This window comes from Aegilops tauschii, chromosome 2 (genome assembly GCF_002575655.3).
Source record: "Aegilops tauschii subsp. strangulata cultivar AL8/78 chromosome 2, Aet v6.0, whole genome shotgun sequence".
Lineage (NCBI taxonomy): Eukaryota > Viridiplantae > Streptophyta > Magnoliopsida > Poales > Poaceae > Aegilops > Aegilops tauschii.
The window spans coordinates 497,879,722-497,951,810 of NC_053036.3; the positions used below are offsets into that span (position 1 = coordinate 497,879,722).

General features: G+C 46.2%; 2 protein-coding genes across 2 annotated transcripts; one reads left to right on the top strand and one right to left on the bottom strand.

The window, feature by feature from the left end:
- Window positions 1-32,658: 32,658 nt before the first annotated feature.
- LOC109782754 (uncharacterized) lies at window positions 32,659-33,533 on the top strand. The gene has a single exon (XM_020341371.4). It carries the CDS (start codon window positions 32,791-32,793, stop codon window positions 33,280-33,282), a length of 492 nt encoding a protein of 163 aa, XP_020196960.1. The 5' UTR covers window positions 32,659-32,790; the 3' UTR covers window positions 33,283-33,533.
- A 2,351-nt stretch (window positions 33,534-35,884) lies between these two features.
- LOC109782755 (histone-lysine N-methyltransferase, H3 lysine-9 specific SUVH6) lies at window positions 35,885-39,334 on the bottom strand. Its single transcript, XM_020341372.4, has 2 exons — window positions 38,993-39,334; window positions 35,885-38,885 (listed from the first exon to the last, which is right to left on the bottom strand). The coding sequence occupies exon 2, from the start codon at window positions 38,830-38,832 to the stop codon at window positions 35,950-35,952; it is 2,883 nt and encodes a 960-aa protein (XP_020196961.1). The 5' UTR covers window positions 38,833-38,885; window positions 38,993-39,334; the 3' UTR covers window positions 35,885-35,949.
- Between the last annotated feature and the right edge of the window lie 32,755 nt (window positions 39,335-72,089).

Consider the following 72,089-nt stretch of genomic DNA (forward strand, 5'->3'; position numbering starts at 1 on the left):
GAAGTTACATCCACGCGCCGGCATGGCGTGCGAACGGGCAGAAGCTATACCGTCAGGCCTACGATATGGGTCTAGTAGACATGACATCTAGTGGGTCCCGCATAGTTCTCAAGAACTCTTTGGGGGCTTGCAGCCATTTATCCACCGGGCAAGCCAGCAACCCCACGCCGTTCGCACGCCCTACTCATCCCCGTCTTCTACCTTACAACAGTTCGCTCCCAGTCGTCCCGTCCTTTCACATTAGTTCGCTCCCAGTTTTTTTTTGCGGGGTACAACAGTTCAACTTCTCCTAACCCTCCTCCAAAATCCATGGCCTCCCAAATCTCCATGGTCGCCGCTGAGTACCAGGTTAGATCCATCACCGGCGATCATTTCATCGTCATCTACACACGTGGATCCGAGACGGTGAAAGCATGGCTTGCTCGCTTCCTACGCATGTTCAATAGTTCAACGGATGAGTGGGTCGCTGGGCTAGATGTTGAGTACACCACAGTCCTGGGATGAGAGAAGGATCTAAAGGACGAAGAGAGGAAGAAGCCCGCCGTGATCCAGGTTTGCGTACATAACGTTTGCTTGGTCTACCACATATGCCATGCCGACGTTGAGTGCCAGGATTTTAAGAACTTCCTCAAGGACAAAAGAGTGAAATTCGTTACTGTAGGCTTTAAGAACGATAGGGATGTCCTGCGTCGGATAGGTCTCGTTGTAGGCCAGCCCTTCGATCTCCAGAAGGCAAGCCTGGTGTCCTCCTCTCAACCTTCAATGCTGACCCTGGCAGCAGCCATGATTGATCCTTCGTACGCTAAACTGAAGAAACCTCATCACGAGTTTCATCATGCATGGGAGTCGAAGACGTTAGATGAAGATCACATCCTGTACGCAACAATGGATGCCTACCTTTGTTGAAATATCTACAAGGGTTGGATGAAGAAGCAGAGCCCTATGTCCGGTTCAAGCAAAGAAGCGTCGGCGAAGAGGAAGAGGAAGAGGGACGAGGACGAAGTCGAGGACGTGGACTCGGACTCCGAGTAGGTGGCAGTGCCGTCGCTCATGCTGGTTCTACTGCAGTGTCAAGCGGACTATTTGCTTAGTTTATTTTCAAGGGTGTGTTGTGCTGAGGCCCCAGCAGAACTATGTTTATGTTCTTTCTCGTTATTTGAACTCTTTAGTACGTACAGTAGTACTAGTACTATGTCTTACTACTGTTCTTCTTGCAGTTGGTACTACTGCTCGTATCTTCGTGTTCCTACTGTACTTAATATGTTCGTACTAGTAGTATAATTTGGGTCAGTCGATTTTTGAAAGAAGTTCGATGGAGCAAAGGGAGAAGACGGCAGAAGAGGTGGAAGAAGCCCTTCTAGCCATCCATGTTGCATCAAACGGCTCACATGAGTCGACTGACCTAAATTGCTCCTTCAGATTACAGGATCCACGTGGCATTCAAGGTCTCGAAGGTAGATTCTGCGTCCGCACCCGGTTTGCGGGCTCGACGCGCGCGCGACCGGCTTCCGCCGCGACGGCCACCATGCGCGCCTCCTCCGCGCGGGCGGAGACGACAATGACACGCTAGTTCCTCCTCGCCGGCGTGCTGGAGCACGCGCTCGTCCTCCTCTTCGTACGCTGCGTGCATAGACGCGGCTCCACCAGCTGCTTGCATGCTTGGCAGCGCGGCGGCATCGCGAGGAGGGACTGCAGACGACATGAGCGGGCGAGCCTTCGGCTTCATGGCACAGGGATGGCGGCGACACAGCGGTGATGGGCGAGAAATTGTTGGCCGGAGCAGGCGGGCGCCGGCATGCGCAACGGCGGCGGCGGCATATTGATGAGTGCGTGTGTGGGAGCTTACTTTAGTTTTATATATAAGGTTGGTCAAACTTAAAATAAAACCGTACTAGTACACGTAAACATTAGACTTAGGCATCGCTTTTATTAGTTAGTACCACAGCCACGATACGGAATCCTGTGCAAGCGCGTGAACCGCGGCTGCGCGGTCGATCGAACGGTGCATCATCGTGTCGCGCTCGAAGGACATCCACCGAACCTTTTTGTGTGTGTGAAAACAATCCTCGAATATTACTCAACTTTTTTTTCCTGTGAAATTTCTTGACGCTGCAATATTTCCATATATTTGAATTTAGCTCCAGTTCGTGTTTATTTGGATTTGGACGTTTTAGGTGCGCCCTAGTTTTTTTAATACTGATTTTGTGTGTGTGACTGAGAGAGAATGTGTGTATGTGTCCATATGTGTGTTGTGGCGGAAGGGCAATGTGGAGACGGTGTGCGTGTGATACAGACATAGAGAGGTGTGAATGTGCAAATGATCATGCATGAGTGAGACATAGACAGATGCCGATACGTTGTGTATACATGAGAGAACGGTCTTCTAGTTTACTTGTGTGTGTGAGGGAGAGAGAGAGAGGGAGAGAGAGACAGAGAGAGGAGCATCCGTAACACAACAACCATCTCTCTCGATTCGTCCGTCCCTCGCACGGTCGCATGCAACACATGCATCAACGCGCACATTTTGACACCCTCACCCGGCCCCTGCCCACCTCAAGGCCCGCACAATCTCTTCGTGAATACCCATTTCTCTCCTTAGGTTTGTTTTCTCTCAATATCTGACACACATACAGAGAGAGAGAGAGAGACACGCAGCACAACACACACACACACTCCCCCGAGCACACAATTCATCCCCATCCAAGGTTATACGGCGACCACTCTTGCTTGTGTTCTTTGCACCCCAATATGCACAACACCTCAATCTTCAAAGAGGGCATCGAGCAGTTCGAAGACGGCGACCACACCGCGCTAGAGAATGCGGGGTCATTTGGAAGCAGGGTGATGTGACGACGGCTGACTGACTCCTCCCCCCACCCTCTCTCTCTTGCACAAAATTACCAATCCCTCTCTCCCCCGCACAAAATTGTCAATCCCTCAACCCACGAGATCCTTCCCCTCTCGTCCATCTTTTTCCAGCTCTCTCATCAAACATGTTGTCTCTTCTCCTTCCACGTATACAGAATCCAGATGCACACGCATCTCATGTATATTACATGTATCCATCTTTCTCACAGACCTAACTTCTTCCTCTCTCTTTCTCTCTCTATCTCTCTCTCTGTCTCTTTAGGTTTGTCTCCTACTCTCTCGTCCACATACATACAATCTTTCCACCCTATCTGCTCCATCTTCAAAAGCTCTCTCTGCACATTTCATTCACACATTGGGATATGTCAAAATGTTGCTTCTATAATGGCTGATGTAGAGTTATGGTTGTTTCTGTTGCATCCTACAAAGTAATAACTATGAAATGCATTTAGATTCTCATTTGACTGGGATTATGTGCGTTTGAGCATGTTGTGAAGTACTATAGACCTTGTATACATCTTGGGATTCGACAATGATTGTAACTATTGAATTGTATAGACCATTACATTCGAAGTCAATAGCCTAATATATTTATTTCACAATTTCAACAAATGATTAGTTCACTACAAACTAAGAAAACAAATGTGTACTCCCTCCATTTTTATTTAAGTCCGCGTATTAGCATTGGTCAAAGTCAAGTTTTGTAAACTCTCAGAAAGCTTATAACAAAAAATATTAACATATACAATAATAAATAAATACCATCAGATTCATTATTGAATGTACTTTCACATCATACATATTTGTTATGGTAAATGTTTATATTTTTCTATAAACTTGGTCAAACTTTAGGAAGTTTGACTTCGGTCAAACCTAATATGCAGAGTTTACTACTACTACTCGCTAGTTGCTTAGCCGAATCACTCAACACGCCACACGGGGAGTCCAGTGTCACAAAATTTTGAGGTCGGCGGGAAAATCTCCCGCGACCCTGATTCGAGCAGTGGGAAGTTACCATCATAGCCTTTGGAACAGGCCTACGGATGACGCTTGGTAGGGGGCTATTTTCGTAACTTCAGGTTCACCCTACCCAGCCAACCCCACCCCGGCACCCAGAGTAGTACACCTGAGTACTCCCCATTTTCTATCCCCACCGCAAAATAGACTTCTCCACGGCACCGCAGCCTTCGTGCTCCTCCCCTTTACATCGGCGCACTCGTCCACCGCAGCACATCTGCCTCATCGACGACCTCGTATGCCGCACTGGAGCCGGTCCACCGTCGTCATCGTACACGGAGCCTCTTCCCCGGCATCGTCTTCCACGGTCTCGGATCTGCTTCCCGGAAGCCGACGCCAAGCGCAGAAGTACCACCATCATGGACAATGAACTGACTCCCGTTGCCGACCATGACTCACAGAGGCTGCGGCGACCATCGTTCTCCTCCTCGATTGGTAATGTGTGTATTGAATCACTTAGCAGTACATGTGCAGTTCCAATTTTGTTCGTACCTACCCTTCAAATTTCCTGGGGGCTATTGTTCCTGTAAAAGTAATTGGTTATAGCCTCCATTGTCCAACAGAATATTAGCTTGTAATTGTGCGTCGCTCCTGTATCGCGCTAGTAGAGAAGAGAGTAGAGATAGCAGAGACGTCGGGAAATGATCGCGCGCGCGCGGGAAAAAGCGACCGGGCGTGCGCTAGTTTTGGCGCGCGGCGTCCGGCGCGCTTTATAAAATCCAACGCCCTCCCACCGCTCTGTGCCTTGCCACCGCTCTCTCCCCGCCCTGTGCCTCGCCACCGCTCTCTCCCCGCTCTTTTTCGCCTCGCCGCCGCGTCGCCGGGAAACTTGGGGATACCGCGGCGTCCGCGCGCGCCCCTCCGGCGGCTTCTCCGTCGAGATCCGGTTCCGCGGGATGCGCCTCGGCCTCAGCAATTTCGACACCGCCAACGAGGCCGCCCGCACGTACGACGCGGCGGTGTGGCGCCTCCGGTGGCCTCATAGAACATTGAACTTCCCCAACGTGCCGACGCGGGAGCGGGCGCAGGAGCTCGCGCCTTTGCCGTGGCTTAGGGCGTTGTGGCGCCAACACTTCCCGTAGGACATCATCAACGAGCGCGAGTTCTGCGCGCAAAGAAGGGTGGAGAGGGATAAGAGGAGGGCGGAGCGAGCCGCCTATCGCGAGGACAAGCGTAGGCGAAAAGCGGACGCTCAATTCAACATGAGGCTAGAAGCAGCGTCGCCCTGGGAATCCGACGATGATCGGTATCTTCACGCCTACAATCAGACGTCGGAGGAGGACATCACCGAGGAGGAGTCGGACGACGAGGAGTAGTTGAATTATATATTTTTTATCTATCTATGCTGAGAACTATCCTCTACTCTCTAGTATCTACTTCTCAATCTCAGCTCTGTAAACGCTTTTTTAAAGCGCCGCGCGTTGCGATTCTGTTGGAGATGCTCTAACATGGCAGACGAGTGCTTTAATGTTGCCCACAAGATGCGCGAGTATTACTAGTAGTATATTTTTCTTGCCATGTTGAGATTTTAAAACCACGAGTGCGAACATGCAGAGGAGCAATGAAGACCAAACACGGGATATTCGGGGCATCTTCAAGGAGTGTGGCAAGTTAAAGAGGAGCTGCACCGAACTTGTAAAACGAGCTTTGGTAAGTAACACCCTTTCAATTACTTTCGTGTAGCCTCGTGTTCTTCAATGTGTATATGTTGTAGTTTCTGTTTCTCTTAAGCGTGGTGTTCTTCGATGTGTAATAAGAAGAGTCTTAATCGTCCTAATGCTTTCGTTTTTAGCTTGATGTAGGAAGTGGGTGTTCTCACCTTGTAGTTTGTTTTTATTTTTTATTTTCCTTTTGAATTCACTTCTCCGAGTTCTGTTTATCTGGCTTCTACTAAATGGATCTAGGTTGCTCTGAGTATTGATCTAAAAAAGAAGTAACTTCATGTCAGGATGCAGTTCCTGCGAGGAGGGAAGTATGGTCAACCTCGAGATCATGTTTCCAAAATGAGGCTGGATTACACACAAGGTGCCAGTTCCCTAATGATGCTGGATTAGACACAAGGTGCAAATTCCCAGATGATGTTGGATTACACACAAGCCAGGTGGAGTCGTCCGCTGTTTGTGTCCTCGTGGCATTATAAAGGCTGAAAGAAAGCGTGCAGCAGCCCTTGAGAATGTAGCTGAGTTCCTGAAGAAGCGAAAAGAGCAATCAGATGCTCTCTTCACCCAAGGCAAAGAAGAGATGGAAGAAGCCAGAAATAAGCTAGCAGAGGCAGAGCAGGCTAGGCGTCTCCTGCTATCTAAAAATGTTGTCAATACAAAATTTCCTTCATAATAGCTAGGTTCAAATGTTTATCCAGTCAGCATGCCTGTTGTGATGTCCGTGCATCTCCTGATGTGGCACAAAATGTTTTTTTTCGGGTCATGTAATAACAGCAATTACTTTCCAAACAATAACAGACGAAGCATTGGACACGGTATAGTTCACGCGCAAGCCCGACATTCCAAGTTCAACTTCCACATCAAACTCATGTTCACAGATATTTGCACATTCATACATAATGTACACAACCATGATTCACTTCAAAGCCAAAAAAATGTGAGGAGAGTTATAAATAAAGAAAATCCTCTACTAGTTCCTGCTACCAGTGCGAGCACAACAAGTCAAGACCATGCGTAAATTAATTATATTTTAGTGATTTTTGTGTTCTAAAATGCCTGCCGGCTCGCGGGACGTGTTTCCAGCACACGCGCGGATTCAATGAAGGCAGGCGGGGCAGTCTTAAGCTGGTTGCACGCGGCAAGGAGGCGTGCTCAGCCAGGCCTGCAGCGAGTGCGGCCCTCTTGGCCGGCGCTCCGGTTCAATGCCTGCGCTATGAGAGGTCGCGTCCGTGTCAGAGAAATCACTCCCTCCAGTCCTTTTTTGTTTGGGTATAACAAAATCTCGTTTTCCATTCACATTTTACAAGTAAAATTCGTGGACAAACTTTGACCCAAAGTACGATGGGGACTAGTAAACCAGAATGGAGGTAGTAGTTTTTTTTAATCAAAGAAGGGTTTCCCCTTCCGATTTTCATTACTGAAAACCAGCATCTAAATATAAACCATAGTATTTGCCCTAGAACTACCAGGTTCAACATCTCGCAACATAAACCCATACAACCTCCATCGCAAAAAAAACCATACAACCATACGCCAAGGAGGTACGTAGTACTATGAATTCCATTTTCGCTCCATACCAATCGTTCTAAAAACTACTTACTACTTATAACGCGCCATTGAAAATCGAAACTCTTAACCCCGCTAAAAAAACGATATTTTAAACGTGGCTACTCGATCTGTGGCAACTGGCGAGCCACCGCGATCCAAGTCGTTCACCTGTGGTCCCGACCATCAACTCCTACGAATCAAATTATCACGCGAGCTGACTATTCCTACAAAGGTGCTCCACCACGTACCCGGTACCCGCGAATGCAGCAATCGTGCACCTAGGGTTTTAGGGTTTATTTGTTAACGTCGCCTTTACGTAACACTCATGTGTGCGAGACAGCGAGCGGCCGACTGCGTGCGTGCGCCTCTTCTCTTCGTATATGTACTCCACCGTTTGTCTGGTGTCCAAAAAATTATAATAACTACTAGCAATGTGCCAATGCGTTGCCACACGATCAAAGTAGATTAATACATATTCACCGATTTGATAGAAAAAAAGTCTAGTTTTGAAATACGTATATCACTAAAAATATGTTATGTTTCACTCAAAATATATTCCTTTGGCGGTTTTGATGAGATAAGGGAGGAATGTTGTTGGTTTCAAGATTCGAGAAGTGGTATATGTCTAATTTCTACTCTTACTAGCAAGATGCCCGTGCGTTGCACGGAACATCAAGATCTTGTGGGAGAAAAGGATGAACGGGGGAAGGCCTTATCTGCAAATGTGGTGAAGAGTGCGGGTAAATTGCCATATTTTCCTTCCTATCCGTCAGATATAAATCGGACGACCTACATTGCAGGATGGCAGGCCCACCATCATCACCAACTCTATTTTTTAGCCCTACTCTTATAAAAAGCATTGTCGGTGATGATCGTGTGCCTGCCATCCTGCAGTATAGGCCGTCCGATCTATATCTGACGGATAGGAAGGAAACTATGGCAATTTTGCAAAAAGATACTCACACCCCTCTCCACATTTGCAAATAAGGCCTTCCCTCGTTCATCCTTTTCCCCCACAAGATAAACTACTCATACAAATGCATCTTGATGTTCCGTGCAACGCATGGGCATCTTGCTAGTTGTTGCAAAAAGCACATGTGTGTGTGAGAGAGAGGGAGAGTGGAGGAGGACGGAGTGCATGTGTGACAAAGACACAAGGAGTGTGTGTGCGATAGGTATCAGCTTAAAATGAGGCGATAGTGTGTGTGTGCACGATCGAAAGGGCGTGTCTCAAGAAGGGAAGAAAAATCTACATAGATACAAGGAGCGGGAGAGAGACATGTATGCGATGGTGGAAGCACGAGTGTGCGGGTGTATAAACCTATCTAGAGGCTAGCTAGTCGATAAATGTTTGTGAGAGAAATACGAGTCGGGGTGCGAAAGCGAGAGTTTTGTGTGTGTGTGAGAGAGACGGTAGTCGGGAAGGGGAGTGGAAGCAGGAGTTGTGTGTGTGTGTCTGTGAGAGAGAGAGAGGAGACGGTAGTCAGGGTTGTCTGATCGGTAAACAAATGAATAATGTCAGTCTGGGATGGAGACGAAAAGGAGACCGCAACAAATGTTGTGTCTACAGGAGAGAGAGAGTAATTTTAGTGGTATGAGTCATATGTAGAGACATATAGGGTGTGTGAGAGAATCCCATAGAGAGAAAGACAAAGTGAAAGACGAGTGGAGACTGTGTGTGTGGCGGTGAAAAAGAAAGCTTAGGTACCGAGTGATACCAGAGAACAGTAGAGACATGAGAGATAATGAAAACCGTGTAATGTATAATGATAGGGAGAGTGTGACACTTCTCAAGGGAGACGTCGAGAGACCATGTTTGCGAGGATAGGAGAAACATGAAGTGAGCGTGCGGGTGAGCTGGAGAAAAGAGAGTGATAGCTACCTGAAGGAGCATGCATGCGAGAGAGATGGGCGTGAAAGGAGTGAACAAAAAAGGGATTCAAATATTTGAATTTGAGATGATGATACATATAATCCATACTCGAACCAAAATTGATCTATCAAACATGCATACTCATATGAATTCACGCACATCTATGTTATTTAATATGTAGATATTATTGATCCATACATTTTAGTAGAACACAATTTGGTTAAAAAAATTCGAATTCAACCTTAAGATTTCGAGATCGTTGTATTTGTAAATCATATTATACATATAAAGGAGCAGAATTCTTTGTTGTGCTTTTGAAAGTATATATAAAAAATGATGTATATAGAATGTAATTCCAATTGAAAATGGATCACGCCCGAAAAAAAATAGAATACAAACAGGATTCGAATTGAGTTGGCACGGTAAACGTGCACTCTGCAAAATTTGAACGAAAGTCGCAGTAACCGCCCGAAACCAAAATCTGCGAGATGGAAATCACTACTGCCTATCCCTGCCACGCAAAGCCTATCTGCTGGATTTCTATAGGTTTCGATAGGGGTAGGTTTGTAATTTCACCCAAACGTGACGTAACCGCCTCTCACCCGGATTCATACACGGTGGGCGCCAAAACACAGTGTGTCCTCGGTCGAAATCGACTCCCTCCCCGATTCATATTCATACACGGTGGGTGCCAAAAACAAACTCTCGTCGGCAAATATTCGGTGTATGCGAGATTACCGTCCTATCCCCAGCCGACTAATGTTGCTGTGATGTAGTAGAAATTTGAAACGGGGGCTAAGTTTGTAAATTTCCTCGCATTTGAGACAAGCGTGCCCTGAATGCATGGTTCCCCCCTTCCTCTCTACCTCCCTTTTCCCCATTCGTACTCCGTGGGCGCCAAAACACCCTCCCCACCCCACCCTCCTCCGTCCGCCGCCGTCCGCCGCCCCATCCACCGCCGTCCTCCTCCACCATGCCGGAGCTGATACCCTGACGCCGCCGTCCATTACAAGAGATTGACCTCTCTCATCCACGGCTTCGGACCGGGATCCTTGCATCCCGTCCTCTCGCTTCATCCCCGCCGTCGTCCACCTTGCCGGCGCCGCTCCTACGACCGCCTCGTCCACCGCGCCCCGCCGCCACCGTCTACCCTCCTAGATCTGCTTCCACGCCGCCGACAGCCATCGCTACCGCAGCACCATCAAATTCTCAGCAGATGCGTACACGGCGCCGCACCAGAGGCGGTACTCTTTCGTATCTGCTCAACTTATTTATCGCAGCAAGAAAATAGATCGCCACTGCTTTACTCTGATTTCTTGTCTTGGTTGCGAAGTTGCCTTTGTCCGGTTTGCACCTTCAGATCCGCCATGGCACGCTCAACACTATACTCCCAATGCTTATGGTTTTCCCCTTTTATATTCCACACTAGTTAAATCACAGTAGACTAAATTTCAAAATTGGGTCAGTCGATTTTTCAGAGCTCACCGGAGTTCGCCGGTGCGATCGAAGGGGCTCGGGTGGTTGTGGGGCCTCGCCGAACAAAGAAAACTCGACGCGGGTGGGGGTTGGGGCGGGGGTGGGGGTGGCGGAGGAACACAGGCGGTGGGGGCCGGTGGTCCGGCCGGCGGCCCGTGCGGTGTTCTGTATGGGAAGAATCAGAGACGAGGAAGAAGAAGGGTTAGGAGACGTAGGATCTTCATCCAACCGCCTGAAATGGTCGAGAGACAGCTGGGAGTTGCATTCTCAATGCGCTCTGGTTCATCATGTGTGGGCACTGCGCAACCAACATTTTATTATCCAAAATCTACTTGCTCTTCTTTACCATGTTCCTCTTCTGTTCTTCTTTAATATGTACTCTCTCCATTCCTAAATACAAGTCTTTGTATAGATTCCACCATGGACTACATATGGAGCAAAATGAGTGAATCTACACTCTAAATGTATCTGGATACATCTGTATGTGATCCATAGTGGAAATCTCTACCAAGACTTATATTTTGGAACGGAGGGAGTATGATAGTAGTACAGTATGTTCCTTGTACTGAAGATGAGCAGGGACATTTGTAGTGTAGAGGTCTATACGGTCGGTTGTGATGGACACTTTGAGCCTCTTTGATTCGTAGGATCTTGTAAACATAGGAATAGGATTTTTAGTGGCCTGCCCACTTGAATCCTATAAGAATATCAAGGAAATGCGGGGAGCTGTGTCGCCTTTGAGAGTTACACTGATATTAACAGTACCGCACCTTCACTTGAAGAGAGCTGGTATCCGAAGCCTTTCTAGCCGTACCGGCAATACTAGCACATATATTCCAGCAAGTTCCACTTTGCTGATTTTACTCTGATGATTAAGGTTTTCCGGTTATATCTACACTATGATCTGTGTAGCTGCTTTGTGTTGCACTAGCAGTAGTCCACTCTTGAAGCTAAACACTGCAATGACTTACAAAATTGGCACCAAGGCATTGAGTGCCATTCTGGATGCAATGAAACTCATACGCTCCCCACCTATTGATTCTTGTTCAGAATATGATCCTAATGACTATTCTAACCTCGAGGAGTTAAAGGCAGATGACCTGTCCTGTTCACCCATCAAGGTGCCTGTTCTAATTTGGCAATGTTTTATTGATTGCGGGTATCTTGCATATGTTGTCTTGCATTTCTTCTACTTTGTTGCACCGCCATCTGCTTAGTTTACTCATCATATATGTCGAGATGCCATGCCCATCCATTATCAATACATATTCCATCTGTCATCATACCATGTTTTTCCACTCAAATGCTGTTCTTGTGCATCAGACATCAAAAAGGAAGAGGGTGATTGCCGAACCTGAAGGAGCACCAGCAAAGTCCTTGAAAAACGTGGTGGTGCCAGAGAAATCAGACAGCACCCCACTTATATTGGTTGTACAACCAGTGACACAAAACGTAGGACCGACTCCAGCAGACTGTACCCATACTTCACTGGCCACACCACTAGCCCCACCACACAGGACCTGCACTCCAGCAAAAGGTATATCGATTTCATTTGCCATAGCACCAGTTGTACCACAGAAAAATCCCACTCCAGCAAAAAGACAGCAAGTCCACCGGCCGAAGACCTATCCCAACTGCAGAGACGGCCAATTCCTGTAGATTGGAACCCCATTCCATTTATTCCCAGTTTAAAAGACAATGCTTTCAATGTTGTTAGGGACTACGTGCATATATTCCCATCATGGGAAGATTATTGTGAAGACAAACACCATTTTCACATCTTCCTGTCCAACTTACGTGTAAGTGCTATTATTCATGGTTATTATTTTCTTGTTTTCTGCTGATTGAACACATCAATGATTTACATTACATTGTTGTAACTAGGCGAGGGTCAATCTGGATAGTCATGACGAGCAAAGCTTGCTTGTGCTTTTCAAGGAAGCATTGCAGCAGTATCGGTGTTACCTGAGGAAATCACACTTTGATGGCAAGTCTATAAACGAATTTCCGGTGAAGTCTCCTGTGCTAAATTTAGAAGACATTGAATGGAAAAACCTTGTTATGCACTGGTCTTGTTCCCAGGATGAGGTACTGTCTATGAAATCACATGACAATTTGAACTTCTAGTTTTCCGAATGTGCCTTACGGAACTTTTTTGCAGGAAATCTGCTCGAAGAAGAATTCCAGTTTGACAAGAACGACAGGATATCGCAAATATGCTGCCCACTGCTTTGCTCTTGTTAGTACCTGTTGTCCTGTATCACTGTACTTGCATACATACCTGGTTCATTATGTGACAGTAGTATGCATGATAGCTTGCTTATCAATTGTTCGCTCCAAATTATCTGATCTGTATGAATGGTTACATTAGTGTAGAATATATCCAATGCCAATGTTTTTTTAGCTCTGCATTGTTCTTGTAAGTACATGCTGTCCTTTATCAGTGTACTTATAATGACAGGTAGTTGTTCATGTACCATCACTCTGCAGCTTATTTTCCTTTGCCCTCCATTTTCTACACATCAGATCTATATTTACTCTTACCATAAGGTTGGTACTGAAGAAGTTTAGTTGTGCATTGCTCTTGGCTGTACCTTTTGCCTGTATCGCTGCACTTACATTTATAGCTACTTGGTTATGTAGCATCACTCTTCATCTTATCTTAAATATTCTCCATTTTTTCGTATATTATCACATCTATATTTACTCTTAACAAAATGTAGAATAAAGGCAATGCTTTTGAAGAAGATTCTGTGGTAAACTTCTTGAATTGCCCCCCCCCCCCATCAGCATGGACAAGGCCTTTATAGAGCCTGTCTTCACCAATAATGTAAGTTTGTCCATCTCAAGCCTTCAAACTTTGTTGTATATATTTGGTTAGGCATGACTGCAACAGTTGTTTATTTTTGGTGTTTGCATCAAATTGCTTGTTTAAAGTTTATTATGTAGTTCATAAACAAAAGTTTGTCCTTTCTCAATTTAAGTTTTCAGTTGTACAACCAAGTTCCTTCTTCATACCATGTAAATTAAACTATACAAAGCAAGTGATCTTCTTTTGCACTGCATGTATGCTTCTGTTCTTCATCCGTAATCCAGTGGTGTGGTGAACCTACCCACTACAGCACAATGTCATATTCTGCAATGTCTTAACTATGAACAATGTCATATCATTCTACTATTATTTAAACCGTCTCTTTATTTGCCAATCTGAAATGGTATAAATTGACAGCACACTAACCATTGATACTTATGAGTTCTTGATCTGTAATCCAGCGGTGTCGTGAAGCTGCCAACTCCTTCACACTGTCATTTCCTGCCATGTCTTGACCTGAACAATACCATATTGTGTTAATGCAATTTTAACCTATGTCACTTTATTCGTCAGTAAGAAATGTGATGAATTGTCAGCACTGATACTTTTATGTGCAAAACCTGTCATCTGTCTGCTTGTTTATCTTTCAGAGTGAGGAAGATATAAGTGTTGAACAAGCGCAGTCTCATCATCTTGCTCAGCTGCTTGCGCTGCAGCTCCCCAGCAGGGCTAACCTTTCTTGAACTCTATTGAAGTGATGTCGGTTTTGTATATTATTTTGTCGGCGTGTTTATTTGCACTGGTGGCGATCTTTGATGCCCAGTGTATGTAATCTGCTATCTGCTTGTGCTTTATTATCATAGTGGCGAACTTTGATGCCCAGTGGATGTAATATGTCGTAATTTCTTTATTGTATAGTCTAGGTTTTTTCTTATTCACGATGCTGCAGCTATTTTACTGTATATATATCATGTCTTCGCAGTAAACCGGCCAAACCATAAAATTACGGTACATAATCGGGCCGTCATGCAATCACGATGTAGGTTGGGCCTGAAACATGCCGAACAGCTCACGGGCTGGCAGCAGCCCGAAATGAACCCCGGCCCATGATTGTGCGAATCAAATCACGGGCTTTTAACAGGCCAAAATTGTCTTGGTCCTTGTTTGGCCCAATCAGATATCGGCTGCGAGCAGGCCGGATGCAAACCGGGCGTAGTTAGGCCCAACTATATGACGGGCTTTTAACAGGCCGAAATTAATATAGGGCCGAAATGTTAAACGGGCCCTTAACAGGCCAAAACTAATATCAGGCCGAATTACTAAGTGGGCCTTTAGCAAGTGGGCCCAAAAGCATAGTGTCCAGTTGACGGGCCGAATCTGATATGGGCCATAATTGAGCCCAAAGCCTCTTAAAGGGTCGGACCTGATCTGGGCGGTAATTTGGCCCAGAACATGGTAGGCTTTTAACGGGCCGAATCTCATATGGGCCACTATTAGGCCCGGAGTGTAGCAGGCCATTAATGGACCGGATCAAATATGGGCCGGCATTTGGCCCAAAACATGGCAGCCAGTTAATGGGCCGGCCTACTAGGGTCCTCAAAATCTTGTGGGCCTACAGCTGGGCCGGCCCATTAATGTCGGCGAAATCTCGTGGGCCTTTAGCTGGGCCGGCCCATTATGATCCGCGAGAATCTTGTGGGCCTTTACCTGGGCCGGCCCATTATGGCACACAAAAATCGTATGGGCCTTTACCTGGGCCGGCCCATAATGGCCCCCAAAATCTTGTGGGCCTTTAGCTGGGCCAGCCCATTATGGTCTGCAAAATCTCGTGGGCCTTTAGCTGGGCCGGCCCATTATGGTCCGCAAAATCTTATGGGCCTTTAGTTGGGCCGGCCCATTTAAATTTGATGGGCCGGTCCACGTGTCAACATATCATAGGCGCGTCTTGCCCATTGGATGAGTGACACCTGTGCCAACGCGGACCTGACACGTGTCTCCTCCAGCCAATGATGATTTTACACGTGGAAAATCCCCATTGGTCGGGGCTGTTAACGGGTTATCGGATCCAAAACCCGACCCGATAGCTTAACGGCGTTCCGTTACGGTGGATGCCACGTGTCGGTCACCCTTGACGAAAGCACTTCTGTGACGCGCGATTTATCGTCATGGAAGTGGACACTTCCGTGATGATAATTTTGGTAATGTCATGGAACACTTCTACGACAGCACAGGTATGACTATCTTGACTATGTCATAAAATCGTCATGGATGTACATGCATGACAGAAAACGCGACCTACTGTGACAAACACGTATCATCACGGAAGTGTATTTTTTTGTAGTGAGGCAATTGCCGGTTTACACCTCTGAAGTTGAAGTTGGGACGGCTCAAACGTCACTGCAATGACATGGGGACTCTTATGGCAGCCCTAGTGAAGTATGCCGACTCTGATAGTACCTAGGACCCTGAATCTGATGATGACAAGACAGGAAAGGGAAAGAAGGGCGGTGGCACCAAACGGCAACAGCATAACCCGGCGGGTCATGGAAACAGCGGTAAGCGTAAGGCGGATAACGGTTTAGATTTTGTGGCTAATACCAATGCGCAGGATAATGGTCAGCATCGTAAGGGTAAACCGCCCCCGCGTGGAGGAGGACCAAGTCCCAATCTGGAGCGCCTGACTTACCTGTTGAACCAGCCTTGCCCAAAGCACAGATCGCGGGACGGCCACGCACCTCTGGAAGGATTGTTTTATTATGCGGGAGTTCAAAAATTCAGATTTTTTCCGGAATGATCATGGACCGGCCGGCGGTTCAGGCCTCGGATCTCATGGGTCGGGTTATGGTGGAAGCAGTTCCGGTTCAGGATTTCATGGTAATCAAAGCGGACATGGCAATCAAGGCAATCAAGGCAACCAAGGTGGTTATAATCATCAGGGGAATCAACAGCAGCAGCAGCAGTCGGGTTACCAGAGCAACCCGAAGTAGTTGAATAGTTGGCAGTACCATGTTTTCACCACTAGCCTGTGTAAGCGCGAACAGAAGCTTCATAAAAGGGCAATGAACTCCGTTGAACCGGCGGTACCCCGTTACTTGCGCTGGTCTGAACAGCCCATCGTGTGGAGTCGAGAGGATCATCCACCCCGGGTTGATAATCCGGGTCATCTGGCATTGGTGGTGGCGCCTCAGGTTGGAGGGCATAAGTTCACCAAGGTACTCATGGATGGAGGGAGTAGTATCAATATCCTCTATTATGAAACCTTCCGTCGCATGGGGTTAACAGATAAAAATCTTAAACCATCGAACACCATTTTCCATGGTGTCGTGCCTGGTAAATCGGCGTATCCAGTTGGTAAGATAGCTCTGGAGGTTGCTTTTGGAGATGAGCATGACTCGAGATCAGAAACATTAACTTTTGAAGTAGTAAAGATCAAGAGCCCATATCATGCCCTGTTTGGACGGCCGGCTTATGCCAAGTTCATGGCAAGGCCCTGTTATGTTTATCTGCAGCTCAAGATGCCGGGTCATAAGGGAACCATCACAGTACATGGAAGCCGTAAGATCGCTTTGGAATGTGAAGAGGGTGATGCGGCTTATGCTGAGTCGGTCTGTGCAACAAAGAAGTTGAAGTTCTATAAGGACAATGTTGATCCGGCGGATATGACTTCGTTGAAAAAGCCAACTACAGAGCATGATCCGGCCTTGAAGTTTAAATCGGCTGATGAGACTAAACTGGTTGATTTTGTTCCCGGTGATTCATCCAAGCAGTTTAGCATCAGCGCTAACTTGGATCCTAAATAGGAAAGCGCGCTCATCGAGTTCATCCGTGAGAACCAGGACATCTTTGCGTGGAAGACTTCTGACATGCCGGGTGTACCGAGGGAACTCGCTGAGCACACTCTTAATATCGATCCCAAGTTTAAACCGGTCAAGCAGTTTCTCCGCCGGTTTAACGAAGAAAGACGCAAGGCCATTGGTGAGGAAGTAGCCAGGCTCTTGGTGGCTGGATTTATCATTGAAGTGTTTCATCCTGAGTGGTTAGCTAATCTGGTGCTAGTACTTAAGAAGAACGGCACCTGGCGTATGTGCGTGGACTACACAGATTTGATCAAATCATTGATGCTACGACGGGTTGTGAGCATTTGAGTTTTCTAGATGCATATTCTGGTTACCATCAGATCAAAATGGCAGTTAAGGACCAGGAGAAGACAGCTTTCATAACTCCCTTTGGAGCCTCTGCTATGTGTCTATGCCTTTTGGGCTCAAAAGTGCCTAGGCGACTTATCAGCGCTGTGTGCAGAATTGTCTTCATAATCAGATCGGCCGCAATGTTCATGCCTATGTGGATGATATTGTGGTGAAATCCGGAAAGGAGGAGACATTGATAGATGACTTGAAGGAGACTTTTGATAACCTCCGAGTTTATAAGATGATGCTTAATCCGGCCAAGTGTGTCTTTGGTGTACCGGCAGGCAAACTCTTGGGCTTTCTGGTGTCTAACAGGGGCATTGAAGCTAATCCGGAGAAAATCAAGGCTATTACTTCCTTGGCTAAACCAAAGTGTATCAATGATGTTCAATGCCTGGCAGGCCGGATTGCAGCCTTAAGCCGGTTTATCAGTCGCCTTGGAGAGAAGGCCATCCCTTTGTATCAGATGCTGAAGAAGACAGATGACTTCGTCTGGAGTGACGCTGCCAATGAAGCGTTTGAGGACTTAAAGCGGCAGCTAGCCGAGCCACCTATCCTTGCTGCTCCTGTTGATAAAGATCCCTTGTTGTTATATGTGGCTGCTAATGCCCGGGCTGTTAGCGTGGCTATTGTGGTGGAGTGTAAGGAGGCCGGAAAGGAGTATCCGGTTCAACGGCCGGTTTATTATATCAGTGAGGTACTTATTGAGTCCAAGCAAAGGTACCCACATTGGCAGAAGCTAGTATATGGAGTTTTCATGGCAAGCCGAAAGCTTGAGCAGTATTTCCAGGGTCATCCCATCACTGTGGTCAGTTCTGCTCCTTTGGGGGATATAATCAAGAACAGGGAAGCAACTGGTCGGGTTGCCAAGTGGGCCATTGAGCTTGGACCTCATGGGTTAAAATATATGCCTCGGACGGCAATTAAGTCCCAAGCATTGGTGGATTTCATCAATGACTGGACAGAGTTACAGGCGCCAGAAGAGAAGCCGGATCATACTTATTGGACTATTCACTTCGACGGGTCCAGGCAATTGGAGGGCTCGGGGGCTGGAGTCGTATTAACTTCCCCACGAGGTGAAAAGTTTTGCTATGTTCTCCGTTTAATGTTCCCTTGCACTAACAATGCAGCTGAATATGAGGCTTTACTCCATGGTCTTCGGATGGCTAAGGAGATGAATTTAAGCCGTGTTAAGTGCTTCGGTGACTCGGACCTAGTGGCTCAACAAGTGTCTGGTACTTGGGATTCCAAGGACCCACTCATAGCAGCATATCGTCGAGAGGTGGACATTGTTGCGGGTCACTTCAAAGGTTATCAGGTTGATCATGTGGACCGGCGGAAGAACGAAGCAGCGGACGCTTTAAGTTGCTTGGGTTCCCAACATAAACCGGTTCCACCCAATGTCTTTCTGGATGTGCTACATAATCCATTGGTCAAGCTCCCTACGGAGGAGGATTTGGCTGTTCCTGATCCGGAGGCTCAGTTGGTGGCGGCTCTTCATGTCATCCCAGATTGGACGGTCCCATATTTGGCGTATATGAACCGGGGCGAGTTACCAGAGGATGAAACCTTGGCCAGGCAGATAATCTGGCGGTCCAAGTCCATGACTATTGTCAATGGAGAGTTACATCATTGCAGTGTGACAGGGGCGTTTCAGCGTTGCATGTCTCCTGAAGAAGGCCATGAGATTTTGCGTGAGATCCGCGAAGGAGATTGTGGTCACCACGCCGATTCAAAGTCTCTGGTAGCCAAGGCTTTTCGTCACGGTTTTTATTGGCTGACGGCTCATGCCGATGCTGAGGACTTGGTCAAAAAGTGATGGCTGTCAAAAATTCTCACGACGCGCTCATGTACCGGCTCAAGAGTTGAGGATGATTCCAATCACTTGGCCATTTGCGACTTGGGGGCTGGATATGGTTGGCCCCTTTAAGAGATCTAAGGATAAGAAGACCCACCTTCTGGTGGCAGTTGATAAGTTCACTAAGTGGGTGGAGGCAGAGCCAGTTAGTAAGTGTGATGCAGCTACGGCAGTTCAATTCATCAAGAAGGTGATTTTCTGGTTTGGTTTTCCACACAGCATTATAACTGATAATGGCACTAATTTGTCCAAAGGTGCTATGAAAGAGTTCTGTCAACGTGAGCACATCCGGCTTGATGTATCATCAGTGGCTCACCCCCAATCTAATGATCAAGCAGAGAGAGCCAATCAAGAGATCTTGAGAGGCATTAAACCTTGGCTCATGGTTCCTTTGCAACGAACGTCGGGTTGTTGGGTGGAGGAGTTACCTTCTGTGTTATGGAGCATCAATACCACGCCCAACAGATTCACGGGTTACACGCCTTTTTTCATGGTTTATGGAGCGGAGGTGGTTCTCCCTAGTGACATCCGTCATGACTCGCCTCGTGTGGCGGCTTATGTCGAAGCTGACAATGAGAAGGCACGACAGGAAGCACTTGACCTGTTAGATGAGGAGTGTGACATTGCAGCAGCTCGGTCGGCGATTTACCAGCAAGATCTGCGTCGCTATCACAGCCGCCGGGTTAGAACCAGAACTTTTCAAGAAGGCGATCTGGTGCTCCGACTCATCCAGGATCAGACTGATATGCACAAGCTATCCCCGCCTTGGGAAGGGCCCTTTGTGGTCAGCAAGAATTTGCATAACGGGTCATACTACCTTATAGATGTTTGAGAGCACAAAGACTCACGTAAATCGGAGGAGGAGACCCACCGGCCGTGGAATATCGCTCATCTTCGGCCTTACTATATTTGAGCCACAGGCTCTGCTTATGTACATGGTTATGACAATGTATATATTATGATCAATATAATAAACCGGAGCCTCAGCTAAAGCGGGGTATCTGTTGTTTTCTTACATCATGTGTGGTTACATGGGGGCTTCTGTTTATAAAGCGGAGTCCAGTTTACCCCTTGATTCAGCTTATAAAGCCATATATAAAAATCACTTGGGGGCTTGGTCATATTCGAACCATAGCTACACCTCTTGATCTGCGCAAGGCCACCAGGAAAATCACTTGGGGGCTTGGTCGTATTCAAACCATAGCTACACCTCTTGATCGGCTCAAGGCCAAAAGAAAATTACTTAGGGGCCAAAGAGAGTGTTGCAAAAGCACAACTCAAACATAGGCACCCACTAAGCACATCTCAAAATATTGCTTGGGGATTCTTTGCTTCGCAATGAACAAAGAATCTACACTTGTAATAGGCTATCAAGCCATGGCTTGGAAGCCAGGTGTATTCACCTAAAACCCCGGGTTATCCTGCCTTTTTAAGTAAGCCACTCCGTCCAGGTAAACCTGGTATGACCCGCCGAACTTTTGACAAGTCAATCTCACAGACCCTGAACTTGTCAAAGTTAAAACAACGATTGGTTAAAGATTGAGGTCCATCTTAAAAGGCTTTGTAAAATGGTTTAACTCAGTTGACTGGCAGCCCATGAAAAGCCTTGATTTGGGGCCTGGCAGCCCGTGAAAAGCCTCACATGTTCCTTTTATGCTTTTATTTGCCAAGTTCTTTTTCCTTGGATGAAATTTATAATATTTTCTGATAAACCGGTGTTTGTTGACCCGGCTCGGCTTTCAACTACAAGTTGTCGGTACATGATCAGTTATAATCCGGTGTTTGTCATAACCCGGTACGGTTTTATCATAAGCCGGCACAATATGGAAGGAGTTATCAGTACTCATGATTGGGGTTATCGCCCTTACTACAAAAACTTGGTAAACCAACGAGGTGATTCAGTATCACAGGTATCATTTATTTTCATATTTGATTATCTTTTTACAGCCTTGGTTATAAACCCTGGCTATATATCTGGGCATCATGACCCGTCCGGCGATAAACCGCCAGGACACTTTCAAACTTCATGTACGCAGGTAAAGCTGGGATAAATTGCTATGGATTATGAACATAATATATCGTCAGCATGGCGGATTAACAGTGTCAGGCAACATAAATATGCGTGATGGCATAGCAGACCAAAAGTTTGAACTAGCCTATTACAAGGCGCTTTAATGCCCAAAAGAATAATTGTTTTCAGCAAGTGTAGCAGAACGCAGATGGTTAAACCGGCCTCCGGATCATGACTCGTCACCAGGCTGACTTGACGGCTGCGGATCATCTTGCGCCGGTTCATCCTCCTCATCTCTACCCAGTGGCTGGAAGTCAATGGTTGACCAATCGATCCCAATTAGGGCTTGGAATACAGCTTCGTCGCTGATAAGGGTGGACGGTTCAATGTCAGGGGCATAGGTGTGCTTACGGATTGGGGGAATAATATTTTGAGCCTCAGGAGTTGGTGCAGAACCCGTTTGTTGTGGATGTCATAACTCGCCTGATAGTATGAAAGGTCAGCTTCTTCAGCCAATTGGCAAGCCAGTGGACGCATCTCCCTCGTTATGACTCGGAGGGCATCATTGTCAAAATCTGTTCCGTCCTCCCTTAAGCTCGGATAGCCTTTACCCACATCCACTGGGTCAAGATCAGGCACCCATGCTTTAGCCCGGGTTAGCGCGGTCAGATCACCTGCCCTTGCAGCCGATCTTTTCAATTCTTCAACCCGGGCAGGCAGCATTGACAACCTTTCTAAAGTTTCTTTGATTAAGGTTGGGGGCGGCTTGTTATGAGAAGCAGTGCATATGACCCATTGCGCGCCGGTATATAACTGCTCTATAAGAGTATAGGCAGCCTTTAGCTTCTTCTGTATGTCAGAGCCCAGATGACTAATGCGAGTACCTGCATCATTGTGAACATCATTAAACCGGCGATGAATGGGATGATATATTGAAAACTTAAAACAAGGATATTTACCAAACACAGCAGCGGTCATGACATGTATTTGCCGCTTCACACCAGTCAACTCGTCTACCACCGGGTTAAGAGCTGCTTCTGCGTCCTCGGCTCTTTTTTGCAATGCGGATTTTTCTATGTCCCAATCCGCCGGCTCCTTGTTGAAACCCTCCTTCAGCTTTTCCATGGCGGCTAAGGCACTGGTCAGCTCATCTTTGGCTTTGGAGGTTTCGGCTTGTTGGGACTTGATGTTTTCTTGCAGATCAGCGGTTTGAGCTTCCTTTTTGCTCTGCTCAGCCTATAAAGAGACAGACATATCATGAGCAGTACATATTTTAAGTACCAAGCACATAACAAGTTATGCACTTGATACTTGGGGGCTAATGCCTATTTGCTCATTATCACAAATTTTTACAAAGTCCCAAGCACAATACAAGTATTATTCTTGGCACTTGGGGGCTAATGTATGTTTGCTCAAAGTACCATTATGGGTATTCTTCTAAAGTCGGTTTAGCTTGAAAAGATAAACCGGCCCTTGGGGACTACACCGGCGAAAGTTACAATATTACAAATCTAAAGTACCGGTTCATCTTACAAAGATAAACCGGCCCTTGGAGGCTAAGCATGCAAAGTTGAGGCATTATAAAGTCCCGGTTTAGATTGACATCATAAACCGGCCCTTGGGGGCTACTGGAGTTGATATTTGAAATTGGACATAAGAGAGAAACAGTTATGTAGTTACCTCATATTGCTCCTTCATCAGATTCACTAAGCCGGCTTCATAGTCGCGGCTTGTGTATAGACGGTTCAAGAAGCCAGAATGAATATCTTGGGCATTGAGATGAGCATAGCTTGATAAATCGGCATTCCACTTGCCTTTGCCCATAGCAGAAAGCTCGTCCTTGGCATTATGCTTCGATAAGGCAACAGGATTGCCAGGGGCGGTGTGGCCGAAGCCAGTAATCATAATGTCATCCTCCTTGTCATCAGCAGCCTTCGATGGAGTGGATGATTTATCAGCAGCCTTAGCTGGGCTGGACGGTTTATCATCAGTTCGGATCGGGCTTGTCGGTTCATCAGCATGGCCCGTTGTATCAACTTCTACTTGTTCAGCAAATAAGTCATGATCTTGTGGTGGCGGATCATCAAGCATGGCATCAGCATTTGTTCCTTCTGGGTCTGGAGTTTTTTCCGGTTCAATAACTACATTGTCGTCCGCCGGTTTATTTAACTGGGCCTTCTTGCTGGGTCTAGGCTTGGCGCTCCAAACAAACATGAAGATCAATAAATCGGACAGATATAATATAGTAAGGATAAAATCAAAACATAACTCACCCAGGAACTGTCTTGAGGGGTGGAAGTTGTGTGGTTGTTGACTCGCCAGAAGGTGAATGAGGTGTGCCTTGATAATTTGAATCAGACGGATTAAGAGGCTGTCGGAAACAACCCGCCTTGGGGCAAGAAGTATCAGGAATATAAGAGACCTCTGATCAACGTTTCCGGACTGGGGTGTTCGGTAAACCGGTAGAGGTAACTACCTGGCCACTGTGCCGGGTTGTGCGGCGAGCTTCGTGTTGCTGCTTCTTCAAAAGAAAGTTTGGGTCCAAGTGAGCTAGGGGGTGAGAAAATTTTACTTTTCGGTTTGCTTGACGGATTTTCTGTGTTGGCAGAGGATCTGAACCGGAGGAAAGGATAATTACCTCTGTATCCTCAGCTTGGCTTCCTTCGGCGTCATCCTGATAATAGTCATTGTCAATGAGGTGTATGAAAAAAGAACCAAGGGAGTCAAGTTCTACCTCTGAGTCCGGATTATCCAGATCAGTGTCAGCATTTGGTTCAGAAGACTCAGTGGTCCTCTTCTTGGCCGGTTTTTTAATAACCTTGGTCTTGGGGCGAGGTGTCTTGGTCGGTTTATCCTGTGGTTTCTTCTTCCAGAACGGATCATCACCCTGTCAAAGATGGACAAAATTTTGAGAGAGTATTTAAAAGGGTCAAGTTTAAACAAAAGGTTATATGATTCTTACAGCTGGCGGTTTATTGAAAGTGCAGAAAGGACTCAACCCGGTCTTGCTATAGACAGCCTCCGGTTCATTCAGTATTTTCTTGACAGACTCAGTAACTTCAGCCTCTGTCAGTTCAATATCAATATGTCGTTGGGGATCCTTTAAACTCCCTGTGTATTCACACATTAAACCGGGGCGCCGGCTTAAGGGCAGAATGCTCCAGGATACCCAGCAGCAAACAAAGTCAACACCTGTTAAACCGTTCGCCATAAAGGCTCTGAGCTTTGACAGTTGCGGTGCATAGTTGGACCTTTACTTTGCAGTCAGTCTCTGAGGAAAGAGATGTGTGTTGCTAAGCCAGTGAGGACGGTAACCCCGCAGAGGATTTTCATCAGTTGGAGACGTATCTTTGCAATAAAACCAAGTTTGATTCCAGTCCTTGGGGTGACTATGAAGCTTGGCGTGAGGGAAGCTGACATCTTTCCTCTTTTGAATAGCCATTCCACCAAGTTCAGTGTTGGGACCGTCTGTAAACTCGGTACGACGGTTTAAATAGAAGAAATCCCTAAACAGTTCAACTGTGGGCTCCTCTTGAAGATAAGCCTCACAAAATACTTGGAAATTGCAAACATTGGACACGGAGTTTGGGCCAATGTCCTGAGGATGGAGTTGAAAACTAGCAAGTACATCTCGGAAATTTTTTGATCTGGGAGGGCTAAACCCTCGACCCAGGTGATCAACAAATACAACTACTTCTCCATCTTTTGTTTCAAGAGGATTTTCTGGACCGGGGACCCTCCAGTGGATGATTTCTTTCTTTGCTAAAGCGCCAGTTGCGACACATCCCTCTAGTTGCGCTTCCGTAACCCGGGAAGGGACCCAGTTACAAGTATAAAATTGTTTGGCCATTTCAATGAAAAGCTGGAAAAAGATCAATGCCGGTTTAAGATTTATGACGGACAAGCATAAAGCGACGGAAGATCAGAAGCAGAAACAAGGGCATATACACTTTGTTAAACCAGAGTCTGACACTATTAAACCGGAGTCTGGCATTGGGGGAGTTACAAAGATAACGAATTGGCGGTTTAAGAGGGGACTAATGGTACCTACCGGATTATCATTTTCTAAAAATTAAACCGCCTATATTGGTGCGGAAGGTATAGATTTGAGATGACTAAGTGATGAAAAATAGGTTTCACAGATTGATATGATAATTTCAGATCTGTGGTGCGACAGAAAACTAGAATATATTCAGACCTAAATTTCAGGTGCTTAAACAGTTCATCAGGTTCAGATGAGTTTTTCTATATGAAGGGGATGCTCTAATGAGGAAAAAAGGAACTATAACTACGATGGCACATGAAAATATCAAATCTAACTTGCAATTTACGCTACTGAGAAGAACAGGGAAGAACAGCTCTAGAACTTCGATGAACTCCGATGAACACAAACCCTAAAGACAAGATCTAGGGTGGAAGGAGAGAAGACTTACTAGTGTCACAGGAACAGCGGAGAGGTGCCGCGGCTTTCTGGTTCGATCAGGGTGATGCAGCGGCCGTTGTTGGGGCAGAAGCGAAGGTCGACGGCGGCGGCAGAGCTCGAATGTTCGGTCAGCGCGAGGAAGAGGACGATGTGAAGGGGCACGAAGGGGAAAAGTGAAAATGACCCTTGGCCTTATTTATAAGGTGAATGGATAAGTGACAGGCGCGAGAATCGAGGAGCCCAAAAATTGGATATGTGATAGAGCGGTCGCCTCGATTGGCGGAGGCTCATTAATGAAGGTCAGATATATACAATCTTTAAATAACAGGTGACGTCATGGCGGTTTATCATGATCCTGGAAGATGACATCATGGCGGTTTACAAGATTTACGTGAAGGTGTTGAAGGAGGAATTTTCCTAAGTGTTGAAGATTGACATGAACCAGTTCAAATCAATCTGGGGCCTAATGTTGGGGATATTACTGCTGGGCATAAACCGGCCAGGAGAGGCCGGGTTATCCCCATAATGAGTTATTATATTTGAAGCCCATGAAGACAAGGATTGTGGCGCTTTACGAAGGCCCAGGGCCCAAAGGCGGATTAAGGCCTGTAGACATAAACTGACATTGATATGTAAACTTGTGTTGTAAGCTAGGAAGAGTAGAGACCGGGTCGGACACGTTTATGAGCCGGCATCGGGATTTTGTAAACCAACGGGCGTCAACCTATGTATATAAAGGGACGACTCGGCGGCGGTTTAGGGACAAGAAACAACAACTCGAGAGCCAGACATAGCGAATTCGCTCCCTCGTCATCGAAACCCTAGCAATTCCACAAACAACTGGATTAGACCTTTACCTTCACCGCAAGGGGCCAAACCAGTATAAACTCCCTGCGTCCTTTGTTCGCTTTAATCCCTTTAAGCTAACCCGTCGCGATGGCTCCACGACTAAGTCCTTTCACTAGGACATCTGCCGTGACAAAACCACGACAGGTTGGATGAGATTTATCATGTAATTGAGTTAGTTTTGTTAGGTCTTGATCGGTAGTATCCACTATGTTCTGAGATTGGTGTTGCTATGACTTTGGTATGCTTAATGCTTGTCATTAGGGCCCGAGTGCCATGATTCAGATATGAACCCTTTATGTTTTCATGAATATATTTGTGTGCTTGATCCTATGTTGCAAGTTATACGCACCTATTATGTTTTATGATCCGCATACCCCAAAGTGACAGAAATTGGGATTCTTTTCGGTGATTATTGTAGTTTGAGGAGTTCATGTATTCACTATGTGCTAATGCTTTGTTCCGGTTCTCTATTAAAAGGAGACCTTAATATCCCTGAGTTTCCTTATGGACCCTGCTGCCACGAGAGGGTAGGAAAAAATATGTCATGCAAGTTCTTATTATAAGCACGTATGACTATATACAGAATACATGCCTACATTACATTGATGAAGTGGAGCTAGTTCTGTGTCGCCCTAGGTTATAATTGTTACATGATGAATATCATCCAACATAATTATCCATCACTGATCCAATGCCTACGACTTTCGCATATTGATCTTGCTAAGTTACTGTTGTTGTTGCTATTACAATCACTATAAAAACTGCTACTGCTACTATTTCCGTTATTATTACTGTTGCTACCACTACTATCAAACTATCATATTACTGTGCTACTGATCACTCTGTCATAGATATTTAGTTCTCTAGGTGTGGTTCAATTGACGACTCAACTGCTAATACTTTCACTTATTCCTTCATCCATCGTGATCTCACCCAAAACTTGAAAACTTCAACACACAAAACTCAACAAAACCTCGTGAGATCCATTAGTATACTCGGTAAACCATAAACTTAGGTAATGTTATAAACCCATTCATAATTTTTATTGCATAATACCTATTGTATTCTAGCTTCTCCATGGTTTATACCTCCCCCCCCCCAATATAATTCGTAGCATCATTAAAACAAGCACACTATAAAACAAAAACAGAATTTGTCTAAAACAGGATAGTGTGTAATGATCGAAACTAAAACCATACTTCTGGAACTCAACAATTTCTGGAAAAAATAGGGAAACGTAAACAATTTGTATAGCAATATTGTGTAAAAAAATTAGACTAAGATCACGTTCTAGTCAAAAAATGTAAATTCATGCACTGGGCGCAAAAATTTATGTTTTGCACAGAATCAATTCTTCTATCATTCAAATAATCCCAAAGGCTTTACTTGGTGCAAACACTAATTAAAATATGAAAACACAATCATTACAATAGCAATAATTATGTCATCACACCAAAACAAAAATTAAAAATTGCAATAAAGATAAATATTGGCTCCCAACAAGCGCTATTGTTTATGCCCCTCGCTAGGCATAATGCATAGTTTCAAGTGTTATCATCCTTGTCATTCAAATCCTCAATTTTGCATCTAGATCTCCTAGGAGGTTTAGCAAGCATATTTTTTATAATGATACTCCTAGGAACAAAATTAAGAATGTTTTCAATCATAGGTTCCTTTATCATTTCGGTGAAATTGGGGTGCACGCTGATCATTTTTAGATCTTCTTTCTCTTTACTGGATGAAGCACCTTCATTTTTAGGAAAATATATAAGCTTAGAATTCTTATTTGTAAGGGTCTTTTCAATAGTTTTAACGAAAGAAAATGTAACCCAAGTTATTAATAATCTCTTCCAGTTTATCAATTCTAGCAGGACTTTGCTCTATTCTCTCTGTGATCAGTTCTTTATCCTTTAGTAGTTTTAATGTAGTACCTACCGAAGAGCTAAATTTAGCCACTTGTTTATGCACATTTTATCCATATTTTCAATGTGTTTAATGTTGGCATTTTGTTCTCGATAATTTATAACTTTCGCACAACATGTTCTAAAGTCAATGTTGTTTCATTAATAGTAATAGGTGGTGATCCCACTAATTTCCCATAGCATTGAAAGCATACAAGGGGTGAATACTTAGGAAATTTCCTCCATTAATAATATCAAGCACAAATCTATACCAAGCAGTGACACCCACATGAAAGTTGCAAAGTAGAACATTGGTGGATTGCTTACGAGTTGATCTATTTTGAGCATCGCAAATACTTACCAAGCATCTTTTAGACTCTCTCATCTCCTTTTTTAAAAATTAAGCACTTCATTTTTAGGGGTACAAACAAGTGAAGAACTAGCCATGGTAACGAGCAAATAAAGCACAGATATTTTTGGTATTTTTGTTTTCTTCATAACAAAACTAATAAAAATAATTGCAAGTAAAAAGTAGAACAAGTAAATGATAATGTGTATGAAGGGACCTTGATTTGTTTGATAATTTTCCCCAGCAATGGCGTTAGAAATTCTTCTTGCTACTTGTGGAATGCGTTAGGATTTCCCCGAAGAGGGGTGAAGTAATATAGTAGCGAAAAGTATTTCCCTGAGTAAAGAACCAAGGTTTGTCAAACCAATAGGAAAATTGCCCAAACGACCGTCGAGAGTACCTACACACACAAGAGCAAATACTTGCACCAAACGCGAGCAAGAGGGTTGTTAATCCCCTTGTACTCGTTAATTGCAAGGATCAAATCTGGTAGTAGGAGATATATAAATTGCAAAGTAAAATAAAAGATAATAAATTGCAGCAATGTATTTAGGGTTTTAGTAATATGATTTGAATGGACCCGGGGGCCATAGTTTTCACTAGAGGCATCTCTCTCATGAGCATAACAATACAGTGGATGAACAAATTACTGTTGGACAATTGGCAGAAAAGCACATAGTTATGATGTTATTCATGGCATGATCAGTACATAGGCATTATGTCTGTGACAAGTAGACCGACTCCTGCCTGCATCTACTCCTATTACTCCACCCATCGACCGCTATCCAGCACGCATCTATGGTATTAAGTTCATAAAGAACAGAGTAACGTTTAAGCAAGATGACATAATGTAGACAAAATAAGATCAACTAATATGACCAAACCCCATCGTTTTACCATTAGTAGCAACAATACTAATACGTGCCTCGCTACCCCTTCTGTCACTGGGTGATGACACCGCAAGATTGAACCTACTACTATGCACCACTTTCACTGAAGATCTAATCATTAGATTGGCCAAAGGTAACTCATAAATCGGAAAGCATTACCTATAACAATCACACATAATAAAGTTTAGAATATAAATCAATGAAAATTTGATCATAAATCCATAATTCGTCGGATCCCAACAAACACACCGCACAAAAGGATTACATCATATCGGTCTCTAGAGAGAGACAGAGAGTCATCTAGCTAATCACCATGGACTAGTAGGTCCTATGGGGAACTACTCACACATCATCGAAGGTGCGGCAAGGTTGATGTAGAAGCCCTCCGTGATCGATTCCCCCTCCGACAGAGTACCGGCGGAGGCCTACAGATGAGATCGCGGAAGAAAAGAGCCTTACGACGGCGGAATAAAAGTTCCGGGTCTCCTTCTGGTGGTTTTGGGATTTTAGGGAATTTATGGAAGTGGAATTAGGTCAATCAGAGTTACAAGGGCTCAAAAGCTCAGGTGCCCCCCCCCCCGCCCCCCCGGGGGCGGCGTGTGAGCTTGTGGTCCACTCATACATCTTCTGGCCTCCTCCCGAAGCTTCCAAGGTCCCTTCTGGTCCAGAAAAAATTATCGTAAAGTTTCATCGTGTTTGGACTCCGTTTTCTATTGATTTTCTATAAAAAAGAACAAGTAGAAAATAGCAACTGGCACTAGGCACTAGGTTAATTCCCAAAAAATGATATAAATTGCACATAAAGCATGCAAGATTGATAATATAATAGCATGAAACAATAAAAAATTATAGATATGTTGGAGACGTATCACCTATGTTTGGTTTCGGTGCCATGGCAGCCGGGTCACTCATAGATGTGGACTTGACCAGTGGGTTCATGATGTCCGAAACGTCATTTTATCACTCAAATTGACTCATTAGTGTTTACTAGCTAATTGCACATGCGTTACAACGGGGCCATGCATACTCTAGTGGTTAAACACCAATTGTGTCCGACATATACCTTACACCCACCATATTCTATATTTTGGTATTGATTTGAGTATGGGTAGGGAAAGACAAGGATTGTTTTGATTTAGTTAAGGTTTTAGTAAGATTTGATTTGATTTAGGCATAGGTAGGCGAAGGTAAGGAAATTATTAATTTATTTGAAATTTTGATAAGATCTTATTTGATTTTATGGAGTTAATGCATAACTTGGTTTTGGTAAGATTATTGAGTTAATGCGAGACATGTTTTACAGGAGGACAAAGAAAGGAAAGTATCGATTTGGTTTTGATTAGGGCCTGATGGCATCGAGAGGAAAAAAACCAAGGTAGAGGAACGGGTGAGGAGAACATACCAACTCTACCTGTAAAGAGTAGGTAATTGTACGTTCGTTGCAACAGGGCATACATATTCTAGTGGTTCTAACAGCAATCATGTCCGACATATACATTAACCCACATATTCTAGATTTTGGTAAGATTTGATTTGATTTGAATATTAGTAAGGGAGGACAAGGAAAGTTATGATTTAGTTGAGGTTTTGATATGATTTGATTTGATTTGGGTATGAGTAGGGGACCGCAAGAAAGCTTTAGTTCAGTTGAGATTTTGTTAAGGTTTGATTTGATTTGATATGGGTATGAGTATGAGCCAAAGGAAAGTTTTGATTGATGATTTACTAAAATTTAGTGTAGGGCGTGAGCGAGAGATAGTGTACTAGAGTGAAAAAACCAAACAAAGAAGGGCGGGGGTGAAGGTCATACAACGACCAAGTGTCGTTTAATAGTAGAGATTGCGAAAAATCTAATGATAATACTACTCATGTATCGGTAACACTTTTAGTGGTCTGGAAAAATGATAGCAAAACCAAATCCATTTTAATAAAATAGGAGCGCGTTAGCTGGCGAACGTTCGTCAGGAAGAGTGGCAAATTTTAGTTTTTCTTTGCGAGGGAAAATCATGTTCTTTCATTTAATCAACAGTGGGAGTACAATCATTTGAAATGACAATGCTAATCTCCTGGGGGAATTTGCTAACTAACAAGCCGTACGCTATTGACCACGCCCATCGCTGCTATAGCATGTGCGGCCTTATTCTGCGATCTACCTATTTTTATGATTTGCATTGATCTTTCTTGCAACATCTTTGAGACGGACGCCACCTAAAACATATTCCTTGATCTTTCATTTGAACCTGATTCAAGGAGCTTCAAACATCTCCGCATAGTCTGCCTTCACCTGGATAGGCAGGGGAGTCCAGTGCAATGTCAGCTTCAGGCCCTCCTCACAAGCCGATAGCTCCGCCTCCAATGCACCAAGGCAGTTCTGGATTCATCTGCATGCCGCGTAGATAACCGCATCCGTGTGATCACGTAGGATTATACCGACACCGACTGTTCCATCTACCTGTACAAACGAACCGTCAAAGTTGAGCTTTGCAACACTGCATGGGAGGCGTCCAACTGGGTTGAATGCTAGGCTCTAGTTTATGTTGAGCATCATTGTTGGATAATAGAATCGGCTGCTTCCCCCCGAGGACGTCCACCTCTGCCCCTGTTTGATAGCAAGGAATCGACATATCTATAGAGAAATTTCTTCGACACCTCGACCGGGATCAGTGGCTTGTCATGGGTGAGTTCAAAATTTTATTTGAGGAATGATGATTTCTTATAGTTTCTTCATAGAAGACAAATTGAATTTAAAACCTGTCGCCGTTTGATCTGGCCTAACAACTAGTAAAACTGTGAGAAAAAAACTTTTGTTTGCCACCCTCTTCCCATCTGACGTCCGCCAAGTAATTTCTGATAAAATAATATAGATTGTGAAAAATTACCCTTATTATCGGTAGATTTTTATTGCGGTTCTGAAAAGTGGGGGCAAAATCGGATCTACAACGCGAATGTGGTTTTGCAACTCACACCCACAAGCGGCGTCAAGGTTCTACTCTTCTTCAGTGCGCAGCCCTAAGTGTGACTCCATCTCTGCAATCTGCGCTGCGCGTGCGACGTCGAAGACATCGACATGGACGCGCCGAGGGGTACCCCGCCGGGGCGGGCACGGGCGCCGCCACCCGGATGGATCGGCGATTCTGGGTCCGGGCAGGGCTCTGGACCCGACGGCTCCTGGAGGTACGGCTGGGAGTGGGCTTCAGGGCCTGGAGGCGGCTGGGGCTACGGCCACAGCTCAGAGCAGAGCCCAGGCGGCGCCGCGTTTGGGTTCGGCTACGGCAGCGGCGGTGGTGGAGGAGGAGGAGGCGGAGGGGGGAGCGGACGTGGAGGCTTCGGGTTCGGCAGGCTCGGCGGCCACGCCGGCGGGTTCGGCTGGGGTGTCGGGCCCGGCGGCCATGCTGGCGACTGGAGCGGCGGCCATGCTGGCGGCTGGGGCAGCGGGAGCGGCGGCTGGGGAGCAGGCGGTGGGGCCTTTGGAGGCGGCCACGGCGGCTGGGGCGCGCGCGCAGGGTTCCGCGGCGGGAGCCAACGGCCACCGCGCGGAGGACGCGGCGGCGGCAATTGACTTGGGGTCTGTATGCTACGGCGTGGTGAGATCACTGCTGGAGTATAGTAGGAGCAGTTGATCTGGGTCCTCAGGTCTGGGAGGATGATGTGGTTTGTTCAACTCTGTCTATCTGCATGTGTTAAAATTTCAGTGCGAGCCGTGATGATCGTAGCACGATCTGGATCCTGGGTCTTGTAATGATACTGTGGATCACTTTGCATGTACAAGTGTTCAATTTCAGTATAACAGAAATGGTTATGTTTACATAATCAACATGTGCTGCTGGTGTGTGATGCTAGATCATGACTGAACATTCATGTAGCTTCATGGCAAAATCACAGCAAGAAAAACGGAGCAAACGGGCTCATTCTTCTGTTTGAGGTCACATCTGTCGTGCCCAGGTTACAGGTTCAAGTTATACAAAGAAATACGAAGAAAAACCCGAGATCCTACGCTCTTTGCTCATCAACCATAGAAGACAAACTTGCATACATTCTGTGCAGCTGGCAGTAGCTCAGCACTCTGTTGAGCCAAGCTCTGAGTCAACACCTGGATTTTTACATTGACAACGTCGGACTCAGAAACACAAATTATCAGAAGGTGCATCCTATGCTGAACACGACTCCATGTTGCGCTGCTGCACGAAAATCTTCCATGAGACCATGATCTCAAGAGGCTGAGTGACGAGGCTTCTTCTAGCCTCCGACCATTGCTCTACGTCTTTACTACACCCTTCGTCCCTAAATGTAAGATGTTTTTGCAGTTCAATTTGAACTGCCGAAACGTCTTACATTTAGAAACATATAGGTAGTATTTAGGAAGTACAGTGACTTCACAGGGTCATATTTGCTTCATTTTGCAATGATGGAACTTCACTTCCGAAACCATACTAGTGTCTCTGTGAGGCCTGGGGCATCCAGGATCCAAGCTCAATGGCTTGCAGCTGTAGAGCCAAACATGGATAATCTGCAGGGTAAGAAATTAACGAAATTAGGACACCTGGAGCAGAAGTATCCAACACAGCAGAACAAGTCATAAATGACATGACCCCTATTTTCCTCACCCACAAGCTTTGCCACCAGAAAGATCTTCAGATGGTGTTGCTTTTCATTACGAGCATATTGGAACAGACTATGAAAGCTTTGGAATTCAAAGGTGTTGTTTATACACAAGCATTATATCCTGGACTTCACTGTCCATATGATAGAAACTGAAAGAAAGGACTAGGAAGGAATAGATTATAACTGGCTTTGGGACACCAACTTGGTTCTGATTTTGCACCTATGCAACGCAAATATATCGATCTGATCATCCAGCTGTAACTGCATTTTTCAACTATGAAAACCCATGGAGAAAGGGACCAGAAATAACAGATATTATTATACACAATGGTATAAGTAAGCAATGCCAAAGTCCAATCTTACCCTTGCACTGATTTAAGCTTCTGACTTCATGACACTTGTATGCAGGCCCACATGTTCTTACCCTTGGGAGTAATCAGGATTTGTCAATACAAACGTTTCTGAAACAAGTTCTAGGCTGGACTTCAGATTAAGCTCGTTTTCTGGCCAATTCTCAATATTAACGAGTCAAAAGCTGATAAATCTGGAATCCAGATCAACAGAAAATTAAAGGTTTTCACACCTTTGTCGGTTATAACAGCAGCTAATTTGATTGCTCCTACTACTTCCATTTCAATGATCATAAAATTCTAGGATGATTAGTTCTTCACTACTTTAAAGGCAAATAGTTGTTATCCATTCATGCGAATTCTTTCACATCATAATGGAAATCAATGTACTTTTTTTCTTTATTTTCTCAAAAAAATGATGACCAAACGAAATTACTGAAAAAATAAACTTGTAACAATAGTAAATATAAGGGCAAAGAGTAATCCTACATCCTACATACCTAAATAGTTGACCCCCATTAACTCTAATTCTCTCAACATGCAACTATGCCAACCCATCATGCCATCATGCATGGAGAAAAAACACATTTAGCCCAATAAGTCTAATTCTCTCAACACGCAACTATGCCAACTCATCATGCTACCATACATGGAAAAAGGCCCACCATGCATGCTACTCATATTGAAAAAATATTCTGCAACTATACAATGACAATAATCAAATACAATAACTTATGTGTATTTTAGTTTCAATTCCCATATTGTTAATCTAAGTAATAACGTTTTGTACAACCAAATCTCATTAAAACAGTTGCAACAAATTTTCAAAGCAACGCACAGGGTATCATCTCTAGTTTTCTTAAGTGTACATCATGATATCGCAATTCCATTTTTACAATGCTCCAGTAATCTCCGCTTACAAAAAAAGTGCTAGGATATTTCTATCAAGAGAAGATGTTCTAGGAGTTGAAGGACACAGAATATCAATCACTGAACCAAATGAGAGGTTGCCGGAAAATGGAAACTACAAAAAGAAAACTAATTGATGCATTATGTCCAAGAATTATTGTCATGTTGAAAGCTAGAACTACAAGTACAAAATGAACTAATAAATGATCTAACTAAGCGAATAGATTTGTTAATTTATCAATGGTAGGATCAGGAAATAAGAGAAACATAAATGATGATACTTATTGGACACTGAAAAGGTTAGAAGAAGAATTAATGGCAATGACATAACTTCAACAGAGCCACAAAGGCATCACAGTCTAAACCTAATACAACCAGCCATCACACTCCACAGAGCCACAAAGGCATTTCTTCTTCTTGATGTTACCATTCTCATCATAAACCTGATCTATGGCATAGTTGTAGTGGTATACTAGCTCTTGACCGGGTGGAATATCTTCGCAGGCAAAGAACATGATATGAGGAGCACTCTTGTCATCATGATCATAGAGAACATTTTGTGCATAGAGGTTGGGGGTGCAGCTATGATTAATAAATTTTGCAAAGTTCCCCATCTTTGATGCATCAACAGCAAAACCAGCTTCTTCATCTTTACCCGGACCATTCTGAAGCGAGGGTATAGATCTTGATAGGCCCTCCCAAAGGGATTCATCATAATAATTATGCCCTATAGCAAATAGGTACTCATCAGTCATCCTTTTCTGTGCTTCTTCATCATCCAGCACTTCCCCAATGTATTCACAGACGAAACTTCCAGATGGTATATAGTCGAGAGTCTTCACGCCCCAACCCATCGATTTGGTCTTGAACACTTGCAGCCGAAATTTGATGCCTTTCTGGCCGACTCTGTTATGACATGTAGGAGGACACTTGCAAGAAGGTCCACACTCATAAACAAGAGGTTTTGCAGCTATGATACAGCCTTTATCATTGAAAGGGATCTCCCCACCATTTTTCACTACACAGGCACACAGTTTAGAGTCCGAGCACCCGCCTACACAAGCACAGCCTGCTGGAGGAGCTGGCTGATAGTTAGGGGGGTATTTCAGGCGAGACATGTAGATATAGGGCATCGGATGCTCATCAGATATTGAGTTCAAAACAGATACCGGGATCCTCTCCAACCCTTGGGATATATCTTTCATTATAACACCATCATATGGCTCAGCCTGTTCTGATTTCATAATTGCTTCAATGTCAATGTGTTTCTGACCTGCCATTCTTCTCATTCGGAACATATAAACATAACGATCTTCGCTTTCTTTCTCCCTCCAGTATTTCTCAACTAGATATAAACCCCCATATACAAGAATACTCTTCCGCTGGCTGTTCTTCTTAGCATGAATGGTGAAACCATGGATGACACGAACTGGTGTTTTGGTATCCATGCTCTTCTTCAGTGCAAGATTGGTACTCTCTATCTTCTGATTCATTGTAGCTGTCCTTGATCCAGAATACACCAAGGCATCAAAATTATCCTTGACATCAGAAAGAAGTGCATATGCCACGATGCTAACAGCTATACAAGTACCATCCTCCTTCCTGATATGGTCAATCCCTAACCGGTGTGGGCGATGAAGACCGATAATGCAAAGCTCAACCCTTGCATAAAAGATATCACCAACATGGATTCCAGGCACATTGCCAACAAATCTCTCGTCATTACACTGTGCAAGGAACCTGTCCCTGAAGATTTTGTAAGCTTGTAGATCGGCTCCTCCTTCCCGTGACCTGTCTTCAAGTTTATTCAAAAGATTCTTGTAAATTAAGCGGAAATCCTGCAAGGATCTGATGGCTTTCTCCCTAGCAAGGGCAACTCCATTTTTTGGCATTCCCTGATTATCATCATCCTTCTCAGTTTTCACCTTTTTATATGCTGTTCGGGTTTCCTTCTCGCCTTTCCCTGAGGAGAAATCACGCACGGCCGAAACTCGAACATTTGAAAGGGGGCTAGCATAGCACCTCACAGTACTTCTAGTTCCTGGAGTGCACTGTGTTGAGCTGCCCTGAGCCCTGTATTCCGGAGTTTCAAGTGATCCACCATTAGAGCAGAAAGCTTTCGAGAATGACCGCTTGTACCCGATCTGGAACCTCCATGGCACTATTGCTTTCCGCCCTCTGCGGCAATTTGGGTCATTAGCATTGCTTCCAGGAACTGCAGAGCTGCACCCTTTGGCTGCTACATCACTCTCCTTGGAAGCCCCATTTCCCGTGTTAGCACCTTTTCCCTCCGGCTGCTCCAGCACATGATCTGCAGCAGAAGAAACGTTGCTCTTTAACCTATTCCCAGTCACACGGGACTTCTTCGAACCCTCAGACTCACAGTTCTCAGCTCCTACATTACTCTGAATCCCCTCTGGGATGCAAGCTGCCCCATCACCAGCACCAACGCTGCCACCAGTCCGAAAATTCTGGACATGTTCATCTCTCAGGACACCGCTGTAGTCTGGCCTCTCAAAACAGCAATCTCCTCCAGCAGCGTTGGCCAACCCATCACCCATAATATTGCAGCTGGACTTGCCCAAACCACTATCCATTTCGGCACCGGTGCGAGCATTGTTATCCATTTTCTCCCCATTGGAGCTCCTCGTGGTCACTCTGTGTGTGCCTCTCTTTATTTGGGAATCCTTTTCAGCACTGCTAGGAGAGTCGTTCTCCATTTTAATAGCATGGGAGCTGTTCACAGCCGTACTGCGTGTGTGTCTCTTCAACGGGAAATCCTTTCCGGCACCGCTGCAGGCGCTGTTCTCCACTTTAACCCCATCGGAGTTCTTGGCAGTCGCACTGCGTGTGCCTCTTCTCAACAGGCAATCCATTTCAGCACCGGAGTTCTTCATGGTCGCACTGCGCGTGCTTCTCCTCAACTGGCTATCCTTTCCAGCACCGGCGCTGCGAGCGCTGTTCTCCCCATCGGGCCTCTTCATGGTCGCACTGCGCGTGCTTCTCTTGTTCGACTGGCCGTCCGTCGGATCTCCCGCGCTACGGCCGCCGCTCCCCACCACCGACGCCGATCTGGAACGCTTGGCGCCAGAACCGCCCACCGGCGCACCGCCACGGCCTCTGGGCGCGGCGGCGGGGGTCTTGGCCTGCTTCCTGACGAAGCCGCGCTGGAAGCGCCACGGCGTGAGCGCCTTGTACCTCCGCCCTCTGGTCGCCCTGGGCGGCACCGCCGCCTCCCCGGTCTCCATCTCGCGCCGCGGCCGCCCTCCCGTCGCCACACGCGTCTTCTCGGACGACGCCCCTGCGTTCGGAGGAAACAAATCGCGCCAGGTCTCAGCACGGATCGAACGGAAGGTGCGACAGAGGGGGAGAGAGAAAGATTGGGTGGGTGGAGGAGACGGGGCGTACCTGATTGAGGGGCCGGCGGCGGCGGCGGCGGTGGAGGAGGTGGGTAGGGCGCGCGCGCTCGCCTCGGGGTTTCGCGGTGGATTTGGCGCGGCGCGAGGCTTCCCCTGTAATGGCGGAGCGGCGGGCGGGAGGGGTGGGGTGGGGTGGGAGGTGAGGGTGGGTGGGTGACTGGATGGATCCGAGATGGAGCACAGCAACCGCGCCTCGCCTCGCCTCGGGACGGGCGCTGGCGCTGGTGTTTGTTGGCTGGTGAATCGGACGGCGGTCGCCACGCGCGGCCAGGGTGGGTTATTATTGGAGCGCGGGGTCCGCCCCGCCTTTGCCTCTCCCCCGTGACCCCGTCTGATGATGAGCGGAACCGGGTCGATCGATTTAGGGTGGGCGTGTGGCCGGCTGGCTGAATTCTGGGCTGGTTTACGAATTTGTAGAGGCGTGATTGATTCCAGCTCCACTCGGACTGCCACTTCCTCTCTTCGGCTTCGGTTCGGACTGCTGGCGCCGCGGGACTTGTATAGAATGGATATAAATGCGGCGGTCAGATAAATTCAGACTCGACTTGAATATCGATTTTAATCTCAAAAGTGGAGTGCCACGGACGGAAAAGGTACAGATTCAAATGAGACTCGTTTGTTAATGGAAAAGGTTCGATCAAGGCCTGCTATTTTGGGGGGTGGATGACTGGCCACTGGATGGGGCATCGCTGCATTGGATGGAGCGGCACCGCGAAGCATGCATCGGCCAGGTGGCGCCAGAGGCCAGACCGTGGAAAGATGTGGGCAAAGGCCGCGGCATCGCATTCAAAAATATTTGAGCCTCCCGTGCTGGACCGGCGGTGCAGGCTGCAGCTGCAGCAGTAGCTTGGACAGTTGGACTGGTCAAGTCCTAGGCTTGTACGTACCTCCTGCTAGACTCTTGGTCATTGTTATTCGTGACCGTTTTCCTCACGAAACTGCGATCGACTAGTCCTGCCCAATTGATGGTGCTCCTGCTGCTAAGAGAGGCAAGCATGGAGATTTCAAGGTCTGCGCTTATTTGAACGGGGGAATGAAAATGGAGACGCAGATGAGGTTTTTCCTTGTTTCACAGTACAATCGAAGTTTTGGATTGTTATGATCAAATCTTCCATGACAAACAAGAGTGCTGCTCCTGCTACCCAGTGTGATGGTTGTGGTTTGTAAAAGATGATGAAATCACACACAAGGAGAACCAAGAAAAAGAAAAGTTAACATCTCTTGTGGATCCTCAAAATTCAATCCTCCGTCATCTGTCTGTTAAAAAGTTTTTTTCTTATTAAAAATGAGGCAAAATTTTGCCTCGACTCGTTAATAAAGTAGGGTATATGGTAACAAAGGTTTTTAGGTCAGGTCACTACTCTATTCTTAGCACAATGGAACCCACGTGCGTAGCACCAGCGGTCACCCAAAGCTTGGCCTCAACCCTAACATTCGCGACGACAATCGACGATAAGGTAGATTTGTTGCAAAGAACCTCGGGCATTCCTCTCGTTCCACAGTGACCATGTCACAAGCATGAGGGGGTGGCGATAGCTTTCCTCCTGTGACCATGGCCGAGCACTGTGGCATTCCACCAAGGTGCACCCACCGCACTGCCCAATGCACAACTCTGTGGCACCAAGACACGTCTTCACGGCCTCCCAAACATGGATGGAGTATCTGCACTTGAATAGGAGATGTGTTGCAGACTCGGGCTCCTTTCTAACAACTGACATAGGCCACGGTTTGACCAGCCTATCCTCTCTAAGTGATCGGCGGTTCAGATCCTATTCTTGTTGACAGGCCAAGCAAAGAACTTGCATTTGGGCAGCACCCAGTTATCCTAGACCGTGGGCTTCGTGGGTGTGGTGTTGGCTACCTCAAATTGTGTGAGATAATCATAAACATCCCAGTAAATACCATTAGACGTAAGGTTCCACACAATGATATCCAGAGTGTCATGCCGATGTCTACTGCGCAATTTTATCCTTGTAGACGTTGTTGGGCCTCCAAGTACAGAGTTTTGTAGGACAGTAGCAAATTTCCCTTTAGTGGATGACCTAAGGTTTATCAATCCGTGGGAGGCGTAGGATGAAGATGGTCTCTCTCAAACAACCCTGCAACCAAATAACAAAGAGTCTCTTGTGTCCCGAACACACCCAATACAATGGTAAATTATATAGGTGCACTAGTTCGGCGAAGAGATGGTGATACAAGTGCAATACGGATAGTAGATATAGGTTTTTGTAATATGAAAATATAAAAACAACAAGGTAACTAGTAACAAAAGTGAGCAAAAACGGTATTGCAATGCTTGGAAATAAGGCTTAGGGTTCATACTTTCACTAGTGCAAGTTCTCTCAACAATGATAACATAATTATATCATATAACAATCCCTCAACGTGCAACAAAGAGTCACTCCAAAGTCACTAATATCAGAGAACAAACGAATAGATTATTGTAGGGTACGAAACCACCTCAAAGTTATTCTTTCTAATCGATCTATTGGGCTATTCCTATAAGTGTCACAAACAGCCCTGGAGTTCGTACTAAAAATAACACCTTAAGACACACATCAACCAAAACCCTAATGTCACCTAGATACTCCAATGTCACCACAAGTATCCGCGGGTTTGATTATACGGTATGCATCACACAATCTCAGATTCATCTATTCAAACCAACACAAAGAACTTCAAAGAGTGCCCCAAAGTTTCTACTGGAGACTAAAGACGAAAACGTGTGCCAACCCCTATGCATAAGTTCACAAGGTCACAGAACCCGCAAGTTGATCACCAAAACATACATCAAGTGGATCACGTGAATATCCCATTGTCACCACAGATAAGCACATGCAAGACATACATCAAGTGTTCTCAAACCCTTAAAGACTCAATCTGATAAGATAACTTCAAAGGAAAAACTCAATCCATTACAAGAAGGTAGAGGGGGAGAAACATCATAAGATTCAACTATAATAGCAAAGCTCGCGGTACATCAAGATCGTGCCAAATCAAGAACACGAGAGAGAGAGAGAGAGAGAGAGAGAGAGAGATCAAACACATAGCTACTAGTACATACCCTTAGCCCCGAGGGTGAACTACTCCCTCCTCGTCATGGAGAGCGTTGGGATGATGAAGATGGCCACCGGTGATGGTTTCCCCTTCCGACAGGGTCCCCGAACAGGGCCCCGATTGGTTTTTGGTGGCTACATAGGCTTGCGACGGCGGAACTCCCGATCTAGGTTATGTTCTGGAGGTTTGGGGATATATAAGAGGTGTTGGCGTCGAGAACAAGTCAAGGGAGTCCACGAGGGGCCCATAAGGTCAGGGGGCGCCCCCACCCTTGTGGTGGCCTCGGGACTCCTCTGGTGCATCTCTGGCACTCCATGGGCTTCTTTTGGTCCAAAAATAATCTCCGTAAATTTTCAGGTCAATTGGACTCCGTTTGATATTCCTCTTCTGCAAAACTCAAAAACAAGGGAAAAACAGAAACTGGCACTGGGCTCTAGGTTAATAGGTTAGACCCAAAAATCATAGTATAAAATAGCATATAAATGCATATAAAACATCCAAGATAGATAATATAATAGCATGGAACAATAAAAAATTATAGATACGTTGGAGACGTATCAAGCATCTCCAAGCTTAACTCCCGCTCGTCCTAGAGTAGGTAAATGATAAAAAAGAATTTTTGATGTGGAATGCTACCTAACATATTCATCAATGTAATCTTCTCTATTGTGGCAAGAATATTCAGATCCATAAGATTCAAAACAAAAGTTTAATATTGACATAAAAATAATAATACTTCAAGCATACTAACAAGGCAATTATGTCTTCTCAAAATAACATGGCCAAAGAAAGCTTATCCCTACAAAATCATATAGTCTGGCTATGCTCCATCTTCATCACACAAAATATTCAAATCATGCACAACCCCGATGACAAGCCAAGCAATTGTTTCATACTTTTGATGTTCTCAAACCTTTTCAACTTTCACGCAATACATGAGCGTGAGCCATGGACATAGCACTATAGGTGGAATAGAATGGTGGTTGTGGAGAAGACAAAAAGAGGGAGATAGTCTCACATCAACTAGGCGTATCAACGAGCTATGGAGATGCCCATCAATAGATATCGATGTGAGTGAGTAGGGATTGCCACGCAACGGATGCACTAGAGCTATAAATGTGTGAAAGATCAACAAAAGAAACTAAGTGGGTGTGCATCCAACTTGCTTGCTCACGAAGACCTAGGGCGTTTGAGGAAGCCCATCGTTGGAATATACAAGCCAAGTTCTATAACAAAAATTCCCACTAGTATATGAAAGTGACAAAATAAGAGACTCTCTATCATGAAGATCATGGTGCTACTTTGAAGCACAAGTGTGGAAAAAGGATAGTAGCATTGCCCCTTCTCTCTTTTCTCTCTCTTTTTTTGGGCCTTCTCTTTTTTTGCCCTTTCTCTCTCTTTTTATTTCCTCACATGGGACAATGCTCTAATAATGAAGATCATCACACTTTTATTTACTTACAACACAAAAATTACAATTCGATACTAGAACAAAATATGACTCTATGTGAATGCCTCCGGCGGTGTACCGTGATGTGCAATGAATCAAGAGCGACATGTATAAAAATGATGAACGGTGGCTTTGCCACAAATACGATGTCAACTACATGATCATGCAAAGCAATATGACAATGATGAAGCGTGTCATAATAAACGAAACGGTGGAAAGTTGCATGACAGTCTATCTCGGAATGGCTATGGAAATGCCATAATAGGTAGGTATGGTGGCTATTTTGAGGAAGGTATATGATGGGTTTATGGCACCAGCGAAAGTTGTGCAGTACTAGAGAGGCTGGCAATGGTGGAAGGGTGAGAGTGCGTATAATCCATGGACTCAACATTAGTCATAAATAACTCACATACTTATTGCAAAAAATCTATTAGTCATCAAAACAAAGTAATACGCGCATGCTCCTAGGGGGATAGATTGGTAGGAAAAGACCATCGCTCGTCCCCGACCGCCACTCATAAGGAAGACAATCAATAAATAAATCATGCTCCGACTTCATCACATAACGGTTCACCATACGTGCATGCTACGGGAATCACAAACTTTAACACAAGTATTTCTCAAATTCACAATTACTTACTAGCATGACTCTAATATCACCATCTTCATATCTCAAAAAAATCATAAGGAATCAAACTTCTCATAGTATTCAATGCACTTTATATGAAAGTTTTTATTATATCCCTCTTGGATGCCTATCATATTAGGACTAAATTTATAACCAAAGCAAGTTACCATGCTGTTTAGAGACTCTCAAAATAATATAAGTGAAGCACGAGAGTTCATCAATTTCTGTAAAATAAAACCACTGTCGTGCTCTAAAAAGATATAAGTGAAGCACTAGAGCAAATGACAAACTACTCCAAAAGATATAAGTGAAGATCAATGAGTAGTCGAATAATTATGTGACTATGTGAAGAATCCTTCTCATAAATAAAATTTCAGATCTTAAGTACTTTAGTCAAACAACAAGCAAAACAAAATAAAAGAAAATGACGCTCCAAGCAAAACTCATATCATGTGGTGAATAAAAATATAGCTCCAATTAAGGTTACCGATGAACGAAGACGAAAGAGGGGATGCCATCCGGAGCATCCCCAAGCTTAGGCTCTTGGTTGTCCTTGAATATTACCTTTGGGTGCCTTGGGCATCCCCAAGCTTAGGCTCTTGCCACTCTTTATTCCGTAGTCCATCAAAACTTTACCCAAAACTCGAAAACCTCACAACACAAAACTCAACAGAAAACTCATAAGCTCCGTTAGTATAATAAAACAAATCATTAACTTTGGTACTGCCAAGATAAGATTCATAACTGTTCCCACACAATGCCTACTGTACCATATCATTTCTACAATTTATATTGACCAATATAAGCCATAGAAACTAGAAAACAAGCAACCTATGCATTGAAAACAGAATCTGTCAAAAATAGAACAACCTATAAAGATCTGAACAACAACCATACTTCTGTTACTTCAAAAATTCTGAAAAATTAGGAAAACATATAAAATTTGTATATAAATAATGTGTAAAAAATTCAGACTTTTATCATGCTCCAGTGAACTTAAACAATTATGTGACTGTAAGCAAATGTTTTTGTTTTTGCACAGAATCAAGTCAACTATCATCCACACTATCCCAAAGGCTTTACTTGGCACTTTATTGAAACAAAAGGTGTAAAACATGATTAATACAGTAGCTTAATCATGTGAACACACAAAAATAGTAGGTACTAGTGTTGGGTTGTCTCCCAACAAGCGTTTTTCTTTAATGCCTTTCTAGCTAGGCATGATGATTTCAATGATGCTCACATGAAAGATAAGAATTGAAATGCAAATAGAGCATCATGAAGAATATGACTAGCACATTAAATCTAACCCACTTTCTATGCATAGGGATTTTGTGAGCAAATAACTTTTGGGAGCAATAATCAACTAGCATAGGAAGGCAAAACAAGCATGACTTCAAGATTTTCAACGCATGGATAGGAAGCCTGATATTATTGCAACTCCTACAAGCATATATTCCTCCCTCATAATAATTTTCAGTAGCATCATGAATGAATTCAATAATATAGCTATCACATAAAGCATTCCTTTCATGATCCACAAGCATACAAATTTTACTACTCTCCATATAAGCAAATTTCTTCTCATTCGGAATAGTGGGAGTGTCATATGAAACTTGAATACTATAAACTGTTTCCACATTAAAAGAGTAATATTCAGTAAAAGGATATTCCAAGTTATGACAAGCTTTATAAATATAATCATCACTACTTTATATAACATAAGTGTCATCACAATAATTATCATAAGTAGCAACTTTGTTCTCATCATAATCAATTGAAACCTCTTCCAAGATAGTGGAATCATTACTAAATAAAGTCATGACCTCTCCAAATCCACTTTTATCATTATAATAAGATTTAACACCCTCCAAGATAATGGGATCATTACTTCCTAAAGTTGATACTCTTGCAAACCCACTTTTACCAATATAATCATCGTAAATAGCAGGCATGTTACAATCATGATAAATTTGCACATCGAAACTTGGGGGACTAAAAATATCATCCTCACGAAACATAGCATCCCCAAGCTTGGGACAAACATTAATTGCAGCAAATAAATTGTCAAACATGTCATTCTCATCAAACATAGCATCCCCAAGCTTGGGCCTTTGCATATCATAAGCATAATCACTCTCATCATTTATAGTACGAATAGCACCAATAGTATAGCAATTATTATCATCACAATGAGTAACATGCATAACAATAATAGGAGCAACATCATTTGGGAGGGATACCTTTTTACCTTTGCTTCTCCATCTTTTATTTTTCTTCTTCACATCATGTGTGGGTTTAATCACCTTTTTGGAGCTCCTTATTGATGAGATTGGTTGAATAAAAAACTCCTCCTCGTTACCTGATTCATCATAAGAAAAAATAGGAGGATATTGGGAAACCTCTTCCCCTTCATTAGTATTTTCTGCATCTTCTATTTGTTTTCTTGTCTTCAAGTAATTGAAAATATAAGGATTCTCAATGCAATTCACCGCACAATACATATAAATTTCATTTAGATCAAAATCAATCATTTTCATGAGAACCCAATCTGGAACATCGTTAGTTTTATATTTCATTTCTTCATACCCCAAAAATAGACTAAGTCCATTATGATGCTCAAGGGTAATGAGGTTATCACAACTTTTAGACACGATTCGATCATGAAACAATTCACATTGGAAATTAAAATGACCACTTTCATTGCAAATTTCACAAGGACAGAGAGAAATATTAAGTTTTTCAGCACAAACATATAGCCTCTCTTGCAACCATTTAGTTTCTAAATGCTTATGTCTCTTAAAAAATCTATCTTCCCTTCTTGGTATATATTTGCAAACTCTATGCACTCCACAAAAGTTGACATGCTTATAATTTTTTTATCATGACTAGTGCAATCATCATTAGTACTATGGATATTCAAAGAATTCATACTAACAACATTGCAATTATGCTCATCATTATAGATTGTATGCCAAACATTTTATTGCATTCTTCCTCTATCAATTGAGCACAATTATCAGAATCCTTATTTTCACGAAAGATATTAAAAAGATGAAGCATACGAGGCAACCTCAATTCCATTTTTTGTAATTTTTTTATAAACTAAACTAGTGATAAAACAAGAAACTAAAAGATTCGATTGCAAGATCTAAAGATATACATTCAAGCACTAACCTCCCCGACAACGGCGCCAGAAAAGAGCTTGATGTCTACTACGCAACTTTATCCTTGTAGACGTTGTTGGGCCTCCAAGTGCAGAGTTTTGTAGGACAGTAGCAAATTTCCCTCAAGTAGATGACCTAAGGTTTATCATTCCGTGGGAGGCGTAGGATGAAGATGGTCTCTCTCAAACAACCCTGCAACCAAATAACAAAGAGTCTCTTGTGTCCCCAACACACCCAATACAATGGTAAATTGTATAGGTGCACTAGTTTGGCTAAGAGATAGTGATACAAGTGCAATATGGATAGTAGATATAGGTTTTTGTAATATGAAAATATAAAAACAGCAAGGTAACTAGTAACAAAAGTGAGCAAAAACGGTATTGCAATGCTTGGAAATAAGGCCTAGGGTTCATACTTTCACTAGTGCAAGTTCTCTCAACAATGATAACATAATTATATCATATAATAATCCCTCAACGTGCAACAAAGAGTCACTCCAAAGTCACTAATAGCGGAGAACAAACGAATAGATTATTGTAGGGTACGAAACCACCTCAAAGTTATTCTTTCTGATCGATCTATTGGGCTATTCCTATAAGTGTCACAAACAACCCTAGAGTTCGTACTAAAATAACACCTTAAGACACACATCAACCAAAACCCTAATGTCACCTAGATACTCCAATGTCACCACAAGTATCCGCGGGTTTGATTATACAATATGCATCACACAATCTCAGATTCATCTATTCAAACCAACACAAAGAACTTCAAAGAGTGCCCCAAAGTTTCTACCGGAGAGTCAAGACAAAAACGTGTGCCAACCCCTATGCATAAGTTCACAAGGTCACAAAACCCGCAAGTTGATCACCAAAACATACATCAAGTGGATCACGTGAATATCCCATTGTCACCACAGATAAGCACATGCAAGACATACATCAAGTGTTCTCAAATCCTTAAAGACTCAATCCGATAAGATAACTTCAAAGGGAAAACTCAATCCATTACAAGAGAATAGAGGGGGAGAAACATCATAAGATCCAACTATAATAGCAAAGCTTGCGGAACATCAAGATCGTGCCAAATCAAGAACACGAGAGAGAGAGAGAGAGAGATCAAACACATAGCTACTGGTACATACCCTTAGCCCCGAGGGTGAACTACTCCCTCCTCGTCATGGAGGGCGTCGGGATGATGAAGATGGCCACCGGTGATGGTTTCCCCTTCCGGCAGGGTGCCGGAACAGGGCACCGATTGGTTTTTGGTGGCTATATAGGCTTGCGGCGGCGGAACTCCCGATCTAGGTTTTGTTCTGGAGGTTTGGGGATATATAAGAGGTGTTGGCGTCGAGAACAAGTCAGGGGAGTCCACGAGGGGGCCACAAGGTCAAGGGCGCGCCACCCCCACCCTTGTGGTGGCCTGATGTCTACTCCACAACCTTCTTCTTATAGACGTTGTTGGGCCTCCATTTGCAGAGGTTTGTAGGACAGTAGTAAATTTCCCTCAAGTGGATGACCTAAGGTTTACAATCCGTGGGAGGTGTAGGATGAAGATGGACTCTCTCAAGCAACCCTGCCAAATAACAAAGAGTCTCTTGTGTCCCCAACACACCTAATAAAATGGTAAATTGTATAGGTGCACTAGTTCGGCGAAGAGATGGTGATACAAGTGCAATATGGATGATAGATATAGGCTTTTGTAATATGAAAATATAAAAAGAGCAAGGTAGCAAGTGGTAAAAGTGAGCATAAACAGTATTGCAATGCTAGGAAACAAGGCCCAAGGTTCATACTTTCACTAGTGCAAGTTCTCTCAACAATAATAACATAACTGGATCATATAACTATCCCTCAACATGCAACAAAGAGTCACTCCAAAGTCACTAATAGCGGAGAACAAACGAAGAGATTATTGTAGGGTACGAAACCACCTCAAAGTTATCCTTTCTGATCGATCTATTCAAGAGTTCGTAGTAAAATAACACGAAGCTATTCTTTCCGTTCGATCTATCCTAGAGTTCATACTAGAATAACACCTTAAGATACAAATCAAACAAAACCCTAATGTCACCTAGATACTCCAATGTCACCACAAGTATCCGCGGGTATGATTATACGATATGCATCACACAATCTCAGATTCATCTATTCAACCAAAACAAAGAGCTTCAAAGAGTGCCCCAAAGTTTCTACCGGAGAGTCAAGACGAAAACGTGTGCCAACCCCTATGCATAAGTTCACGAGGTCACCGAACCCGCAAGTTGATCACCAAAACATACATCAAGTAGATCACGTGAATATCCCATTGTCACCACAGATAAGCACATGCAAGACATACATCAAGTGTTCTCAAATCCTTAAAGACTCAATCCGATTAGATAACTTCAAAGGGAAAACTCAATCCATTACAAGAGAGTAGAGGGGGAGAAACATCATAAGATCCAACTATAATAGCAAAGCTCGTGATACATCAAGATCGTGCCGAATCAAGAAGACGAGAGAGAGAGAGAGAGAGAGAGATCAAACACATAGCTACTGGTACATACCCTCAGCCCCGAGGGTGAACTACTCCCTCCTCGTCATAGAGAGCGCCGGGATGATGAAGATGGCCACTGGTGATGGATCCCCCCTCCGGCAGGGTGCCGGACCCGATTGGTTTTGGTGGCTAAAGAGGCTTGCGGCGGCGGAACTCCCGATCTAGGTTTCTTTCTGGGGGTTTCTGTATTTATAGGAATTTTTGGCGTCGGTCTCACGTCAGGGGGGTCTCCAAGTCATCCTCGAGGCAGGGGGCGCGCCTAGGGGGTAGGGCTCACCCTCCACCCTTGTGGATGGCTCGGGACTCTTCTGGCCCAACTCTTTTACTTCGGGGGCTTCTTTTGGTCCATAAAAAATCAAAAATTGGCACGTCAATTGGAATCCGTTTGGTATTCCTTTTCGGTAAAACTCAAAAACAAGGAAAAAACAGAAACTAGCATATTAAAGCCCATTAAACATCCAAAAGAGATAATATAATAACATGGAACAATACAAAATTATAGATATGTTGGAGACGCATGAAGCATCCCCAAGCTTAATTCCTGCTCGTCCTCGAGTAGGTAAAATGATAAAAACAGAATTTTTGATGTGGAATGCTAGCTAACATAATTTTCAATGTAATTTTCTTTATTGTGGCATGAATGTTCAGATCTGAAAGATTCAAGACAAAAGTCTAATATTGACATAAAAATAATAATACTTCAAGCATACTAACAAAGCAATTATGTCTTCTCGAAACAACATGGCCAAAGAAAGTTCATCCCTACAAAATCATATAGTTTGGCTATGCTCCATCTTCGTCACACAAAATGTTCAAATCATGCACAACACCGATGACAAGCCAAGCAATTGTTTCATACTTTAGTATTCTCAAACTTTTTCAACTTTCACGCAATACATGAGCGTGAGCCATGGACATAGCACTATAGGTGGAATATAATGGTGGTTGTGGAGAAGACAAAAAGAGGGAGATAGTCTCACATCAACTAGGCATATCAACGGGCTATGGAGATGCCCATCAATAGATATCGATGTGAATGAGTAGGGATTGCCATGCAACGGATGCACTAGAGCTATAAATGTGTGAAAGATCAACAAAAGAAACTAAGTGGGTGTGCATCCAACTTGCTTGCTCATGAAGACCTAGGGCGTTTGAGGAAGCCCATCGTTGGAATATACAAGCCAAGTTCTATAACAAAAATTCCCACTAGTATATGAAAGTGACAAAATAAGAGACTCTCTATCATGAAGATCATAGTGCTACTTTGAAGCACAAGTGTGGAAAAAGGATAGTAGCATTGCCCCTTCTCTCTTTTTCTCTCATTTTTTTGTTTTTTGGGCCTTCTCTTTTTTTGGCCTTTCTCTCTTTTTGTGGGCCTTCTCTTTTTTCCTCAAATGGGACAATGCTCTAATAATGAAGATCATCACACTTTTAGTTACTTACAACTCAAGAATTACAACTTGATACTAGAACAAAATATGACTCTATATGAATGCCTCTGGCGGTGTACCGGGATGTGCAATGAATCAAGGGTGACATGTATGAGAAAATTATGAACGATGGCTTTGCCACAAATACGATGTCATCTACATGATCATGCAAAGCAATATGACAATGATGAAGCGTGTCATATTAAACGGAACGGTGGAACTTGCATGGCAATATATCTCGGAATGGCTATGGAAATGCCATAATAGGTAGGTATGGTGGCTGTTTTCAGGAAGATATAAGGAGGCTTATGTTTCATAGAGCGTATCGTATCACGGGGTTTGGATGCACCGACGAAGTTTGCACCAACTCTCGAGGTGAGAAAGGGCAATGCACGGTACTGAAGAGGCTAGCAATGGTGGAAGGGTGAGAGTGCGTATAATCCATGGACTCAACATTAGTCATAAAGAACTCACATACTTATTGCAACAATCTACAAGTCATCAAAACCAACACTACGTGCATTCTCCTAGGGGGATAGATTGGTAGGAAAAGACCATCGCTCGTCCCTGACCGCCACTCATAAGACAATCAAAGAAACACCTCATGCTTCAAATTTGTTACACAACGGGACTTGCAAACCTCAACACAAGTATTTCTCAAATTCACAATTACTCAACTAGCATGACTATAATATCACCATATTCATATCTCAAAATAATCATCAAGCATCAAACTTCTCATAGTATTCAATGCCCTTTATATGAAAGTTTTTATTATACCTATCTTGGATGCCTATCATATTAGGACTAGTTTTATCACCCAAGCAAATTACCATGCTGTTTAAGACTCTCAAATAATATAAGTGAAGCATGAGAGTTCATCAATTTCTTCAAAATAAAACCACCATCGTGCTCTAAAAAGATATAAGTGTAGCACTAGAGCAAATGACAAACTACTCCAAAAGATATAAGTGAAGATCAATGAGTAGTCGAATAATTATGCAACTATGTGAAGACTCTATAACATTTAAGAATTTGAGAGCTTGGTATTTTATTCAAACAGCAAGCAAAAAGAAATAAAATAAAATGACGCTCCAAGCAAGACACATATCATGTGGTGAATAAAAATATAGCTCCAAGTAAAGTTACCGATGAATGAAGACGAAAGAGGGGATCCCATCCGGGGCATCCACAAGCTTAGGCTCTTGGTTGTCCTTGAATATTACCTTGGGGTGCCTTGGGCATCCCCAAGCTTAGGCTCTTGCCACTGCTTATTCCATAGTCCATCGAATCTTTACCCAAAACTTGAAAACTTCACAACACAAAACTTAACAGAAAACTCGTAAGCTCCGTTAGTATAAGAAAATAAATCACCACTTAGGTAATGTTGTGAACTCATTCTAAGTTCATATTGGTGTTATATCTACTGTATTCCAACTTCTCCATGGTTCATACCATACGATACTACTCATAGATTCATCAAAATAAGCAAACAACACATAGAAAACAGAATCTATCAAAAACAGAACAGTCTGTAGCAATCTGTATCATTGGAATACCTCTGTAACTCCAAAACTTCTGATAAAATAGGAAATACTAGGTAATTTGTTTATTAATCTTCTGCGAAAAGAATCAATATTTTATCACGTTTCTGTGATTTTAAACAATTCTGGGACTGAGCGCAAAGTTTCTGTTTTTTTATAGCAAGATCAAATTAACTATCACCGTAGGTTATCCCATAGGTCTTACTTGGCACAAACACTAATTAAAACATAAAAACACATCTAAACAGAAGCTAGATGAATTATTTATTACTAAACAGGAGCAAAAAGCATAGAACAAAAATAAAACTGGGTTGCCTCCCAACAAGCGCTATCGTTTAACGCCCCTAGCTAGGCATGATGATTTCAATGATGCTCACATAAAAGATAAGAATTGAAACATAATGGGAGCATCATGAAGAATATGATTAGCACATTTAAGTCTAACCCACTTCCTATGCATAGGGATTTTGTGAGCAAACAACTTATGGGAACAATAATTAACTAGCATAGGAAGGCAAAACAAGCATAACTTCAAGATTTTCAACACATAGAGAGGAGACTTGATATTATTGCAATTCCTACAAGCATATATTCCTCCCTCATAATAATTTTCAGTAGCATCATGAATGAATTCAACAATATAACTATCACATAAACCATTCTTTTCACGATACATAAGCATAGAATTTTTACTACTCTCCACATAAGCAAAAAATTTCTCATTCATAGTAGTGGGAGCAAACTCAACATAATCAATTTGAGCATTAAAATCATGATGACAAGTTTCATGGATATCATTACTCTTTATAGCATACGTGTCATCACAATAATCATCATAAATAGGAGGCATGCTTTCATCATAATAAATTTGCCCATCAAAACTTGGGGGACTAAACATATCATCTTCATCAAACATAGCATCCCCAAGCTTGTGGCTTTGCATATCACTAGCAACATGGGTATTCAAAGAATTCATACTAACAACATTGCAATCATGCTCATCATTCAAATATTTAGTGCCAAACATTCTAATGCATTCTTCTTCTAACACTTTGGCACAATTATCGGAATCCTTATTTTCCCGGAAGACATTAAATAGATGAAGCGTATGAGGAACCCACAATTCCATTTTTTGTAATTTTCTTTTATAGACTAAACTAGTGATAAAAAAAGAAACTAAAAGATTCAATTGCAAGATCTAAAGATATACCTTCAAGCACTAACCTCCCCGGCAACGGCGCCAGAAAAGAGCTTGATGTCTACTACACAACCTTATTCTTGTAGACGTTGTTGGGCCTCCAAGTGCAGAGGTTTGTAGGACAGTAGAAAATTTCCCTCAAGTGGATGACCTAAGGTTTATCAATCCGTGGGAGGCATAGGATGAAGATGGTCTCTCTCAAGCAACCCTGCAACCAAATAACAAAGAGTCTCTTGTGTCCCCAACACACCCAATACAATGGTAAATTGTATAGGTGCACTAGATCGGCGAAGAGATGGTGATACAAGTGCAATATGGATGATAGATATAGGCTTTTGTAATTTGAAAATATAAAAACAACAAGGTAGCAAGTGGTAAAAGTGAGCATAAACGGTATTGCAATGCTAGGAAACAAGGCCCAAGGTTCATACTTTCACTAGTGCAAGTTCTCTCAACAATAATAACATAACTGGATCATATAACTATCCCTCAACATGCAACAAAGAGTCACTCCAAAGTCACTAATAGCGGAGAACAAACGAAGAGATTATTGTAGGGTACGAAACCACCTCAAAGTTATCCTTTCTGATCGATCTATTCAAGAGTCTGTAGTAAAAGAACAGGAAGCTATTCTTTCCGTTCGATCTATCCTAGAGTTCGTACTAGAATAACACCTTAAGATACAAATCAACCAAAACCCTAATGTCACCTAGATACTCCAATGTCACCACAAGTATCCGTGGGTATGATTATACAATATGCATCACACAATCTCAGATTCATCTATTCAACCAACACAAAGAACTTCAAAGAGTGCCCCCAAAGTTTCTACCGGAGAGTCAAGACGAAAACATGTGCCAACCCCTATGCATAAGTTCACAAGGTCACTGAATCCGCAAGTTGATCACCAAAACATACATCAAGTAGATCACGTGAATATCCCATTGTCATCACAGATAAGCACATGCAAGACATACATCATGTGTTCTCAAATCCTTAAAGACTCAATTCGATAAGATAACTTCAAAGGGAAAACTCAATCCATTACAAGAGAGTAGAGGGGGAGAAACATCATAAGATCCAACTATAATAGCAAAGCTCGCGATACATCAAGATCGTGCCGAATCAAGAACACGAGAGAGAGAGAGATCAAACACATAGCTACTGGTACTTACCCTCAGCCCCGAGGGTGAACTAGTCCCTCCTGTCATAGAGAGCGCCGGGATGATGAAGATGGCCACCGGTGATGGACCCCCCTCCGGCAGGGTGCCGAAACAGGGTCCCAATTGGTTTTTGGTGGCTACAGAGGCTTGCGGCGGCGGAACTCCCAGTCTAGGTTTCTTTCTGGGTTTTTTTGTATTTATAGGAATTTTTGGCGTCGGTCTCACGTCAGGGGGTCTCTAAGTCATCCACGAGGCAGGGGGCGCGCCCAGGGGGGTAGGGCTCTCCCTCCGCCCTCGTGGATGGCTCGGGACTCTTCTGGCCCAACTCTTTTACTTCGGGGGCTTCTTTTGGTCCATAAAAAATCATCAATAATTGGCACGTCAATTGGACTCCGTTTGGTATTCCTTTTCTGTAAAACTCAAAAACAAGGAAAAAACAAAAACTGGCACTAGGCTCTAGGTTAGTCCCAGAAATCATATAAAATAGCATATTAAAGCCCATTAAACATCCAAAACAGATAATATAATAGCATGTAACAATAAAAAATTATAGATATGTTGGAGACGTATCATGGCCTAGGGACTCCTCTGGTGCATCTCCGGTACTCCGTGGGCTTCTTTTGGTCCAAAAGTAATCTCCGTAAATTTTCAGGTCAATTGGACTCCGTTTGATATTCCTCTTCTGCGAAACTCAAAAACAAGGAAAAAACAGAAACTGGCACTGGGCTCTAAGTTAATAGGTTAGTCCCAAAAATCATATAAACTAGCATATAAATGCATATAAAATATCCAAGATAGATAATATAATAGCATGGAACAATAAAAAATTATAGATACGTTGGAGATGTATCACATGCTGGAGGTGGACAAGATCAAGCATAGCTCAGAGAGTGCAGAATGGATGGATGCTATCAACCGTAAGCCCTTTGGACATGTCAATTTCCTTGGCCAAGCATTTTCCAATAGGTCATCCCTCACCGACGAATTCCTCCTTGAGGATATCAGGAACACAAGGGGTGCAATGTTTTTGGGCTTCTTGCCATTGAGCCAAGGGGAGTGCCAGAACCTTGCCATGTGACAGTTGCCCACTAATGGTGGTGACATTGTAAAAAAGGGTCCATGTCCTTAGCATCACAAGTCCTCCCAAGCAAACCCAAGCTGTGGTGGGCTCCGTCCACTCATACCAAGACCGCCTAAGCCGGAGTGCCCTAGCATATTTGTGAAGATCCAAGATGCTGACCCCCCCAATATTCTTTGGAGAACACACTGACAGTGTTCGAGCTAAGGGGCCTATCACCATGTCTACTCCCGATCTAGTGGGTTGGTGTAAGGGCATATTTCTCCCTATGTGGTTTTGGTGATTGATGACAGTGCATTTGCGGACTAATCGTGTGCATTGAGCATTTCAGATATCTCATGTCCAGGCACAAGACGATTCGGTGCCCCTCGGAGCCTATCGAAGACGGCGGTTTTCTACATTTCTTTTCGGTGGATTTGAGTCGTAGGAAAGCCATACTATTAAGAGGGGGTCCGCTTTGGAAAGGTTAGGGTGGAATCAACACATACACATCTGTTCCTTTGCACCACCTTTCCTTCGCTTCATTAGAGCACCGTTCATTTACCCTTGTCTCTGTGAAATGAAGGCTTCCAAATGCTTGAGTGTCTGTGGCGTGCGGAAGTACTGCTCAAGGGAGCAGTACTACCGCAGGGCCTTGCGGTAGTACCACTCAAGGTAGCGGTAGTACCGCAGGGTCCAGCAGTAGTACCACACCTGGTGAGCGGTAGTACCGCTAGCTCTGGCCCTGACACTGGTGCGTGCAGAAGTAGGCGCAGAAGTAATGTTTTACTTCCGCCCCCATGCGGTAGTACCGCTCCCTGTGAGGGGTAGTACCGTGCCAGATTTTCGCACAGTCCTAAACTCAGCGGGAGTAGTGTAACGCCCACGATGCGGCTATATCTCCCACGCGTCGAGGCACGACTTAGAGGCATAACCGCATTGTGGTTTTGTCGCAAGAAGGGTCATCTTCACACAATCCCATGTAATGAACAAGAATGGGATAACGAGAGTTGGCTTACAATCGCCACTTCACACAATACATAAATTAATTCATACATCATCCAAAATCCACACATAGACCGACTATGGTCAAGATCCAAATGAAAATAAGATAACCCCAAATGCTAGATCCCCGATCGTCCCAACTGGGCTCCACTACTGATCATCAGGAAAAGACACATAGTAACGACCACGTTCCTCATCGAACTCCCACTTGAGCTCGGTTGCGTCATCTGCACTGGCATCGTCGGCACCTGCAACTGTTTTAATAGAATCTGTGAGTCACGAGGACTCAGCAATCTCACACCCGTGAGATCAAGACTATTTAAGCTTATAGGAAAGGATGGTGTAATGAGGTGGAGCTACAGCAGGCACTAAGCATATATGGTGGCTAACATACGCAAATGAGAGCGAGAAGAGAAACAGCGGAACGGTCGTCAACTAGTAATGACCAAGAAGTGATCCTGAACTCCTACTTACGTCAAACATAACCCAGAAACCGTGTTCACTTCCCGGACTCCGCCGAGAAGAGACCATCACGGCTACACACGCGGTTGATGTATTTTAATTAAGTCAAGTGACAAATTCTCTACAACCGGACATTAACAAATTCCCATCTGCCTCATAACCGCGGGCACAGCTTTCGAAAGATAATACCCTGCATGGGTGTCCCAACTTAGCCCATTATAAGCTCTCACGGTCAACGAAGGATAAACCTTCTCCCGAGAAGACCCGATCAGTCTCGGAATCCCGGTTTACAAGACATTTCGACAATGGTAAAACAAGACCAGCAAAGCCGCCCGAATGTGCCGACAAATCCCGATAGGAGCTGCACATATCTCATTCTCAGGGCACACCGGATGAGCCAGACGTCGGGTTGGCATAGACCCTGGTTGCCCAGGGGGCGCCGGACATCGCTCGGTTTGGGCCAGCACTCGAAGGAGCACTAGTCCGGGGGTTTAAATAAAGATGACCCTCGGGCTCGCGAAAACCCAAGGGAAAAAGGCTTAGGTGGCAAATGGTAAAACCAAAGTTGGGCCTTGCTGGAGGAGTTTTATTCAAGGCGAACTGTCAAGGGGGTCCCATAAATCACCCAACCGCGTAAGGAACGCAAACTCAAGGAACATAATACCGGTATGACGGAAACTAGGGCAGCAAGAGTGGAACAAAACACCAGGCATAAGGCCGAGCCTTCCACCCTTTACCAAATATATAGATGCATTAATTAAATAAGAGATATAGTGATATTCCAAAATATCCATGTTCCAACATGGAACCAACTTCAACTTCATCTGCAACTAGCAACGCTATAAGAAGGGCTGAGCAAAAGCGGTAACTTAGCCACACAACGGTTTGCTAGGAAAGGATAGTTAGAGGCTTGACATGGCAATATGGGAGGCATGATATAGCAAGTGGTAGGTAGCGCAACATGGTAATAGAACGAACAACTAGCAAAGTAAAGATAGAAGTGATTTCGAGGGTATGGTCATCTTGCCTGCAAGGTTCTCAGAGTTGTCGAAAGCTTGATCCTCGTAAGCGTACTCAACAGGTTCCTCGTTCAAGAACTCGTCTCCCAGCTCTACCCAAAACAAGAACACAAGCAACAGAACCACAATTAATCACGGGAAATGCACAAGCAACATGATGCAAAACCCGAATGATATGCAAGATATGATATGCGATGCATATGCGTGCTCCGGAGGAAAAATGATGAACAAGGCAGTAACTTGGCAAACCAAGTATGCCACTGGAAAGATGAGATGATTTCGGTCGAAATCGATATAAAGATCACCGGAAACGGATGCACGGTTTGCAAATGGCAAGCAAAACAAGAATGACACGAATCTGTGATTAACAGCATGATAGCACTTCGAATACATCAAGTAACTATGCTACAACACTCCAACATAGCAAAAAAGCATATGACAGTAATCTACAGGAGATGCTTGACAAAAGAGGAACAGTGAGCTACGGCTAGATCACAGCATAACAGGTTCAAACAAGCATGGCAAAAATGCAAAAGATATTAGGTTCACAGACGGTGAAATTACTGGACATGGCATAAACAGCATCAGGTAGCAATGTTCAGAGCATGAAATCAACATGCTACAGGAACTTAACATAGCAAGACAAGGCATGACATGAATATACTAAATGCATAGAATAAAAGTCCCTTACCGACGATAAGCCCAAAAGGACCAGAAGATATGATGGTAACCATGTAAACATAGCAAGTTTCGTTAACAGGTTTCAGACTTGGCAGAAAAACAGAGCATGGCAGAAACAGAGTTACGAAGGCATCTTGGTGAGCTTGATGCACTCACCACAAAGAAATTCATGACAAAATAAGCATACCTACAGCAAGATGGCATGTTTATGAAGCTACCCATGGCAAGAGCAAATACATAGCATGTATGAAACAACTACAACAAGCTTGGCAAAATTGAATATCATGTTAACAATCTGCCAGAAATATTTTATAGCAAAAGTAGAGCAAGATTGTGTCATGCTAGGGCACTCCATAGTTGCAAACAAGGGAATGGATAGATAGAGCACAACTATATCTACAAAATATCCTTACTGAACATCACCAAAATAAGCATGGATCTCTCTGTAGACACATGGATACATAGCAACAAAATATCAGCAGTCACAGACTTGGTCAAATTACTAAGTCCCTGAAAACAGAAACATTACGAAGCCTAGTTTGCATGTTTGTGCTAGTCACCACAGAGATCACAAAAATACATGGCATACACCTCTATAAAGATGGAATGTCATACATCAAAACACATGTAGAGCTCAAGCCCATAAGATGCACACATCAATAGCAACAAAAATAACAAATCACCAAGATCTGATAAGTAACAGCAGATAACAGCAACTAGCACTCTTGCATAAGAGTTTTGGGCACTAAGATGGACTCAAATGAACATGATGCAATGGAACAAAATGAAGAGCATCTCGAGGCGAACATTTTGATATATTATACGCATGAAACGGAGATATATGCAGAGAGTTATGATGCGATGAACATGAGCATGTACTGTAAATATTTCATGACTTGGAGAAAAACGAGAGGGAAGGAAAAGTCAACCTCCGGCGGATCTGAGATCTGGCGCGGCTAGGGTTCGAGCTCGCCGGAGAAGAGGCTGTCGCCGGAGCTTCTTGCCGGAGCGGAGGACGGGGCGGCCGACGACTGGACGGAGAGGAGGTGGAGGAGGCACTGCGGGGAGGAGGAAGACGGGGCGCGGCGGAGGACGACGGCGGCGGGGTCCGGCGACCCACGGGCGGCGGCGGCCACGCGCGGCGGCGGCGGGGTCGGCGACGGCGACCTCGGGGCGTGACGCCGGCGTGCTGGAGGAAGGAGGCGGCGGGACTCGGGCTGCGGGGGGAGGCGCCGTGGGCTCGGGGCGAGGAGGCACGGGCCCGGCGGGGGCCGGCCACGGGCTTGCGGGCTGCGGCGGCGGTGCGGCGTACGGCCGCCACGTGGCGCGCCGTGAGTGGCTGCGGCCGGCGGCAGAATTCGTCCGGCCGCGGCGGGGTGGTTTGCTAGGGTTTGATCTGTGAATAATTTCGGAGGGGGAGGAGTTTTATAGGTAGAGGGAGCTAGGAGACTCCAAATGGAGTGCGGTTTTCGCCCACACGATCGTGATCGAACGACCTAGAGCATGGAAGTGACTTAGAGGGGTTTTTGGGCTGTTTGAAGGGGGGTTTTGCTGCAACACACAAATGGACTTTGCGGTTACCCGGTTAACCGTTGGAGCACCAAACGACCTCCAAATGGAACGAAACTTGACAGGTGGTCTACCGGTGGTATACCAAGGCCACTTGGCAAACCTCGGTCCATTCCAAGAACGTTTAACACCCGCTCACGAAAAGAAACAAGAGGGGTGCGCCGGAGGAGGTGGGAGTGCCGGATTGCAAAACGGACAACGGGGAAAATGCTCGGATGCATGAGACGAACACGTATGTAAATGATATGCACATGATGACATGATATGAGATGCATGACATGAACAAAATGCAAAACGAAAGACAAAACCCGACCACGAAGGGAATATCATAACACATAGCCGAAAATGGCAAGAGTTGGAGTTACAAATATGGAAAATTACATCCGGGGTGTTACAAGTAGTCACGAACGTAATTTATTTAGTCCATGCCTTTCCAGCCCAGTTGAGCCCTGCCTTGCGGTAGTACCGCAAGGGCACGCGGTAGTACCGCTCTGGCAGTTCTACCGCTCGTTGCTATGCACAACAGGGCCTCTTCTAGTCACTGCCGCGCGAGCGGTAGTACCGCAACCCTTTGCGGTAGTACCACGAGCGTGTGCGGTCGCACCACGAGCGTGTGCGGTAGTACCGCGTGTCGCGGGCTGAGTGAGTGGGTAACGGTTGGATCTTTTCCCCCACTATATAAAGGGGGTCTTCTTCCCCAAGAAGACCACCTCTTCCCTCCCCAAGCTCCATTGTTGCTCAAAGCTCCATTTTCGCCCGATCTCTCTCTCTAGCCAATCAAACTTGTTGATTTTCTAGGGATTGGTTGAGAAGGCCCCGATCAACACTTCCACCAAGAGAAATTTGATCCCCCCCACTAATCCCTTGCGGATCTTATTACTCTTGGGTGTTTGAGCACCCCAGATGGTTGAGGTCACCTCAGAGCCATATCCATTGTGGTGAAGCTTCGTGGTGTCATTGGGAGCCTCCAATTCAACCTTGTTTGTAAAGGTTCAGTCGCCGCCTCCAAGGGCACCAATAGTGGAATCATGGCATCTCACATTGTGTGAGGGTGTGAGGAGTGTTGGCGTTCTGGGAACGGGGGTCCCCAGACTTGCCTGCCTGCGGCCCACAGCGTGGCTAAGCAGCAGGCCGTACGGCCCATCTTCATCAACAAGGCATCCAAGACCCTCGCGAGGGTCCAAGCCTCGCGAGGCGGACGATGCAAGACCTCCTCTAGAGTAGCCTAGCCAGGCGGGCTCACGAGGAGCGGAGATATCAAGGCCGGGCAAACCTCATGAGGCCCTCGTGACGTGGGCCATGATGAACAACACCAGGCGAGCGCCAGCGCGCGCAGCGTCCTTATTTCCTCTTTGGTGCTAAGGAGGCCAGCGCAGGCGAAGAGTACCGAGGCATCAGGCAAAGGTTGCTATATTGGTGCAACGAGACCAAGACCAGGAGGACGGCAAGACGGAGGTCATCATGGAGCCCAAGGCAGCGTCACCACCAGAGCTTTTCGCAGGCAAAGACCGCTTTTGTCAGGATAACTTGTACTAGCTGTCCCCCTTAAAATTTGCCCGCCGTTGTTGGCTCCCTTGCCGCTCGATATTTGGGAGGAGGACCAGGGCCTATATAAGTAGAGCTAGCCACCATAGCAGGAATGATCTGATCTCATCTTAGCTTGGTCCAACCCGATCGAGAGCCTAGCCACAAGAACACCTCAACCTCAGGAGGCTGTTCTTCCCTTGTATTGTTCATCATCAGCCCAAGAGGCAATCCACCACCACCACACTGGAGTACGGTATTACACCACAACGGTGGCCCGAACCAGTATAAACCTCGTGTCTTTCTGTGTTGCGAGTTCGTCGAGTTCGTCCGCGAGATCTTAGCGAGCTAGAGCGTAGATCGGTAGGAGGGAAAGACTTCGCGTGCACCCCAGTGTTCGAATCTTAAGGGTTTGCCGGAACCCCACATCCGACATTTAGCGCGCCAGGTAGGGGTGCGCCAGAGCTTCCCTTCCATCAGTTCGTCGCTCCATCGCTCCGTCATCTCCATGGCGGACGCTCGCCGTGCTCGAGCTGAGCGTCGGGCTGCCCTCATCGCCCGCGTCGCTCAGACGGCTCCCATGGGTGGGCCACCTCATCGTTCTCCGTCTCCCGCCGCCAACGCTGCCACCGGCCCGGCGGGGAACGAGCAGCAGGCATCCTCACTCCATCCTTCGGTGCGGCAGGACGGCCGCACCGCTACTCCATCACTGACCCCTGCCGGTTCTTCGTCTCACGCGCGCCGCGCTCCCATGGAGGCACGGGCCGCGCTCCTCGCGGCGAACGAACTCCTGCGTTACCGCCCCGTCGACGACCTCTATAAGGAGTGGCTCGACCGCATCGCCGAGCTCGTCCGCATCGCGGGGGGCTCCCCGATGCCGTCCCTCTCTCTACCTCCCCCTCAACCAGCCACGGGCGACGAGGCTCATGGCGTGCCTCCACCACCTCTGCCCCAAGACGGCGCCTTGGCACCAAGGCGCGGGGCTCCGCGGCGTGAGCCGCCACGCCCGGTGCCCGCGCGCGAAGAGAGAAGCTGCCAAGAAATTCCGCGGCCGCGAGAAGCTGCACCTGCGCTCCCCGTGCCACCTCGTCAAGACCGCGCGCCGCCCGCAGCGGCGCAGCGCGGACCTCGTCAAGACCAAGCTCCACCTCCGAAGCGGGCCCCGGCAACCACGGCCGGCTGCCGCGCCTTCATCCCCGAGCTGCGTAGCGTCGCCTGGCCAGGCAAGTTCAAGCCAGACCTGCCTCCTTGCTACGACGGCACTGCCGACCCCGCGGAGTTCCTACAGCTCTATGAGCTGAGCATCAAAGCGGCCAACGGCGACGAAAAAGTCATGGCAAACTGGTTTCCCATGGCTCTCAAGGATGGAGCCTGCTCCTGGCTCCTGAACTTGCAGCACGGCTCGATCTCCTCTTGGGACGAAATGCGCGACCGCTTCATCGCCAACTTCCAGGGCACTCGCGACCGCCCGCCGGCCGCGAGTGATCTACGCCACATCAAGCAACAACCAGGAGAGACCCTCTAGAAGTACATCCAGCGCTTCAACAACACCCGCCTCAAGATCCCCAAGGTCACGGACGAAGCCATCATCTCCGCGTTCTCAGACGGCGTCCGTGACGTCAAGATGAAGGAAGAGCTCGCCATCCACGAGGAGCTCTGCACATCTCAGGAGCTGTTCAACCTGGCGACCAAGTGCGCAAGAGCTGAGGAGGGGCGCCTTTCTCTCCTCGAGCTGCCAGCCGCAGGAGCGGAGGAGAAGAAGGCCAAGGCCAAGGACGTGAAGCGCAAGGAGGCGATGGTGCTCGCGGCGGAGCCCGACACCAAGCGGGGCAGAGATCAGCTCGGATCATCCAAGAACGGCCGACCGTTCTGCGCCTTCCACAACCTGAACACCCACAACACCAGCGACTGTTAAGAGCTCAGAGCTATACGGGAAGAACGCTACGGTCGACGCCCCGAGCGCAATGACCAAGGCTACGGCCATGGAGGAGGACGAGGAGGCGGACGCTGGTACGACCGTGGCCCGCGCCAGGAGTGGCGCAACCGGCCTCGTGAGGACCGCTGGCAGCACCAACCTCGCGAGGGCGCCTGGAGGGACCCGCCTCATGAGGATCGCCCCCAGGGCAACACGGACTTCCCCTGCCGCCGCCACCAAGGAGGAACGACGATCACCACCAGGACGAGGGGGTTGGGGGCTTCCAGGAGCCGCGTGCAATCGCCTGCATTTTGGGTGGCGCCCAGGCCCCAGCCTCTCAGCGCATCTTCAAACAGTTCACTCGCGAGGTGAACGCGATGCTCCCCAAGCTCGAGGCCAGACGCCCGCTCAAGTGGTCCCAATGTGCCATCACTTTCAACTCGACGGATCAGCTCAAGTGCGCAGCCACCGCTGGCGCCCTCCCTATGCTGTGTTCGCCAGTCATCAGCAATGTGCAGGTCACCAAGACCCTCATCGACGGCGGTGCAGGGCTCAACGTCCTGTCCGTTGACACGTTCGACATCCTCCAAGTGCCATATGAACAGCTCCAGCCCACCAAGCCTTTCTCAGGAGTGTCCGACGGTTCCACCACACCGATAGGGCAGGTCCGCCTGCCTGTCACCTTCGGGGAGCGCAAGAACTACCGCACCGAGCTCATCGACTTCGACGTCGCGCACATCCGCCTGCCGTACAATGCTATCCTTGGGTATCCAGCCCTGGCCAAGTTCATGGCAGTCACTCATCACGGCTACAATGTTCTCAAGATGCCGGGAAGCGGAGGAATCATCACGGTCCCGTGTGAGGAGAGGTATGCGGTGTGCTCCCTCGAGCGTGCCTTTCAAGCTGCAGCGATCGACGACCCCGACAGCAAAAGTGAAGGCCCTCCGGAGGCCATCCCCAAGAAGAAGAAGCCGCGCCGTGCAGGACCTCAGGAGGATGGCGACACAGCAGGAGCCTCATCAGGATCCGCGCCCGTCCCAGAGGCGCCTCCCTCCATCGCATAGGAAAGCGCACCCGGCGCCCTCCTCGGGTAGGGCTCGGGGGCTCTCTTATGGAGGGCCTCTGACCTTGCCAACCTCACGAGGGAGGCGCTTGGGCACCACTTGGAAGCGTGCTTCGCGGCACATGTTCCTCAGGAGAGCACAGGGCAAGGAGTGCCCACCACTCAGGAGTTCATCACCAAGACCACTCAGGAACTGCAAGATGCAAGGGCCATGTGCGGCGACAGCCGCTCACGAGGCACAGCTCCCCATCCAGGCGAGGATGCTGAGCTGCGCGTCTGCATCGACATCCCAGGGCTCAACAAGGCTGCATCCCAGGAGCGCTTCTGGCCATCGCGTGTGGGCCGCTGCGAGGGCCCACCACACAGCTACGTTCGCATGCCCTTCGGCTTGCCGAGCGTGGCGTCAGCCTATCAACGCGACCTGCGGCGTGTCCTGGCGGCTCAGGAAGCCAGGTACCACTCCGTCCTGGAGGAGATGGAGACTGTCTTCAGGGAACCTCCCGAACCCCCAGAGCCTCCTAAGGCTCAGGGTCCCGGTGGCTCATGAGGAGTCATTTCTTCAACGCACGCCTTCAGCTGCACCAACTTTACTTCGTCTACAGAACCAGGTGACATCTTCCAAGCTCGTTTAGCTGGGAGCGCCCCTCGGGCTGCATTATTCCCAGGCCACATGGGTCCGTCCCTGTGGCATGTATCCCTTTTGCTTATGTCTTTAGCTTACCTTGCTGGGGTGCTCCTCGGGCTGCATCATCCCCAAGCCGCTCGGGCCGGACCCAGTGGCATGTATCTTCCTGCATTTACCTAAGCTGACCTGCTCTCCATGCTTGGCCTGCTCACGGCTATCGCCTGCTCGATCGCCGCCCGCCACGGGTCTATTCATCCTATGCAATTCGCTTGCACGTTAAAAGGGGGGCTCCTGAGCATCGCGACTCAGGAACTCTTACTGGCTCTCCAGCCCTCACCCCTGGCCTTGACCACGGCATCGCGACCTGGCATACCAGCGGCAGCTGAGCTCGCTCGAGGGCCGGGACCTGAGGATGTAGAGCGCTTGCATCTAACCGCCTTGCAGGAACATACAGTCACCAAGAGTGAAGACTAGGCGCAACCCGCCTTGAGGTAGGGCCTCGTGAGTCCCGCGCTGGCTCACGAGTGCCCAGATACACCTCGCAGCCCTGCCGTGCAAGCCACGTGTCAGAGCGGGGCTGTACACGCCCCGGGGGCTCCTCCCGGAGGGGCCCCCCATCCCACGCCCAAGTGGAAGCACCATGCTTCGCGCTGGCTGTCGACACTGCCGAGGAGCGGCTATGCCCGTGCACAAGCGGAAGCACTATGCTCCGCGCTGGTGATAAACAACTGAGGGCGGCCCCACGGTCGTACCAACCTCAGGGAGCCCAGAGCTCAGCGCCCAGCCTCACCACAACGCCTCCCCTCGGGAGAGCCGCACGAGGGGGCTGGGCACGGGGGCTGCGCTCGGGTCACGCCCAAGCGCACGCCACCCAACCAGGTCCCCCGGACCTGGGCGTCGGGCGCCCCTCCCGAGGCCTCGACGAGGGCAGGTATGGAAATTGTTTGCACGTCAAGGGGGACTCCTGAGCATCGCGACTCAGGAGCCTAACTGGTCACGTAGCCCCTCACTCCTTGGTCCGTCCTGGTCTCCGGTCAGCCCAATGGCGGTTGAGGTATGCGCGGGGCCGGGCTCTGCCGACGTAGAACATTAATCTATACTCACGAACTCTCCCTATATGCTGTTTGCACGTCAAGGGGGACTACTGAGCATCGTGACTCAGGAGCCTAACTGGTCACGTAGCCCCTCACTCCTTGGTCCGTCCTGGTCTCCGGTCAGCCCAATGGCCGTTGAGTATGCGCGGGGCCGGGCTCTGCCGACACAGAATGCAAAGCAAATAGGAAGGAAATCGCAAAATCTTGAAGCAAATATTACAAGCATATTGTCCTCACAATACCAAATGAAAAGTCTAAACGCCTCCACAAGGCCTGATACATGTCGCAGGAACGAAACGGGAAGAATAGCCGCGGGTCACCTCTAGATGTCGCCGTCGCCTGCGGAAGGTGCTCCCCCGTGAGCAATTTTGTCTTCACCTTCACCACCAGCTGCAGGGTCGGCGACATCGCCAGACAGAGGAGCGGAGACAAAGCCACGGAACTTCTTCAGCAAAGCCTCCACCTGACCTTGCACGGCCGCGGCGGCCGCCTCGCATTGATCTTCAGCTACAGGCTCCAGTAGCTCGTCAAGGCAGGCGTTGGGGTCATGAAGGTGCAGGTGGCTGAAGACGCGAGTCAGCACAGCCGAAGACAGGACGCGAGCTTCTGCCTCCGCCATGGGACCAAGGCCATCAACGACCTCTTCAAGCGCCTTCACCAAGAGAGGAAGCAGCCGGGCGGGGCCGTCCTCGTCGGTGGCCAACGACTTTTCCAGGCCGTGCTCGTAGAGCGTCTTCAGCGCCTTGTGAGACCTCTTCTCGAGGTTGGTGAAGGCCGCCTGTTGGGGATATTACCACTGGGCGTAAACCGGCCAGGAGAGGCCGAGTTAACTTCATAAGTAGTTCATCTGTATCTGAAGCCCATGAAGACAAACAGTGACGCTTCATGAAGGCCCAGGGCCCAAAGCCGATTTAAGGTAGGTAGACACAAACCCGCATTGAGATGTAAACTTGTATTGTAAGATATGCGTAGCGGAGACCGAGCCGGACACGATTATGAGCCGGCCTCGGAGTCTGTAAACCGACGGGCATCAACCCATGTATATAAGGGGACGGCCGGCGGCGGTTCAAAAACAACAAACAACAACTCGAGACTCAGGCAAAGCGTATTCGCTCCCTGGTCATCGAAACCCCATCAATTCCATCACAACTAGACGTAGGCTTTTACCTTCATTGTAAGGGGCCGAACTAGTATAAAACTCTCTTGTGTCCCTTGTCCGCTTTAACCCCTTTAAGCTAACCCGTAGCGATGGCTCCACGACTAAGTCCTTTCGCTCGGACATCTGCCGTGACAAAACCACGACAGTTGGCACCCACCGTGGGGCTATCACACGATGGTTTCAAGTTCTTGGAGGGCAGCTTCGAAGGACTCAAGGGTTACGCTATGGGCCGGATGACCAAGAGTCGTCGCGGCAAGCTCTACATCGACGATGCAGGCTAGGGCCCCGAGGCCGGCTCAATCGAGTACGGGTACCGGGTCCCCTTTGGTGGCATACACGTTTTCATTAGCAAGATCGGTGAACCGGGCCCTGAGCCGGACATCTGCGCCGACCTCTTCGAAACAGCTCAGCGTGCGAGATCTGCCTGGGTCAAGCCTGTCATGAAGTGTGCCTTCGTGGGAGTTATCCATGGAGGTGAATCTGAGGATAGATCGGAATCTGGTGGTGAGACCGTCGTTTATTCCGGTGACAAGTCATCGACTGGAGAGACCGAGTCGTTATATCAGTTACAAGATGGCCGGATTGGGGGCTGTTCCGAGGGCGAAAGTATTCCGGACCCCTTCGATCTGCCAAACCGGGTGGCGATCTTCATGGCCGGCACGCAACCAACACTTCACTCTTCAACCGCAGCGGCAATGATTTCCGGGTCAGCAGCGGCCACAGCGGCTGGGGCAGGAGGCCTTGTGCGACCGCCAGCTCAGGTTCTATCTGATTTGTTTGATGTGTTGGCAATGCTGATGGCAGAGGTTAACCCGGCGGATCAGGATGCACACAATGCGGAAGTTGCGAAAGTGAAAGATCAGATCACCCAGGCAAAAGCCGACTTAGCAGCTGAGGATACCAGGATAGCCGCGGAGCGGGCCGCTTTGGATGCACAAGCTTACCGGATTATGCTGGATCAGAGTGTGTCAAACGAAGTCCTGAAGAGGAGGCACCGATCTCGCCTGCCGCCGGTTTACGACGCTAGAAATCTCTTTAACACCCCAGGGGCAGGAACCAGTAATCCACCGGTGGTAAACCGGGCAGAGGCACCCGGAGCAGGGGCGCCAGTTCAGCCACGTTTGGTGGATCCGCCTCGTCAGAACAACGTTGTGGTACCTCATGTCCCCACACCACCGGGTCATTATTCTAACCCAATGGACAACATTGTCGCTGCCGCTTCACGGCTGGCGGCCATCCCGATCGAAGGCGATTCTCCAGCAGCGGTCGAGACGCGTCGGGTTAAGGAGCTTCTTCAGACAGTCCTGATTCAACACAAGGCTTATTCGTATAGTCGCGATCGGATTCATTCCACTCCCCGTCCAAGCTGGAGTTACAGCAGGCGTATGGATGAACCGGCAGTGTCAAGCAATGCGCGGAACCGTGATCCGCCCCGTGGCCATAACCCGGCGGGTGGTGCCGGTGATGCTCAGGATGTGGTGAACCGGGCTCGGGCACGCAGAGAGGCCGAGTTAGCAATGCAGCACGAGGCCCGTCAGCTCACTCCGGTTCGTCCAACCACATCGGTGGAACTAGGAGTTACCTCTAGTTCCTTGGGAGTGCCATGTCTTGTCCCGGCGTTGCGCAATGTGCGCCTGCCCAAAGATTTCAAGGGCCCGCGCAAGGTGCCGAATTACACCGCTGATTTATCCCCTGAAACATGGGTTGAAAGCTATGAGATGGCCATGGAGATGCTGGACGTGGATGATGCGGCATGTGCAAAGTACTTCACCATGATGTTAGAAGGAACGACCCGCACTTGGCTAAAGAGTTTGCCGGCTAATTCTATCAGGTCATGGGTTGAGTTGAGAGCCCGGTTTGTTCAGAATTTCAAGGATACATGCAAGCAGCCCATGTCAATTGTGGACTTAGCTGCTTGTGTCCAGGAGGAAGGAGAGTCAACAACCCATTGGGTGCGCCGGGTTTCGGAGATTTTGCATTCATCAGACCGCATCAACGCTGACATCGCAGTTTTAACATTGGAAGGCAATTGCCGATTTCAGCCCTTGAAGTTGAAGTTGGAACGGCTCAAACATCATTGTAATGACATGGGAACCCTTATGGCTGCACTGGTGAAGTATGCCGACTCTGATAGTACCAAGGATCCCGAGTCTGACGATGACAAGACAGGGAAGGGAAAGAAGAGCGGCAACACCAAGGGGCAGCACCACAACCCGGCGGGTCATGGAAACATCGGCAAGCGTAAAGCGGACCACGGTTTAGATTTTGTGGCTAACACTAATACACACGACAAGGGCCAGCGGCGTAAGGGTAAACCGCCCCGGCGGAATGGAATGCCGAATCCTAATCCGGACCGATTGTCGTATCTGTTGAACCAGCCCTGTCCAAAGCATGGGACGAAGGAGGAACCATCTACACACCTCTAGAAAGATTGTTATATCATGCAAGAGTTCAAAAATTCCAACTCTTTCCGGTATGATCATGGATCAGGAGGCGGTTCAGGCGGAGGAAATTTCGGTTCAGGATTCCATGGCAATCAGGGTGGACATAACAATCAAAGTAATCAGGGTAATCAAAGTGGCTATAATCATCTGGGCAGTCAGCAGCAGTAGCAGTCGGGTTACCAGAGCAACCCGAAATAGTTGAATAGCGGACAATATCATGTCTTCACCACTAGCTTGGACAAGCGCGATTAGAAGCTTCATAAAAGGATGGTGAATGCCATTGAACCGGCGGTGCCCCGTTATTTGCGCTGGTCCGAGCAGCCCATTGTGTGGAGTTGAGACGATCATCCACCCAAGGTTGACAATCCGGGTCATCTGGCTCTGGTGGTGGCACCTCAGGTGGGAGGTTATAAGTTCACTAAGGTACTCATGGATGCAGGGAGTAGTATCAATATCCTTTATTATGAAACTTTCCGTCGCATGGGGCTAACAGATAAAAATCTTAAACCATCCAATACGGTGTTCCATGGTGTGGTGCCTGGTAAGTCGGCATATCCTGTTGGTAAGATAGCCCTGGAGGTGGCTCTTGGAGATGAGCATGACTCGAGATGAGAAACCTTGACCTTTGAAGTGGTGAAAATCAGAAGCCCGTATCATGCCCTATTTGGACGACCAGCTTATGCCAAGTTTATGGCACGGCCTTGTTATGTCTATCTACAGCTCAAGATGCCGGGTCACAAGGGAACTATAACCGTGCATGGAAGCCGCAAGATTGCTCTGGAGTGTGAGGAAGGTGATGCGGCTTATGCTGAGTCGGCTTGTGCAACAGAGGAGTTGAAGTTTTACAAAGACAATGTTGATCCGGCAGATATGACTTCTTTGAAGAAACCAACTACAGAGCATGATCCGGCCCTGAAGTTTAAATCGGCTGATGAGACTAAACTTGTTGACTTCATGCCAGGCGATTCGTCCAAGCAGTTTAGCATCAGCACTAACTTGGATCCGAAATAGGAAAGCGCGCTCATCGAGTTCATCCGTGAGAATCGGGACATCTTTGCATGGAAGCCTTCTGACATGCCTGGTGTACCGAGAGAACTCGCTGAGCACACCCTCAATGTTGATCCTAAGTATAAACCGGTCAAGCAGTTTCTCCGCCGGTTCAATGAAGAAAGACGCAAAGCTATTGGAGAAGAAGTAACCAGGCTCTTGGCGGCTGGATTTATCGTTGAAGTATTCCATCCTAAGTGGTTGGCTAATCCGGTGCTGGTCCTCAATAAGAATGGCACTTAGCGTA

Bases quoted from the DNA above. Each gene is read 5' to 3' on its own strand.
- LOC109782754 (XM_020341371.4), top strand. From the start codon at position 32,791: ATGGACGCGCCGAGGGGTACCCCGCCGGGGCGGGCACGGGCGCCGCCA.
- LOC109782755 (XM_020341372.4), bottom strand. From the start codon at position 38,832: ATGGAGACCGGGGAGGCGGCGGTGCCGCCCAGGGCGACCAGAGGGCGG.